Source organism: Macrobrachium nipponense, chromosome 18, assembly GCF_015104395.2.
Source record: "Macrobrachium nipponense isolate FS-2020 chromosome 18, ASM1510439v2, whole genome shotgun sequence".
NCBI classification, from domain to species: Eukaryota; Metazoa; Arthropoda; class Malacostraca; order Decapoda; family Palaemonidae; genus Macrobrachium; species Macrobrachium nipponense.
Window position 1 is genome coordinate 66497898 of NC_087211.1, and position 51322 is coordinate 66549219.

At 37.6% G+C, this 51322-nt stretch overlaps 1 protein-coding gene across 1 annotated transcript; it reads left to right on the forward strand.

Annotated features, from left to right (window-relative positions):
- Positions 1-6968: 6968 nt before the first annotated feature.
- On the forward strand, positions 6969-32086 carry LOC135197113 (neuroglian-like; the record flags this gene model as incomplete). Its single annotated transcript, XM_064224079.1, is given in 20 exon segments — positions 6969-7259; positions 7484-7599; positions 8659-8852; positions 13031-13332; positions 13501-13700; positions 13883-14158; positions 14704-14881; positions 15462-15620; positions 15833-16047; positions 16579-16766; positions 16916-17095; positions 17247-17484; positions 18049-18167; positions 20627-20816; positions 22207-22460; positions 22639-22820; positions 22931-23102; positions 24656-24867; positions 25100-25197; positions 28780-32086. Coding segments are annotated over 20 exon segments (3798 nt in total). The 3' UTR covers positions 28890-32086.
- Between the last annotated feature and the right edge of the window lie 19236 nt (positions 32087-51322).

Sequence of the window (51322 nt, forward strand, 5' to 3'; positions counted from 1 at the left end):
TAATTAACACGCTCGTAATTCAAGACAAAGTTTGTTTAGCCCCATTTCGCCCCTTATCTCTCTCTCTCTCTCTCTCTCTCCTCTCTCTCTCTCTCTCTCTCTCTCTCTCTCTCTCTCTCTCTCTCTCAGGCGAGAGGATGCGGCCGGGGATGAGCTTATCTCTTGCTGCAGAACTGCGCAAAACGACGAATATATTAATTTTTGAAGGAGCCTAATGTGATTTATTTTATTCAAGAAACCTTTTATTTTAAATGAATTTTAGACGTCGCTATTAACCCCATGTGCGTTATGCAACTGTAATAGCCACAATGCCCTCTTAGCTTCTTGAATTCTTTGCTCTTTTTGGATACGCTTGTCACTCACAAGCCCTGACCAAGATCCTAATTCATAAATTTTTTTTTTTAGAAAATTGTGATGTCCGGTTCGGGGAAACAAACCCAGGTCACATAATCACAAAGAGGGCATTGTGGGAATATAACAGTTACATATGTATCTGTAAAAAAAGTGACTAGTAGATATATATATATATATATAATATATATATGTATATATATATATATATATATCTATATATATATATATATATATATATATATATATATATATATATAGATATATATATATATATATATATATATAGTATATATAATATATATATATATATATATATATATATATATATATATATATATATATAGATATATATATATATATATATATATATATATATATATATATACACACACATACATAAAGGAAACACAAGAACAGTAGTCACAACCATATCCATACTTTCAATTGCACATTATTGGGTGAGCCCCAATGCAGAAGTGAAACGTACCGCCCGTAAGCACAAAGCTATATATAAATATCTTCATAGAAGTGTCTCTCCATCAGCAGCTCGTAAAGACCCTTGACACACATTGTCCCTTTCGCCTCCATCTTTCTTACACTCTTGCACTTCTTGGGAATTGAGATTCTCCCTTTATCATACCTCTTCCATCTCAATCAGGTCCTCCTCCTCTCCCAGTTCAACATCTTCGGATAATTCACTATTTTTCACCCAGTTATTCTCCTTCATTCTTTTCACATGATCAGGCCATCTCAAAGGACTAGGATGCAGCCTTTCACCCGAGCCAAGTGGCTTTGCTACTCGTACTTATCCCCACAGATTTCACCACTTCAATTCTTCTCACATAATAAGCAAACAGTTCGTCTCGTCAACTTCAGTATCCTCTGTCAGCAGGAATACTTCACTTCCATAAAGGATAGTCGAGTCAAGTATCCCGTCAAGGAGTACTTCTGAGTCTAGGAGTGTTGGAAATCACAGTCATGCTTGAAATATTTTAGAATTTACTTTTTTTTTTATTAACCAATAGATTCGATGTTTGTTACTCTTGTCGTTTTTTCTACTGTATTTTAGAATATTTAAATTCACTTTCTCTCTGAGTATCATCATGAAAATTATGAAACGTTTTGATTGGGGGTTAGGCTCGGGTTGGATCAGTGTTTGAGATGGGTTAGTCATAATATCTTACTATAATGGGCGTTATGTCTGTCTGTCCGTCTGTCATTCAATCACGGCCAAACGGCTGGTCTGATGGGCATGTAACTTGGCAGGGTTATAGTGGGGACCCCGAAGATGGTTTATGATGGGGGTTCAAGCAACAAAAGGCACCAAAGGCGTCGGAGGGGGCGGGGCGCCTTCTCTGAAACGGGGCTGGTTCAGCTCGTGGGAGGAATGGAAGGCAATATGTTGGTGAACAGAGTGTATGAGTTGCTTTGATATATGACCATTTTCCTCTTGTTATGATAAACGGACAAGGCAAAGAAGACAGTGAATCCAAGTTACACACACACACACACACACACAACACACACACACAGAGAAAATCAGAGCAACTCCCAAGCCATCTTGTAAAGGAAATCAAAAGGAACTTCGACAATCTCCCGAGCAACTTGAACGTGTTACCCCTCATTTTCTCTCCCCTCACTCTGACCCAACTTGAGCCATTCTTGTAAATTCATGGCTTTAGTTTCCACTTCTTGTTAAACTCTCTCTCTCTCTCTCTCTCTCTCTCTCTCTCTCTCTCTCTCTCTCTCTCTCTCTCTCTCATTTTATTCAGGGGGTAATGAGCAAAGCTCCCTGGCAGTAAATTCGTGTCGCATCGTCATTACCTTCTCCGAGTGGAGTCTTTTCAAGATGGAGAAGAGCCCTGTATCAAGATGGCAACAGGGAAAATGTGGGGGGGGGGGGGGGGTTAGGGGGCTTACAAGAGGTCACCGGAGAATGAGAGTTAGGGTTGGGAAGGGGGCGGTTGGGGACGGTGGCTGTCCGTAATCAGCATGGCCTAATGGCTTTAATATCATTGTAAGTTACTGTGTTCGAGGAGCTGGGAAAGAAAGAAGAAGAAGAAGAAGAAGAAGAGAAGAAGAAGAAGAAGAAGAAGAAGAAGCAGCAGAAGAGGAGGAGGAGGAGGAGGAGGAAAAACCTCCGTTGCATCATATCCTCGGGTCATATCTTTGTCCGAATGAGTAATGAAGTTTCATGTTCATTGCATCTCCGTGACACAAGTGCCTTTAATTGCCTCTCGTTCGTTCAGAGTAACGGAGCGGGCAAATTTCTTGCGTTTGATTAGGGCCAGACGAATTGCGGGTCGTTGTGCTTGTATATTTTGGAAATGGAGTTATTGAGCGCACACACAAAACACACAACACACACACACACACACACACACACAGAGACCGACCGACCTGATGTAGTAAGGGTTTCATATCTCGCAAGGCTTTCCAGATTTGTTTATAATTATGATGGTGTACATTTTGACTGATGATCACTCCCGTCTGTACCCCCCACCCACCCCCCCCCCCACCCCCACCCCAAATGCGACCTCCAACAGTCAGTCATTCACCACGTACATAAATCATTCCTTACGTCACCGCCCTGACAATTAAGTTGAAATGTTTATAAATGTTTGTGTCGTGATTAACGATGTCAAAGACGCCATAGATCCAGTTTGAATCATCTTATTTTACTCTCCCAGACTTTTACAAATATTTCTCAGTAGGTCTTTGATGACACATTATAATTACTAACCCGAAGGAGATGGTGTGGCCAAATGACTTGACCTTTCTGGCCTGTGTAGACCCAGGAGGTCACGTTTAGGAGTGGCCAAACACATTGTTTGCATGCTAGAAATTCAGTGTATGCTTTTATTTATTTATTGGAGAAATTTGTTCATGAATACTCCAGCTTAAATAGCTTGGTCAGCTTTGGTGTCAGCAGATGGGAAGAGCTCTCTCTCTCTCTCTCTCTTGCCTCTCTCTCTCTCTCTCTCTCTCCTCTCTCTCTCTCTCCCCACTGGTGAAACCAGGAAATCCTTTTTGCCACCCCATTTATGAGTGCAAACGATCTGTTTTGCATTTTTCTTTTACGAACTCGAGGGTATAGTTTCCACGGAAGGCAGAAATGTGTTTTTGGAAGCCGGGACACCTTCCCTAGTCGGCCGTTGACGGGTCTCTAGAACCGTCCGAACTCACCTGATGGTTCGGTTCCCCCTTCTTAATGACTCCTTTTATTGGCGAGTTTTACAGCACCCGAGGAATTGAAGGAGGGACCGAGGAGGGTATATTTGTTGGCTAGGAAGTTTTCTCCCTGGAGAGAAAATTCCTGTTGGAAAGGAGTAGTCGTCGAAAGGAATATTGGGAAAGGAGTATTCATCGAATTAAAATACTGGGAAAGGAGTATTTCTCAGTTGGAATACTAGGAAAGGAGTATCCATCGAAGGAAATACTGGGAAAGAAATATCCATTGATGGGAATACTGGGGAAGGAATATCCGTCGATGGGAATACTGGGAAAGGAATATCCATCGAAGGAAATACTGGGAAAGGAATATCCATTGATGGGAATACTGGGAAAGGAATATCCATTGATGGGAATACTGGGAAAGGAATATCCGTTGAAGGGAATACTGGAAAAGGAATATCCGTCGAAGGGAATACTGGGAAAGGAATATCCATCGATGGGAATACTGGGGAAGGAATATCCGTTGAAGGGAATACTGGAAAAGGAATATCCGTCGAAGGGAATACTGGGAAAGGAATATCCATCGATGGGAATACTGGGAAAGGAATATCCGTCGATGGAAATACTGGGAAAGGAATATCCGTCGATGGGAATACTGGGAAAGGAGTATTTGTCCAAGGGAATACTCGGTGGGGAAGAAGTAGTACGTCTTGTGTTGTTATTTGTTGTGAGCGGAATGTTTTCTGGAGGGGAAAATATTGGAGAAAGGAAATATCTGCTGAAGAAAATACAAGTTTGGGAAAAAGAGATGTTTTGATGGAGGAGATTCGTGTACGTATTTGTCAGGACGGTCGCACCTTCAGGAGAGGAAATACTTGTTGATTGAGATCATGAATTGAAGTTACAGACTCAGTTGAGTGCATGATTTCATGTCAGAATTTCCCTTTGAGATTTCAAAGCAGAGAGAGAGAGAGAGAGAGAGAGAGAGAGAGAGAGAGAGAGAGAGAGAGAGAGAGAGAGAGAGAGATGACCTCCTCCCTCTTAAAAAGTGCATCTGGTCTCCGCCCACGGTTTAGTTAAAATTTCATCTCGTTTAAAGTGTTTAACGGCATAATATCTTGCAACACGTTTGGTCAGCATTTTATTAGAGTAGGACCCTCTCTCTCTCTCTCTCTCTCTCTCTCTCTCTCTCTCTCTCTCTCTCTCTCTCTGCTGTTGAAAAATATCATTCCGTTATTCCAACCAGACTTTTTTTTTTTTTTTTCTTGCATCTCGAGCCATTCAAGTAATAATGAAGGTAATTTTAAGTCTCGCCATTTAACAACGGCAAAGTTTGTGTATGTATGTATGTGTATATGTATGTTGGTATGTAGCCTATTTATGTGTGTGTATTTGTTGAATGCGAAGTTCCCAGCCTTTGTGCCATTCTTGTGTCCTTTGGAAAAACATCATAATTGCGTTAATGGCACTAGGTCCTTTTCAGCAGCATTTTTTTCTTTTATCCTCTGTTGAATGCGCGATGCAATTTCTTCCTTGGGTGGAGCGCTGTATAGATGGTGGGGTGGGAGGGGGTTGTGGTATGGGAGGTTATGGGGGTTTGTTGGTGTGTTGGGGCGGCGTGAGGAAAACAAGTCCTCATCTCGTTTGTTTGAATGAATATGTTAAGTGCTATTTCTGATACTCTACCGTACCATCGTTAGTAAGAGAGGGGTTCCGTTATTTTGGTCAATTGTGGCGTTTAGAGGTAACACTCTCTCTCTCTCTCTCTCTCTCTCTCTCTCTCTCTCTCTCTCCTCAAAAGATAATTCTAAAATGGACTTAGGGACCATCTGGCCACTGCTGCAATGAACCTGCTTTCAGTTTTTGGTTATGCGAATGACGCCGCTCATTGGGAGGGGTATAATCCATTTTGGCGAAATATCTCCCTCTCCATCTCTTCCTCTCTCCTTTATTAACAGTTGCGTTTTAAAAGGAGATTTGCTGTTGCCATTAAAGCATTCTGGGCGTTAGTGAATGGGGTCCTCAACCAGCGGATATGAACTTGTAAATCACCGGTGATTCAGTTTTATGTGTAAATAATTACCAACACATTGAATCGCTCTAACGTTTATGGCGCGTCGGTCGTTATTCTCAGCCATTTTTTAGCCTCTGCCTGTTTTGGATGTGGCATATTTTTGGTTGCCTGGTTCATGTTTGAGAATTTGTTATGTACATGTGTTTTTGCGATACTGCAATTTTATGTATGAGCTTTCTCGATAGCCTGGTGGTCTATTTTTTTTTTTTTTTTTTTTTTTTTTTTTTTAATTAGACCGTGGTTCGAATCCTGTACGGGGCATAAACACCTTGACATTAATCATTCCCATTGGGTGTAAGTTATTCCCTAGGTGTAGTGAATTTGATATTAACGAAATTTGTGGCTTAGTATCTGTGGATACACTCAACACATACACACACACGCACATATATATATCATACTTCATACTTACCATAAAAATCATAAAAAATTGATTTTTAACAATAGCCGCTATCACAATATGAGATTCAAGTTTAATAAAAACCCTCAACACATCTTAAGAGCATATGACGTGTTTTTTCTCTTTGGCATTTTCTTCTTATTTATTTATCTTTCCTCCCTCTTGAGATAATTGAGGGGAGGAAGAAATGTGAACGAGAAAAGTGAAGAAGGTCCCGTTGTGTAAACAGATGCAAGAAGAAAAAGCGGATGGTGGCTATTGTATTGTTTTGTTTAGGAAATATGAGCTGCTTTTGCGAATTCTGGATGGTCTTATTATGTAATACGGGCAGCTGTTTTCGTATTCATACCCGTCCCCAGTTTCAGTGCTTGTATTATTAATATTGACTGAAGATGAACCAAGTACATACAAGGTTCAAAAGCATTTAATATCCATTAAAGACAAATATACTCACATACTATATTATTGGGAACCTGCAACCATTGTCATAATTTTCGACATGGAAAACTGTGCCCACCATTATTATTATTATTATTATTATTATTATTATTATTATTATTATTATTATTATTACTGTTGTTATTATCCTTTTCAAAAATTGTTGCATGATGTAACCAGTTTTATAACAATAATCTACTTATATATATATATATATATATATATATATATAATATATATATATATATATATATAATGTAACCTGTGTACACAGTGATAACTCTATGGCTGTTGCTTGCTTATTATTTTGTATATGTTCACATGGGCATCCAGCCAAGGAACTCAATCACAGTTACAACTTATATATAATAAGATAATGTTATATATTATTATTATTATTATTATTTATTATTATTATTATTATTATATTATTATTATTATATAATACTGCACTTTACAGTTGATCTTGTTTTATTTATTTTTCAAATGTTTTCAAAGACTTACGAATTTTATCTCTTCTCTTTGCAGGTGGTGTCCACGCTCGAGTAGATTTGACAACCTGCAGCCCTTCAGGAGGAAATAAAAAAACAAAACTCTCGAAGCGATGTTAGAGACTCGGCATTCGAGGATGGGCCTGAGGGCGTTACTGGCGCTGCTGGCGCTGGCGGCGACATGTGAGGCCGTCATCAAGTACCCGCCGATGATGACCAAACAGCCGCCCTCCAACGAGGAGCTGCTCTTCCAGGTGGCCTCCAGGCAAGATGAGAATGACAAGCCTTTCATCATCGAGTGCGAGGCCGAGGGAGAACCCGCCCCTAAGTAAGTAGTGGCCGCGGCCTTCCCTCGAGTGTGAGGGTCATAGTTGTACCATGCGAGTGACGTTTTTCACAAGGTATAAAATGGAACAGAGTAAAATATAGAATTTAGTCCATAGGTGAAGCACTGGGGTCTGTGAGGTCATTCAGCACTGAAAGGGAAATTGAGAGCAAAAAGGTAAAAAGGAAGAGAGATAGAGTTGTTCACTTTTCATTTTTAATTCACAGGTACAGATGGATAAAGAACGGCAAAGCTTTTGACTGGCAGACATATGACAACCGAATCTCTCAGCAACCTGGCAGAGGTACTCTTGTCATCACTTCGCCCAGGGATGAAGATCTTGGTATGTATCAAGAGATTTGTTAGTGGTTTATTGTTTCTTGCTTATTACCATCTCCTTTTTGTTTCTTATATTGTAATAAAGCATACGTCAAGAATCAAAGTCGTTCTTTGAAAGATATGGAAAGCATATTGTTTCTTTATCCTTTGTGTTGGGGTTTAAAGCTTATTAGAAAACAAATTGATTCCTCACTGGACTAGTCGGTTGCATACTCACCTATCAATCTGGTAGCCTGAGTTCGCTCCCAGCTGCCACCAGTGCAGAATCAGAGGAATGTATTTCTGGTGATTAGAAATTCCTTTCTTGATACAATTTGGTTTGGATCCCACAATAAGCTGTAGGTCCTGTTGCTAAGTAACTAGTTGGTTCCTAGCCACGTAAATAAAAATCTAATCCTTTGTGCTAGCCCTAAGAGAGCTGTTAATCACCTCAGTGGTTTGGTTAAACTAATATATACGTACTTAGAAAGCGAATTACTGTAGTTTTTATTCCTCAGAACTAGAATAGGCAATTAGTTGGGGGCAAAGTACTAATTAGTTTGTGGTATTTCCATGGTACAAGCCAAAGTACTCTTCAATTGCTTTATCATCCTTTGACTAACCTTAGTAGTTTTATGAAATTACTGTAAACATGAATACCCTCGTTGAATTAGGAAGACTTAATTAGTTGTCTTGCCTTTTTTGCATTGTTTCATATTTTAACATTTGATGATACAGTAGTAGATGGAATATCAGGTCTGGTCTTTGCTGTGACATTTGGAAATTTACAAAGTGCAAATATTGTATGTACTCTCATTTGGTGCTTTGATATTTGGTATTGTCCTTGTCCATTGAATTTTAGTTTCAGTATTCGGGCATCGTGTTTAACTATGCAGGTAGAAAACAATTTTCATGATAAGGATACCTTTTCTATTGCTGATATATTTTTAAGTTTTCCATTTGTCTCATGATGCATGTATTGTTATTAGAAGGGTAGATATTTCTTATATTGCATAGTACCTTTGTGTGAAATTGACAACATGGTTGGGACAGGCAATCACTGATAGTCCTTAACACTTCACAGGTCAGTACCAGTGCTTTGCCACAAATGAGATGGGAACTGCCACTTCAAATTCTGTGTTCGTGAGAAAGTCTGAACTCAACAACTTCAAGAATGAAGATCCTGTGACAATACAAGTCAGTGAGGGAGAACCAGCCCAGCTTAAATGCCAGCCCCCAGATGGTTATCCCAAACCCTATGTATATTGGATGATCCAGGTAAGAATGCTTTTGTGTCCTTTTAAGAAAATTAGGGACAAGATAAATGAAATTCTTTTTTTTTTTTTTACAGGCAGTCCCCGGGTTACGACGGGGGTTACGTTCTTGAGACGCTTCGTAACCCGAAAATCGTTGTAAGCCGGAACATCGTCACAAATCCTAAGAAAACGTTACTTTTAATGCTTTGGGTTCATTGAAAACTATGTAAACTGCATTCTTATTGCATTTTTCATAAAAAAAAACTTCAAATATTGATTATTTTGCATTTTTGGTGCCATATTTCATCAGCCAGATCAATGTTGTAGGCGTTGTAACCCTGGAACATGCGTCATAACCCTGGAAATAATATCTGATGAATATAATTGAAAAGTGCCTTAACCTTGGAACGTTGTAAGCCGAGACCGTCGTAACCCGGGGACTGCCTGTAGTTGCCAAAGTGAAGACTGAGCATTGTGCTCGGTTGCATTTATACCTTAAGAGAAATAAATCTTTTCTGTATAGGTTTTCATTCAAATAAAATTGTTTGTAAAGAAAACAAATAAAAAAGGTTGTCATAGGTATTACTGGAATCATGCTGTAGCAACTGGAAGAAATGACTGAGTTCTCAAAGATTCATTGGTTTGGATATGTGAAGAGAAGAGATGAGGAACAGAAATCCTTAAAATCAACAGATATGAAATTAGCAGGGGACAGGCAAGTAGAAAGGCATGGCACTTTATGAAAATGGCATATACAGTAGTGCCTCAGGATACGAAATTAATCCGTTCGGAAGTGGCCTTCGTATCTAGAACTACGTTTTACATGTAAATTGCCTAATTCGTTCCAAACTCTACGAAAACACCACAGTAAATTTTATAATAAAGCTGAATTGACCAGTAAACAATGAGAGACAACCATTTGGACCATTCAGTACCTAACGTAACTGTGACTGACCTGTAAATAAAGTGTATTAGTGTACAGGGTACAAGAAATACTGTACGTACTTATGTAGTAAAATGTGGAACCTTACCTTGCGAGTGAGGCAATGTCCGAAAGTGGCGACAGAGGAGGAGGACAAATGGCAGAAAACATGAACACTTAACTTTACGAAACACGTTAAAAAATGGCTGAAAACATTAACATTAAACGTAACAAAACAACATTAACAAATGGCAGAAAACATTAACACTTAACTTTACGAAAACCTTAAAATTAGATTTTTTTTTTTTTGCCTGTTTGTTTATTTTTTTTTATTTTATTTATTTTTTTTTTTTTTTTTACAAATTTCAATTTTCTTCACCACTTCCAATTTTTTTTTTCTTTTTTTCGTATCACTTGGACCTTCCTGTTTGCTTGCTAATAAAGGCCTCTTTAAAAAATAATTATCCAAGGAAGATTGCTTCTGCCTACTTTTCAAAATGTTCCTGAAACAACTCAGGCAAACGTCATCGAACTGCGCAAGCATACGACCTGTGTAAGCCTTTTCAGGGTGTCTCTTTTCTACAAATGATTGCACTTTATGAAAAGCAGCTAGAACATCCGTAATTTCTGCCGTTGTCATAGGGTCCTCCTCCTCCTCCTCCTCCCTCCTCCTCCTCCTCCTCTCCTCCTCCTCGCCTCCTCCTCCTCTCCTCCTCCTCCCCCTCCTCCTCCTCCTCCTCCTCCTCCTCCTCCTGCCTGCCTCGCCGCTGCTAGAGAACTCTTCTTGAAGACATTATGTTGCATGGCTGCCAACTCCTTCAGGTCATCCGTCGTAAGCTCTTCTTGGTGCTCCTCGAGAAGGTCATTGATGTCGTCCTCGTTGACGACCAGCCCCATGGACTTGCTGAGTGCACGATCTCGTCAAGATCTGGTTGCGAAACAGTTTCAGGATCATCAACTGTTTCTGAATCTGCATCAGCTTCGCTCACGTTGAATCCCTTGAAGTCTCGGGCAGATACGGCATCAAGCCAGAGTTTCCTCCACGAAAATTCAAGGTTCGCCTCGAAATCTGCCAAGCTTGATCGATGAGTCGGAGGCATATCACAATATCAAAATGCTCCTTCCAAAATTCACGCAAGGTGAGATTTGTGGTATTGGTGATGTCGAAACATCTCTTGAAAAGATGCTTTGTATACAGCTTCTTGAAGTTCGATATCACTTGCAGGTCCATGGGCTGGAGGAGAGGGGTGGTGTTAGGCGGAAGATAAAGAACCTTGATAAAAGAATACTCCGCTAGGATACCTTCCTCGAGGCCAGGAGGGTGAGCAGGGGCATTGCCCAACAACAGCAAATATTTTGGAGGGAGGTGCTTCTCTTTCAAGAATTTCTTCACTGTCGGGCCGAAACACAGATTTACCCACTCGGTGAACAAAAGTCTCGTTACCCAGGCTTTCGCATTAGCCCTCCACATCACTGGAAGTTTCTCCTTTAGCACTTTGTGGGCCTTAAAGGCTTGAGGAGTCTCGGAATGATACACAAGTAGGGGCTTCACCTTACAATCCCTCTGGCGTTAGAACAAAGTGCAAGATTAAGCCCGTCTTTCATAGGCTTATGCCCAGGTAGCTTCTTCTCTTCCTCTGTGATGTACATCCGACGAGGCATTTTTTTCCCAAAAAAGGCCAGTCTCGTCACAGTTGAAGACTTGCGGAGAACTGTAGCCTTCCTTGATTGTCATCTCGTTGAACGTCTTAATAAAGGCTTCGGCTGCTTTCATGTCCGAGCTGGCAGCCTCTCCATGCCGCACCACTGAATGGATGCCAGTCCGTTTACAAAATTTATCAATCCAGCCCAGAGAAGCCTTGAAGTCTGGGGTTGCCTTCGATGTCCCTTCTCCTGTGTCGTCTTCGGCCTGGGCACTCAGATCACCGAAAATAGCGCTGACCTTCTGGCAGGTTGCCATCTCGGTTATCATATTGCCAGCGATTTCTTTGTCCTTAATTCATACAAGAAGCAGCCTCTCCATCTCATCATGCATGTGGCTCCTCTTGTTGGACAAAATAGTCACGACCTGATGGCTTCCTTCTGCTTAAGGATGGTGCCTATTGTCGATGGATTTCGGCCGTATTCCTTAGCGATTACTCTCGACCGCATGCCAGCTTCATGCCTTTTAATTATCTCCATCTTTGTCTCCATAGAAAGCATCCTCTTCTTTCCGTGAACTTCAGCAACATTCTTGGGACCCATGGCTAATAACGTAAGTAATTAAGTTCGCACACAACACGATAAAGTAACTTACTACAAAGAAAGCGAAATCACTAACACGAATTTACGTTAACAAACTAAATCTATGTGAACGAACGAATTGCACGTGTGTATAATAACACTGTTGCGACGAAATGGTCGAAGGACGCCTTTACGTAGAGGCATGATGGGACAGATGCTGACCAATAGGAAAGCAGGATCTTACGGCAGTGACTAGCATCAGGAACCAATGAGAGAGCGGGAGGATGGTGGCGAGTCTACTGAGTTGGCGGCGCGCGAGTTTTAGAATTGATCTCGCGCCCCGGGCGAATTTTGGTTTACAATACATACACCCTTTCACAACCTAAATTATTTTCATACACAGAAGCAAAAAAATCTTCGTCTTTGCTTTCGTAACCTGGATTTTTTGTACGTTGAGACTTTCGTATGTAGAGGTTCCACTGTACAGTACAGTATGAGGCCCTACACCAGATAGGGATTTTGGTAGAAAGTCCACAAGAGAGAAGAGTTTGAAGAAAACTCTATTCATGTCTGACCTCAAGGAGGAAGCATTTGATAGAAAAGGAGTATAATGTTGTCCAGAAGTTAATATACGTATTAGGAATGAGTAATACATCGGAATTACCCTGTTTTTCAAGAAGGTTTGGGAACATTATGAGAAGACTTTTATTTTTTTATTTTACTCTTCTTTGAGCATCAAGCAAATCTAAATCTTGTAGTAGAAATTATACAAAAATCTAAAACGCTACAAAGTTTTTTTAATTTAAAAGGGAAAATATAAGATCTTTCAGTCCCGTTGGCCATTTCAACTTTTAATTTCAAAGTATAATTCCCCAGCTACATTCTATGTTGAAGTTATAATACACTGTTGATATTGTGACAGTGGTATAAGTAGCTTGCAGTAAAAGTTGAACTACAGATACTAAATGGCCTAATAGATGTCTGGACTCTTGTATTTGGTCCAGTCTCTGTGTTCAGATTGTTTATTGCATGTACTAATTTAATTTTCTTTGCAGGATGACAGAGGTGCTTTACGTAGCATTAATTCTTCAAGAATGACAGTAGATCCAGAAGGCTCGCTGTTTTTCAGCAATGTCACTCGGTTTGATGAGTCAAATGATTTTACTTACGCTTGTTCAGCTACTTCTACATTCCGTAATGAGTACAAGTTAGGCAACAGAGTTTACCTCCGTGTATATCAGAGTGGAAGCACAGCAGTCCAAACGAAGAATGAGCCAGAACAACAGTATGTTTCTCGTAAAAATACTGTAATACTGAAAGGAAAGACTCTGCAGCTGTGGTGCATCTTCAGTGGCACGTGAGTCATTCGTTACTTCACTTCTTTAAAAGTGTTATGGATGATAAACTTCTTAATTGTAAATATAATTGTAAAGCTGTTTTGCATATTTGTTTACTTCAGTGTTACTGTAGTGACCTCCAAGGCTTCATGTTGTAAGAGATCTGACATTCTTCCTATTTTTTGCAGACCGCTTCCTGAAATGCGATGGAAAAAGAGTAACAATTCGGTTGCTGTTAGTTTACCCATTGAGCGGGTGGATTATGAAAATTATGGCAAGACGTTGGTCATTCGATATGTTGACTTTGAGGATGAAGGCCAATATGAGTGTGAAGCCAGTAATGGAGTAGGAGTTGCTAAGTCTTATTCCATGAATGTTAAAGTTGAAGGTAAGTATCATCCTACCAAAACTTACAATTTTTTCCATGAAAATTTACTGATGGATGATAAGACCTCAATATACTTACTTCAAGATATGGAATGAAAATTTACACAGTTTTAAGCATTACAGTACATATGTTACATTTGGTACTGGGAGTTGAAGTTTTATAAATCATTTTTATATTTTCAGCCATTCCTTACTTTGAAAGAGAACCAGAGGTAGAAAATAAAGCCGAAGGTGAGACTGCTGTGTTCTATTGTGAAGCTGGTGGACGACCTCCACCAAAGCAGACATGGATATACAATGGTATGCCCATCACATCCGCCCCAAAAAATCCCCGTCGAATTGTGGAACCAAACAAAATCACTATTTATAACTTAACCAAAGAAGATACTGGAAATTATGGCTGCAACGCTACAAATGATCACGGCTATGTCTACAAAGATGTCTATGTCAACGTTCTGGGTAAATTTTCCACTGTAGTTATGCAAAAGAATTTTCATTGCTATTTGTTTTTAGATGTCGCTATTTTCAATTACACTGATCTTGCAAACTCAAAATATTGGCTTAGAATAATCCTGAGAATTTTGTTATCTTTGGGTTGAGTGATGTAGTAAATAGGGATGTTTCCCATAATTCTTGTTTACTGTTTCCTTTTGTACCTAGTATATTGTTATGTTGCTATATTTGGGATCAGAATTCACTCCTTAATAAGTATGTAATGAAATGTTTTTTAAAACGAGATTTTTCCCAGTGCTTATCAGTGCATGGTACTCCATAGGTAAACCATTGCAGGAATGTTCAAATACAAGATGCTTTCTTATTATGGATTGAAATTTTAAGAATTGGTTAATTTAAATAGTTGCTGTGTAGTTCATGGTCTGCAAGTTTTGTACTACTTCCCATAAACAATTTTGCTCTTTACGTTCATGTATTGAGAAGCATGTTTCTATCCTCTTTTTTGTGAATTAAATCTGTAGTGTATTACGAGATCCATATGTTTTTTCCAGCATTGCCTCCTGAGATTCGTGTTCCTCCAAGTGACGTGAGCTCTGTTGATGGGAAAGAGGTCAACATGACGTGCCGTGTCTTTGGAGCACCAAAGCCCCGAATCACTTGGATCAGGGATGGTCATGAGCTAACAGGTGGTCGTTACCTAGTAACTGATGTTGGAGACCTTGTCATTAAGTAAGTTGCTTTAGTTTAGTTTCAATAAGATCTGTAATGCCAGAAAATAGCTCACTGTTACTGTACTGTTTACTATATTTTGTGCAAATTATTATATATTTCTTATCTGGGGTATTACTTACAGCAGCGGTAGACTGTTTTTTATTTTAAATTTTACAAATCATTTTTGCCTATTTTTATTTTTGAATTTTCTTTGTCATTGTTTAATTTTGTCCTTTTTATTCAACATTTACAAGTTATTTTGAAGATTCGTCTTTCGTATTCAGATTTTAATACATTTTATAACACTTGATAATTGCTTGTACTGTGAGTTTTTGTATTGTGCTTGTTTTGTGATTTTTACCTGATTTTGTCATTTTGTTATTAATCTTTGTGCATTGGAATCTATCTGTCATATGTTTTTGTAAGGTTTTGTCTGCATAGATCTCTAAAAGGATTTTGAAATTTTCATAACTTTTTGTTATTAATTTGTTTTTTGCCAAATAGAAGTTTGTGATCAAAAATATATTTGATGATGGTTTTAGTCAGTTGGATTTGTCAATGTATGTTAATAACATGTCAATTTTCTGTATCTTTTCAGAGATGTAACCTTTACTGATGCTGGCAATTATATTTGCTTTGCTGAGAATAAGTTTGGCAAACAGGAAGCTGAAGGCTCGTTGGTTGTCAAAAAGCGCACGGAGATCACTGACAAACCAGAAGATTATGAAGTTGCAGCTGGACAAACAGCCACATTTAGGTAATAACATATTTCAAAAAATAATATCATGAGATAATGAATTTGATCATTTGGATGCCATAAAAATTACTGAAACTGCAAACACTGTAGTATTTTCAAATTTTTGTAAAACAAATAAATTATGTATATGAAACTTTTCAACCTAACTTTTTTTTAGACTTTAGGATGTTACACTTGTATGCACAATATATGCTCATGTATGACATTTACAGGTGCAATGCAGTTACGGATAGTGATTTAGAGCTGAGCATCGAGTGGTTGACTGATGGTAAAAATATTGATTTTGAGCAAGAACCTCGTTTTGTACAACAGTCCGATTCTTCTTTAAGTATTACCAAGACCACCGAACTTGATTCTGGAGTTTACACATGTGTTGCTTCAACAGAGCTGGATGAAGTTACTGCCTCAGCTACACTTATTGTCCAAGGTAAAATGAATAGTTTTAAACTGAATTTGATATGACTATTGAGTCTATGAATATTCCATTAAGCAATGTTGGCTTTCTCTGACATTTTTTCTTATTGAATGAAGTCATTTTTTTTAGTGCTATTGTCTGTGATGAATTTTTTCCTCAATTGTGTACTAGACAGTGAATTTGCTTTAGGAATCAGGAATTTAATTGTTTATAGTTTTATTAGCTTGAGACTAACTCCAGATACTTATAATATGGCCTCTTGGGGTGAGACTTTAATAATTTAGAATTACACTTAGCATTTTTTAATATACATATTTTGTGTGAAGGTGTCAGGGTTATTGTGATTTGTCTGGATACCAACAGCTGTCAGTTATGTAACTTAGTGAAGTATTGAAGCTTACATGAGCTTTTTGCTTGATTCTAAAAATTATGTCTGACCTAATGTTTTAATGTTTGTTGTTATTCTGGTCTCTGTAAAACAATCTTTTGTAATATTTTAAGAAGCATACTAATCTTTCTTTTGCAACTTTTCAATTTTTATAGATGTCCCCAACCCACCAGTGCTGTTACCAGTTGCTTGTAATGACCGGGATGCAAGTGTTGAGTGGCAGCCCATGGGTGATAATAGAGCTCCTATTTTGGGCTACATTATCCAGTTTAATACTAGTTTCACACCAGATACCTGGGAAAATGCATTTGATTCTGTTCCTGCTACAAGTACACAATTCAATGTAAGTTACCAACTCTTCAGTGAAATTTCATTCAAGTTGTCATGGTTTTTATGTTGATAATGTTGGTTTTGATGTTGGTTTGTCAGTTTTGTCTTCTACACTGTATTTGTTATTGCTTAACATTTTAATGGGTTTCTGACACTTTTCAGATCAATTTGAGCCCCTGGGCTAATTATACCTTTAGAGTCATTGCTCGAAACAAGATTGGGCCATCCTTACCATCAGATCACTCAGCAATGTGCACAACTCCTCAAGATGTTCCTTACAAAAATCCAGATGGCGTAGAGGGCAAGGGTTCAACTCCTCAAAACTTGGTTATAAAGTGGTCGGTAAGTTATAAAGTTATGTTGGTGGTTAGTTTATAATGAACATCGTTGCTCTATGGTAGGATATGTGTGATTACACATTTTCTTTTTTGATATTTGGCATATCTATTAATGCAAAATTATCAAAACTGTTAACATCAATTTTCTATTTCAGCCCATGCCAGAAATTGATCATAACGGTCCTGGTTTCAAGTATAGAGTTTATTATAAACGTGGAGACATAGATAATGCACAATGGCAGACCTATGAAGTTACTGATTGGGAGCAAGATCATTTTGTTGTACCCAACCAGCCCACATTCAAACCTTACCGTATTAAAGTGGAAGCCCACAATGAAAAGGGACAGGCTCACGTTGCAGCTCCTGAATATGAGGGATGGTCTGGAGAAGATGGTAAGACTTGAAAGATAGATTTATATAACAGTATTTGCTTATTACTGTGCTTGGGTTTATTTTGGGTTTTCCTGAGAATGTTTGAGTGTAGCTAAGTAAAGGCTGACACCTGACTCCATTAACTTTGTATACAATTCATTTAGCATAGTGTAAGAGAAATACAAAAGGTGTGTTAGATTATCACTATTTAGTCAGTTCAGTACAATTAATACAATATATGAGTACAGCATCTCAGCAAAATCACAATGGATATATAATAAATACCAGTTAAAGATGATGCTTGTGGTGAAGTCTTGTCAAAGGACATGTGAGAGGAAGATACTGCACTAGATTGACCCTCACCTCCCAGTTTTTTTATCACAACCCCCTTGCTTGCTCTATCTATGTTTGCAATACCTGATAGAAGATTATGTTCATTATCTAGTTAAAGCTTGTAATAGAATATATCTAAAGATTTTCTTGTAGGAGAAAAATAGTTCCTTTGGAGTTTAGTTGAAGTTACGTCAATATTCTAGTAAGTGTATTGGTTTGCTAAAATTTTTAATGTATTTTTCTTTGTTGCAGTACCAAACGAATCACCAACAAACTTGACATTGGTGGAGCTAAGAGATGCAACTACTGCTCTGCTGTCCTGGAATCCTGTATCACCCGAATCTGTACGAGGACATTTCAAAGGATACAAGGTAGAATTTTTATTCTTTTAAACACCCAACTTCAAACATATGAAGTTATTACTATTTGAATCTTGTATGAAAGTATTTTATTAGGAACAAAACAAACTGTGTTAAATGCATGATGAATAACATGTACAGTGGTGCTCAAATCTCATGCGACATGATTCTTTTTGTATCGTCCAGATTCTCAAACTCAACATGATGTAGCCAAGTAGTGTTATACTTTCTTTTCTAATGTCATACATGTCGAAAAGTTTGTGAATTCACAGCTACCCCTATTTTCCTTATGGTTATACAAATATGATCCCTTTTATGCATTGGTATAATTCGTAATCTGTGTGATTTGAACTGATTTTCTTTTTTTACGCTGCTATGTTCAAAGTGCAGGTGTGATAAGGTTAGCTGTGCCATCAATGAAAGCACACTTTACATGCTCCTTGGACTGGTCAACATAACTACGTCTGCTGCATTATGACAGTAGACCTAATAAGCTCAACAGTCATAACAACATTTTCAATGTAGGAATATAAATTAGAACAAGTTTTCTTTGAATGTTGAAGCTTTCGGCTGTGTTTAAGCTGCCTGTATGTTGCAAAATGTTTTATTGGCCTAAAAAAATAATCTAAGCCTTCTGAGATATAATCTGTTATTAATAAATTTATTTGTAGAGATTATCGGTTTTGACGAATACAATAGGAATATGAATTACAACCAATTTTCTTTGAATGTTGAAGTTTTAGGCTGCGTTAGAGCTACCTATATGTTGCAAAATGATTTATAGGCCTAAAAGAATAATCTAAGCCTTATGAGATGTAATGTTACTAATGTTTTTATTTGTAGAGATTACCTGTTCTTTTAGGAATAAAAGATGATGATTTTGATTATATGGAGAAGATAACTAGTAATCAAAATATCATAAGTATTAATATCAAGGCGTATGGAACACTTGTTTTCAACTGGTTTAAAATATTATTTTCTTAAAAGTCCTTCTCCTCGATTTTGGTGTATAATTTACTCTTTCATAAGGTAACTTGAAGAATGAGAATGTGTAGATAACCTCATTTGCTTTCTGGCCAGAAATTGGTAATAGAGAGATGTGACTGTTAATTGTTAAGTAAAGAAATCTAACACCTAGGCCTAGGAACAATATCTTGGCTTTGACAAAAGAATAATTGCATAGGCAAATATTTGCTAATATGCCATAATATTTTTAATATTTAAGAATTATAACAATTAATTATGTATGAAAATCCAAATATTCCTCTAACACATATAAAGTACGTAAGTGTTTTCAAGATAATTTCATTGTCACCACTCAGTTAAGACTTACTTATGTTACACCGGGTGGTTGTGGTTGCACAGACACTAATGATACATCACACACTCTCCCCTCACATGTTGATGTCGGTAGGCGCATTCTACATTCTACTTTTGTATATACATATATTTACATTTTTTTTCAGCATTGAGGTGTAAAAGCAATCAAATAGGTCTATTTCAAATTTTATGTTGTCTTTGGAAGCATTATTAATGTTATGACATTTTTTTTTTTTTTTTTTTTTTTTTTTTTTTTGTTTTTTTTTTTTTTTTTTTTTTTTTTTTTTTTTATTTAACATTTGAAATGATGCTTGATGACTATTTCTTTTTGGTCAAATACTTCAGCGATGTTTGAACGAGAGTTTTGAAAATGTTTCGAAAGAGTTTTTTCTGAAATTTGCTACATGTGACATTTTCTTACAGTTTTGATGTATATGACAGATTTCACCTTTATGAAACATATTATGTCCATATTGTATGCAATAATTGCATTTCTGCATTGAAATAATAGATAAATATGGAGCATGCTAGGTTGCTAGTTAGTGAATTTTGAACAAAATCCTATGGAGTCATGCCGCATGAGATTTGAGGATCACTGTACATGTAAAGAATATTGCAAAGTCTATGGCATTATTGAAATAAATATTTAAAAGAATAATTTTTTCATACAGAGCCCTTGCATATTAGCCCATTTCTTAAATCTGAAACTGTCCCAAATGTCTGTCTAAAAGGAAAATATAGTCAGTCAGTAATACTGCATATACATGAGCAGATCTTGTGGTTTCAGACAGCCAGCAGAGTAAAGTTTTGTGTCTCAGAGCCCAAAGTTGTAAAAGTATAACAGTAGAAGTCAAAATGAAAAATGCCAACCCTCTGGAGCACTGTTGTTGATGCAAGGACAATGGTTTTACTGGATACTCAAATCCATGGGATCTTCCCTTTCGTGCACAATATTACCAGCCAAATTCAATTTTTTCCAAGAGGACTGAATGTCAGAGACCATTTTGGATGCAAGAACTTGGATAGTTTTAAGTATACATAATAGGTTTGCTGTGAAACGAAGTTATGAAGGATAGTGGAAGTAGTGGTAGCCCTTATGTGAGAACAGTATGAACAATTTCTTTGAGTTTATTGTGCATATTATTTTTCAGATCCAAACTTGGACTGAAAATGAGAGTGAGGAGAAGGCTCGTGACATCATTGTGGAAAACAACGATGAACCAAGGGCTCTAGTTACTTCCTTTGTTCCCTTCACAAGGAACTTTGTCAGAGTGTTGGTATTCAATGGTGCTTATGATGGACCTCCAAGTGAGTCGCTGAGTTTCGTGACTCCGGAAGGAAGTAAGTACTTTATTGTAATAATTTTATTGTGTAATTAGTGTTAATGGTAAAACTGTATTTCCCTCTCCCTCTCTTTTTCCTCTGAGGCAGGACTGGATAAAATTCAACAAGTATCTTTCTTTGCTTTTGAGGATCTTTTGTAGCAAAGTGATAAGAGCACCATCTTTAATATTTAATCAAATACTACTTTATCTAATTTTGAACTACTATAATCTAATTAAATAATTATTGATAATTTAGCAGGGTAAAATATGTGCTTTACATGATGACTAACTGTTCAAATCTCTCTTTGATAAATACACATTTACTGTCCCTTATTTACTGTACAGGTTCACGGTCCTTTATCTGAAATTCTATAAACAGTGTGCTAACGGCAGACCTGAGTTATTTGGGTGTGTCCCACTACTATTTTTCTTACAAAATACCAATTTTGACCTTTGAAAATCTGAAGATCATAAAATAATTGCACATCTGCAAAGTCTTTGAGTCCTAAATAATCCCTCTCACAAGAAAAGATACTGCTAATTTGAGTCTTTAAACAATGGGTATTAGGACATATACACACTTGTTTGTGTATTCATAATGTGTACTATGGTACTAAGTTTGAACATTGCTGTGATGTTACTGCTGATTGTTATAATTACTCAATAATTTTCTTTATATAATTATAATTATATGGTCATGAAACAAGATTTAACAAATTTTTTCTTTAATTTAGTGGAATGAAAAATCCCACACGGCAACATGCCTAATCTTGTTGGGTAGGCCTACGTCATCTCTTCAGAATCCTGTTCCTGGACCACTCAAATGTACGACTGCAAACTGATTATGACATTAGTGACAGTAAAGAACAACCCACTCCAAAACTGATGTGATTGAATGTATTTTATAATCACTTATCATTAAAATTCACAGGTTGAATTACAAAGATTTTGATTGTGTATTTTTGCGTTCTACGGCATGTTTTTGTTGAAAATAAAATGGGTTAGTGAACATATGGTCATAATTATCCCACTGTTTTTTATCGATCTTAATTATCTTAACGTTCATTTAACATATATTGACGTAAATAATAATAAACTACGAATAAATAAACTATAATGAAAAAACTTGAAAAAAAGAAAAAAAAAATTTTTTTGTCGCAATACGTAGATGGTTATGCTCTTGGACCCACAGTTCCAAAATCCGAAAAATTCCAAAAAACAAAACCCATCTGGCCCAAAGGATTTCGGATTAAGGATTGTGTACTTATAATTAACAGTAGATTGCCATTTGTGTTAAATTTTGCCATAAGTGTTAAATGCTGTAGAATTACAATTGATATCTATTTTGCTTTTAAAGTGCTAATTGAATGAAGTAACAAATATTGTCAAATTTATTTTGCTAACAGAGCCTGGACCTGTAGACTCACTTGATGCTATACCAATGGGGTCTTCAGCATTCTTCTTAATATGGAAGAAGCCAAAGCAGCCTAATGGTATTCTGACTGGATATCATATTTACTATCAAGAAGTTGATGGAACAAACACTGGTATTACTTCAGAGCGTGATCCCCCAATCAGAGATCCTTTAGTTACAAGGGCTAAGTTGGCTTCCCTTCAGCCAGGAACAAAGTATAGAATTACCATTCGTGCTGCAACTGAGGTTGGTGGAAGCCTTTTTCTCTCACAGTTGTTTCATAGACTTGATTTTCCATTTCACAGATATTTTAGTGGGTATATTCTATGGTGAACAGGCTAAGTTATATATTTGATTATAACCTTCTGTAGATAAGTTTTTCATGTTTATTTTAGATGAAGTATACATCACTGATATTTTTCAGATGGGTCAAGGTTTTCCATACTATATTGAACGCACAACTCGTTCTACTGGAGCCGATCCTCCAGGCAAGCCATCTTTCATATGGCAGCATATAAGCACCAAGACTGGAATACCAGCAATCAAGATCACATGGATTCCCAACACTGAGACTAACCCAGGATCACACTTTTATGTCAAGTACAAGTGAGTTTTCTATTTGGACTGGTCAAAGTTTTGTTACAATCACAATGAAAGAAACAATTTGATGAAATAAATCCTATTCTGCAGTTTTATTACTTTTACTGATCTTTCAGGTTGTATGGAGAAAGCATGTTCCAGGAGACAAAGCCAGAGTTGTATCAGGATTTCACTGTTCTTGAAGGCTTAGAGGAAAACCAAACTTACCAGGTGTGTGTTGTTGCTGTGGATGGAGAGTTTTCTACAGAATCTGATATTGAAGAAATTGACACCAGGACATCAGTTGGGGTAAGTGTATTTTGTGGTGGCCAATTCTATGCAAGTTGAGGGTCTTAATTAGGTGGTTGAACTAAGTAGTAGTAGTAGTAGTAGTATTAGTAGTTTCAAAGTTCCTTAGTCAACCATAAAAATGCCGTTTTACAAAGCAAAAATAAAACTAACACACAAAACATGTTAATGTCTTATTCTTGAATTTCTTATCTTGTAATATTCAGTGCTTTAGATACTTCACCTCTTGTCATTTCATAAATTTCCATGCATCCACATTTTATTTTTGTCTTTTACGTCTGCCAAGATTTTTTTTAGTTTGGTTTGTGTCTGTTGTATTACATGAAAAAATATTGAGCAGGATTTAAAAATTTTAATTTTTAAAATACAGTAGTACCTTAGACTTCGAACTTAATCCGTTCCAGAAGGCTGTTCGAAGTACAATTTGTTCAAAATATGAAACAAATATCCCCATAAGAAATACATAAAAGGAATCACATGATTAGATGTTATTTCTTATATATTGTCATTTTTTTCTTGAATCCTTTTTATTTACACACAATCCAGTGCCATCATTGTACCTAACACCACATTTGGTTAACTCACTTAGTACTTCTTATGGTACTAATATTTTTGTTGAGAACATTATTATTATTAATAGGGCTTAAGTAGACTCTTCTCAGGCTGGTTGTTAGAACAAGCATGTAAGATTATTGTCTTGTTACTTTAGATTTTGATAATACCTATTCTTTTATTTTTAAACTTTTCATCTTTAACACACTGAGAGAGCTCAGTAAGATGAAGTGTTTATCGTTGATTTCCCATGAAGATACTATCAGTGCTGTTGCCACCAGTAGCCATTTATTCTGACACTTACAAGAAATGGTTCTTGTATGGATAGAAACTTTCAATCATACCTTAGAAAATTACCCGAGGTTGCATTTATAGTCATGCTGACTCATGGCTCCAAGTACAAACTACCTAGAACTAACCCTCAAAACTGTTGGGCATATGCAGTTGCTTTAAATGAAGTTGGCTAAAGTCTTTTCATCTTTTTCAACTCTATTTTTTCTCACTTCTTAACCATTGTGATTGACTTTTTGTTCTGAACTCTGCATAGCTTCTCTTAGTACATGCATGCTGCCTCCTCACCTATATAATTCGAGTAGCCAACATAACTGAACAAGATGCTCTTGTCTGGATCTGCTTGTTTTACTTGGTGGGATCCTGACAAATTGATGAAGCGTTCATCCATTTTAAGATTAATGATTTGTGACAAACAATCATAACTGCTTTTTTTTTTCAAAAATATTTGTAATTAATTATTTTTTTCCTATACAACACAAATGTCATCAGAGCAGTGAATTGTGGAGAACTGGAATTACGCTATCTAATAATACTAATACACAAATAGTCAGGTTATCATGTTAAAAAAATAAGGTTCTGTATTTTAAAAGTTGGTTTCAGTTACTCTGCAACCTTTATCATGTAAAACTTAATCCTTGTAGTCTGATTTGCTGTTTTTTTTTGCTTGGGGTATATGATTATTAATTTTCCAAAATTATCTCTTTCAGTCTGCCATATATAAGGGGCCAACCAACAGCATTGCCACTCGAGGATGGTTTATTGGAATGATGCTAGCCATTGCATTCTTGTTGCTGATCCTCATCATTGTATGTATTGTCAAGCGCAACCGCGGTGGCAAGTATGCTGTCCATGAACGGGAAGCTGCACATGGCCGTACCGATTTTAATGAGGAACAGGGATTCCCTGAGTTTGCTCAGCCGTAAGTTTGTTATGCTCTTTAGTTGTATCTATGATGGAATAATAAAAAAAATTATTTTTTCTTAATGTTTTTAGTACATTTATCTCCTCATGTCGAGCCATAATGAGGTCTCTATTTGCTTGTCATTCTACTTGTTTTTTTTTTTTTCCCCCATAACCAGGGAGTACGTATTCAGGAATAAGTCATGCCATGTTTTCTAATGTGGGGCGTTTTCTAAATGTTTTCATTTCAGTCTTGATGGTGCAAAGCGTGATAGCTTGGGAAGTGATGTTAAAAACCCAATTGAATCAGATACAGACTCTATGGCTGAGTATGGTGATGGTGATACAGGTTAGTAATAATTTAGTTCAAATAGTATTTTGCAACTTTCAGCCCTCTAGTTCACAAGTGCAGTGTCTTTTGATTGAATTTTGACTAGTCTGTGTGTCTTTTCACTGGGATGTCCATGATGAAAAGACTGTCCTAACTTAGTTCTGCATATTGTACCACAGCTTGTTTGAGTCTGTTTTAATCTCCAGTAAACATCTTGATGTGATTAATAGTTCAGTTGTATTGTGCATGGCTTGTTTGTAGTAACATCCTTTTGTGTTAATGTTTCTTTACTTTTTCCTTACTTTCAATACACAATTTTGTTGAAAATTACAGTATGAAATGAAAACAACTGGAATATTTTGGACATTATGGGAAATTTTTTTTTGCTGGGTAACCTTTTGTTTGGATTGTTACACCAATATTCCATAGGAATTGTCTTCTTCAACTACAAAGCAAGTAGTTGCCCTTATTAAACACCCCATTAGAATTTTAGACATAAACTTAAAGAAGTGAAGATTTTATTTGTTAATACATTTTACTAATATCTGTTGTGGTAAGTAACCCATATGTTGCAATTACAGAACTTGGATAGAATTTATTCTCCAGCCTTTTAGGGATTTTGAAAAATTTCAGTAACATATTTTGGGTATGAGTAACTTGCTTACATCAGTATATATTGCAAATTTGTCAGATCAGTTAGCAGTTGTCAGTCCTGCTTGCAGTCAGAAAAAATGAAATTGGCAGGATTTTTTTTTTTCTATTTGTACTTGCAAAAAATAATTAATTTTAATGACAATGTATACAAGCAGTTATTATTATATGTTTGAATAGATTAATTGTCTGTACTACCCTCACTTTACAAGCAAATAACTGACATTGCAAGTACTCATTTTGACCATCTTCAATGTACTCTGACCACAGTGTTGAGCATTGTTTGTTTATTGTCAAAGCTACTAGCTTGAATGGTCAATAACATTTAAAATTAATGTAGTATTTCAAATTATTGTTCCTAACCAAAAGATGAATTTTGCATCTGGTGGTTCAATTTTATTATTATATAGCAGGAATCTTAATTTTGTTCAGAGTGGTATTGGCTTGTTTCATCACGAGATCCTCAAATTCTCAATCTGGCTTAGATGGATTTCACATAATGTACAGTATTTGTTGACAAGGCTTAGCATAAAGTAATATAACAGGGGATTAAACAAATTTATAAATAATGTAGATTCCTCCCTTTACGTATAGGTATTAACGTTAATAAAGCAACCAAAGCTGCAATTACTTTGACAAGATCATGTATATAATCCTATTAGTGATTATATAACATCGTTGATACCGATTGATACCCATTATAATCAATAAATAGTAGAATGTATGGAATAATGAACCTGATAGCAACAAATTTACACATATCAATGCCCAGTGTTGAGAATATGGAACTCGTCATATCAAAAGGAACACACACAACTAATTTTGACTAGTCTTAGATTGGTCATTCTCATTTGACCAGTGGATACTTGATGAATAGCTCACATATATAGTCCATAAATGTAAAGAATTTAAAGTATCACTAAAACACCTGACAGTTAAGGCATTTTGTGTGTGATTGTCTAGAATATAACTGACAGTGTCAAGTATGGAAACAAACCAGTTCAAGAAATTTTCTATAGAATACCCATCATTTTCAGTTAACTTATATTTTAGATACAATAGTTATCAACGTATATTTTAGATACCATAGTTATCACCTATGCTGCAGAATTTTATTTACAACAACTAATGATTTTTGATAAACATCATAATGAAAATGCAGCAGCAACATGACAACAGTATCAAATTTAGTAAAGAAGTTGGTGCCTAGTGATTTTTATATAATTTTTGTCCTTAGACAAGGAATTTTGTGATATCCTGATGTGTTAAACTTATCTCACAATGATAAGTAACAAGTTTAGTATGTTTCAGTCCAAAACTGATCTGACATTGTTCTTAGCTGGGCATTAAAAATTTCTTTTCTAGTAAAACTGCACTGCTAATGCCAAGGCTAAACATTTTATTCAATATGAAAATATTAAAAGATGAAGTCTGTGTCAGCATTTTAATGTAGTCATGCACCATAGTTGTCAAAGTATGTTTTTAGACGGGTGAAATTTTATGAAAAAGAGAAAGGGCGACAGTTATATTATTTGTCAAGCATAATAATAGTATGCTGCTGAAATAGGAAAAAAATGGGAAGTTCCTGTTACTTGAAACATGCTCATGAAAAGCAGTCTTGAAATATATCATGCTTTAACAGGCAGTCATATTTCTTCTTAAGTAAACTACTGTGCAGAGAATGAATATTATTCTCCCTATCAGAAATCTTTCTGGCATTAAAGTATTAGTGGGATGAAAACAGTGTTATTATGCAAATAGTTCGTACTTTAATTACAGTTTTCTTCATTTTTTTTTCAACTAAACAAAGACAACATTGATGGACTAATTGTCTCTTTATAAGTTTAATTAGTCAGTGACTGATGATGAATATATAACCATTTAATCCAGGATTGAGAAATGTTTCTAATTTATTTTGTCATTGAAGCTGAGTTAGTATATAATATTTTATTAACAGACTGTTTTTCTTGATAACACTTATTCTTTGACAATAAAATAAGCATGTTTTGAAGATTGTGATAAATTTTAATGACTCCATACTGTTTTGTGGGCAAAGCTGAAGTAGTTTCTGATGCAAAAAAAGTAATGTTGTATCAGTGTAATTTTACTAACACCTTTGAAGTTACTTCTGGTCCGTATGCTAATTGTGTTGAAACATCAGGAAAATACTGTATGTTGACATGAGAATTTAAAGTTTGCACTATAGTTTGAAACTCTGTGTTGTTATCAATAGTGAAATTAATCACTCAGAGCATTTCATTAATTATCTCCTCCACTTTTCTATTATATGCACCAAACTTGCTAGAAAAATACTTTTCTTTCATGCAAGAGTATCTTATTTTTGATTGTTGTAGGGCACTTTCTGTTGGCATTCAACTTTTTTTGGTGTGACATCCAAAGTTGCAACTCACTGATAATTGTACTAATGACCTTTTGTTGTATTTCAAAAATTTTGTTGAACAAGAATACACAGTATTCCAAGAAACAGTTGCAACATTGTGCTGTAAACCAAAGTAGGTATCATTGCAAATAGAATGCCTATGTAGAGCAATTCAGTATGTCACCTTTGAGTGCATAGTGCTTGTGTATATAAACTTTGCTCATAGCTTGAATATTGGGCCCTCTCAGGAGCAGGTATGGCTGAAGATGGTTCCTTCATTGGTCAGTACGGCCGGAAGAAAGGCGAAACAACATCCAATGCATTTGCTACCCTAGTTTGATGATGTTAAAGTGTACCTGCATTGTTACATGTAAGCTTATTTGATATTTTTGTTTTCTTGAATTTCCAAAGGTAACTATAACTATATCTTACATATTCATTTTTGGATTGTTATATGCTGTTAAAAATAGATTTCATTTATTGTCAGTTGTAGGATACAAATTCTGAAGTTTTATCTTGAGAAGATCTATTTTACCAGTACGTAGTTAAAATTGGAATACTACTTGCAGGAAGGTTCACAGAAGATGGCTCATTTATTGGCCAATATGGAGGTGCAACTGGAAAGAGGAAGCCAACTGCAGAGGACAAGTCTCCATCAGCTGTTGCCACATTTGTTTAAAACCTGTCGGCAACTTTGCTTGTCTCTGAGCAGCCTATCCGTGCCCATAATTTAGACTTACTGCTTATGATTGTCCATTTGGCATATTACTAATTGAAATTTTGTGTATAGAAAAGGGAATTTATTTGAATGATCATGTAGTGCGTGATTTCCTCATGATAAGCAGGTATGGCGATAATGATAGAGTTTAACCAAGCATGGTTATGGTGATGCTTGCAGAGATGGAAAAGGGTTAATATATCTTGAAGTGATAGTAGACTGAAGAAAACAATGCTATGATGTCTCTTTGCATTGAGTAAATTATGAAAGAATAGATTCATTTAGACTTGGGGGGCTTTTTCCAGAGAGAAGACTTCAGTGATATAGTGTATTAACCAATCAGTGAAATTTAAGCTAAGCGACACTTATAAAGAAACTGGACCATCCAAGTTCCTTAGTGATACAAGTTTTCCTTGAATATCCCCCCCTTTAGACTAGTGTATGTATGTGGCCTTTGCTAAAGGCTTAAGAGATTTTTCTAAATCATACTGTATACATGTGAATTAAGAATGTTTTAATTTTTTTTATTTATTTTTATTGGGGAATTACTGTGAAATTAGGTTTTGTTAATATTTCTAGGTATCTTGTGCCAAAATGGCCACAGAAAGGACAGTTTTGCAATTCAGTTCTTATATATTTTGAAATTGTGAATATAGCTGTACTATATACAATTAACCAATAATTTTTTTAAATGCGTGGAGGTCCAAAGAAGTGTTTCAGTGGTTCTTGTGATTGAGACAGAGACTCTTTTAACATACAGTGAACCATCTGCACACCCTTTGTGCTGATCAAAGTGTAAATTGAAGAATCTCATTACCTGGGAATGCCCAGTAAATTTTCCCTCACAGTTTAGAGCATTGTTGCAGATTATATATAGTTAACACTAAAAAAAAGAAGTGTTCCTGTCAAGGAGAATTTAAAGTAAACATTTCTATATAGTAAACATTTCTATATAGCCTTCTGGCTTTGATGTAAGTGTTGCAATTAAGATGTAAATGTGCCTATTGTCAGCTTCTGAATCACAATCAAGCATTGCTCGTGTTTCTTTCCAGATGCTGTAACTGGGACTGAATGACTTAAATTTCTGTAATGTAAATGGAAAATTCCCTGGTACTTTTGTACACAGACCTTTATTCCATTGAATGCTAATGCCACATACGAAATCATTCTTTGTCCCTGAAAATGCTGATGTGAAACATTGGTGTGAATCTCATCTTAAGGAAATTTTATGTTTGTCACGCAAAATTAATATGAATTGATTGTACTGTATAGGTTAATCTCACAACAGATGCACAAACATTATTGGATTGGGCAAAGCCATGTGAGGCTTGTACAGGATATATTGATTGAGCTGCCCAGGTTATACAGTAATATATTTAATGCTGATTATCATTTTTTTATTTTAGCACATGTAAAACATAGATGCTCATAAAATAGATTCTTTGACAGGTTGTAATTTGGAATGATTGCTTGTTCAGGAATATACAAGGACTACAGTATATAGACATCAGATGTGATATGGTTTAGGTTAAGTAGTAAGTGGATTTGTGTATTTTGTGGTTGAATAATGCATGACTGGTGATTTAAAAAACTGTCATCCAATGTTAATTTCACTGTAAGACATTAATACAAAATTAATGCATGTGAATACAAATTTGTTTGTCTACTTGACAAACCAAAAGTAGTGGAATTCAAAGTATGAATCCTTGGATAAAAGGATATCTTTACAAATTTCAGCAAGTTGATAAGCTTCAAGCAGAAATTTTAATTAAGTTTTAACATTTGTAACCGAAATGTTAAATTTTAATTGGTGTAACTAATTTTTTTTTGTTTTTACTTTTGAGCTATTATGATTACCTAACATGTATAAAAGGGATTAAAGACAAGTGATTATATTTATAATATAGCAGTGCTGTGTTTGACATTTAACATGAGCAAATATTAAGGACATTACAAGATGTGTATTTAGTTGTCTAGCTTGCTAGGATTCTTCTTTCAGACAGTTGATCAGTTTTGTGCATTATTTTTTAAAGAATGCATTTTACCATGTTAGGTTGACTTGGAATACTTCAACAGTAAAGGAGTGATTGATGCCTTATTCAGCCATGAAATGTTCTAGTCCATTCATTATTTATCTTTCCTGTCATATCAGATTGATGTTATCAGACTGACATAAAACCCAGTTTCAATTCTGAACTTGTGGGTAGTGAATAATTTTATTCCCTGTTTATCATTTAAGCTGTCATCATGTTGGCATCAGTGTCAAGGAAAACCAGAGATTTGCCAATGTTGTATTAATGTTTGTTATTTTTATACAAGTGATATTTTGTATTTTTCTTTGTAAGTGCTGATTTTTTTATTGTGTGACAGTTAAGTTCATTATTTAATCCATATGATATATGGCAGTGAAATAAAATGTAGGTTGTGAGCAAAAATATTAATCTTGTGGCATTGTGGGCATAGTTCCCTACACAAGGTAGTTAATGTCCATTTAGAATTTGAGGAAGTGCCTGATTTTATTATGGTATATTATGTAGAGTTCAGAAAAATTTCACTAGTTCAGAAATAATTTTGAATTTCCTTTCAGCAAAACTGTTTTAATTTGGCTTACTGAAATCATCATCATTGCACTTTATATACATAGCTACCTATGTATACCTTATATGTAGGTGGTTCTTTCCATTTGAAGTATTGTAAATGTTCAACATAGTAATGAAAAAGGTAGGAAGTTGTATGAATGCCAGATTAAATGTGGCTGCTGCTGTCTAAAAAAGATGGATGGAGTGTGTAATTGCCTTCTGCATTTGTGTGATATTCATCATGGATTATAAGACTCCTCAGTTTTCCTGAATACTGCAGTGAAAGAGAAAAATTCATTAAGATGGAATTAGAGCCTTGGCAGTGGGTCGTAATCTGTGAGTTCATCATACATTGTAAAACAAAAAAGTTACAGTGATGGATAACACCAGTACAGTTCAATTTGAAATGTCATGAATTCATATGCTTTGTCAAAAACTAATTTGATGAAACAATACCCATCACTTAACTTTTCTTATGTTTACAATACTGCTGTAATTAGGATCGTCTTACATTATCATCATCTAACTTGCAGATATGTCAAGCTTGTGGATGGAAGTAAAATAAAGTAAATGATTAAATTCTTGCCTTTTTATAGAAATTCCTGTCCTGCAAGGGAAGTCAGTCCATCTCACTTAAATAAAAAAATATAAAAAAACTCATTTTTTTCCCCCTTAGTTATATGAACCAAAGCTTTTCATGTCGACTGTAATACATCACAATACTATTTATGTAAGCATTGCAATTTTGGTAAAGAACAGCCAATCACTGATGATTTCTTCAACCTAGTCTAGTGAGCTGCAGGACAACCTCCTTTAGTAGAAGGCTTTAAAGAAAATAAAGATGTGTACCATACTTATGTGCACAGACTTTAGCCATCTTGAACATATGAGTGCCTGGTCTTCTAACACCACAGATAAATTCTTAACTTCTCTTTATGTCTGTCCAGGTAAACCTTTAGGAGTTCTAACTGGACATATGACAGCCATTATTCCAGTGTTACCACTGTCACAAATCTGGGAAGGGCTTTCAACTCTGAAATCTTTCTCTAAGCAATAAAAAAAAAGGAGAGCTCCCACTAGAGCAAAGAAAAAGAATGGGCTTGAAGCTCACTACTATAAAATTGTATTAGTTCTAAACTAGACATAAAGACATACAGTTCTTGCAAAGGGCTTCCACCCCTATATCCTTCATCTAAGCAATTTAAGGAAAGAGACGTTACCCCAGAACAAAGCACCAAACAAGAAAGGGCTTGTGTCTTGCTAGTGCACTTTGCAGCAAAAACAGCTAAAAGAAGTGTTTAAAGTTCTTAAGTGATGCCTTATCAAAGGGCTCAACTGTGGTTAACACCTGAAGGATTATGTCTAAATTTCCACGTATAACATGACTGGAAGATGAAGTTTCCAGCACAAAAGGTTGAAAGTCTCTTCAAACTTTAAATCATGAGCAATATTCCAGTCAGCATGATGCAGAACTGAAAGCAATGTCAAGTGGTGTCCATAATAGCTGCAACAGAAAACTGCTTTGTGTACCTGAGATACTGGTAGAGCTTAAAATAGGATACCTAGTGGAATGGGTCCTGGATATTACTCAGGACAATTACCAAGATAAAAAAAACTAACCACTGTTATTGATACACAAGTCTAACAGTGGAGGGCTTTATAGATTTAAGGATTGTGTCTTTGGCCATCTAGCAATGCCATAGTTTATAAAAAGTAACTGACAACCTCTATGCAGTGAGATAAATATGTGGAGGTTTAATGGAATCTTCGCAAATAAGACTTGTCTGAAAAGGTTCTTCTTGAACAGAAGATGATGAGAAGCACCTACCTCAAGACAGGGGAACCATTCCCTTTTGGGCCCACAAATGCTCTATCGAAATAATCCTTGTGATCTGTAAAGTTCACAACTTGTTGAATATTTCCTCAAAACAGTAAACAGGAAAAGCATAAAGGTCTAGATTTGAGCATTCTTGAAGGAAGGCATCGACTACTTATGCCCTGAGGATCCTGGCAAGGAGGGCAGTCAACTAGTTGTGTACAGTCATGGGCAGTCGTGAATAGATGGGTGTTTTGGTCTTCCACAACTTCTGACAAACCTAAGGACAAGGAGACTAGCTGACTGGAGACCTTGCAAGTACTCATTATGACCATCTTCAATGTACTCTGACCACAGTGTTGAGCATTGTTTGTTTATTGTCAAAGCTACTAGCTTGAATGGTCAATAACACTTAAAATTAATGTATTTCAAATTATTGTTCCTAACCAAAAGATGAATTTTGCATCCGGTGCTTCAATTTTATTATTATATAGCAGGAATCTTAATTTTGTTCAGAGTGGTATTGGCTTGTTTTGTCATAAGATCCTCAAATTCTCAATCTGGCTTAGATGGATTTCACATAATGTACAGTATTTGTTGACAAGGCTTAGCATAAAGTAATATACAGGCAGTCCCCGGGTTACGACGGGGGTTCCGTTCTTGAGACGCGTCGTAAGCCGGAACGTTGTCAAAAACCCTAAGAAAACCTTACTTTTAATGCTTTAGTTGCATTCAAAACTACGTAAACTGCATTCTTATTGCATTTTTCATCAAAAAAACCTTTAAATATTGATTATTTTGCATTTTTGGTGTCATATTTCATCTGCCAGATCAGCGTTTGTAGGCGTCGTAACTATGGAACATGCGTCATAACCCTGGAACATGCGTCGTAACCCTGGAAATAATTTCTGATGAATATAATTGAAAAGCGTCGTAACCTCAGAAAGCCGAGACCGTCGTAACCCGGGGACTGCCTGTAATAGGGGATTAAACAAATTTATAAATAATGTAGATTCCTCCCAAAGCTGCAATTACTGTGACAAGATCATGTTATAATACTATTAGTGATTATATAACATCGTTGATACCGATTGATACCCATTATAATCAATAAATAGTAGAATATATGGAATAATGAACCTGATTGCAACAAATTTACACACATCAATGCCCAATGTTGAGAATATGGAACTCGTCATATCAAAAGGAACACACACAACTAATTTTGACTATACGTACTCTGTTTTTTTCCATCTGTCCATCCGCCTGTGGTGTTTGCGCATGGTAACACTGCATTCCGGGCTTCAAATAATATCCTATTTCGAATATTAATGGTGTAATTCACATACAGTAAATTATTAAAACACTTTTCAGTTGCAAATGTACACCCAGATATCTTTTTACTTACCTAAAACTTACACATAGCATAACTATTGAAAGCCCGGGACACAGTGTTACCATGCGCGACCATCACAGGCGGATGGACAGAAGGAAAAAACAGAGTATAGTCTTAGATCGGTCATTCTCATTTGACCAATGGATACTTGATGAATAGCTCACATATATAGTCCATAAATGTAAAGAATTTAAAGTAACACTAAAACACCTGACAGTTAAGGCATTTTGTGTGTGATTGTCTAGAATATAACTGACAGTGTCATGTATGGAAACAAACCAGTTCAAGAAATTTTCTATAGAATACCCATCATTTTCAGTTAACTTATATTTTAGATACAATAGTTATCAACGTATATTTTAGATACCATAGTTATCACCTATGCGGCAGAATTTTATTTACTACAACTAATGATTTTTGATAAACATCATAATGAAAATGCAGCAGCAACATGACAACAGTATCAAATTTAGTAAAGAAGTTGGTGCCTAGTGATTTTTATATAATTTTTGTCCTTAGACAAGGAATTTTGTGATATCCTGATGTGTTAAACTTATCTCACAATGATAAGTAACAAGTTTAGTATGTTTCAGTCCAAAACTGATCTGACATTGTTCTTAGCTGGGCATTAAAAATTTCTTTTCTAGTAAAACTGCACTGCTAATGCCAAGGCTAAACATTTTATTCAATATTAAAATATTAAAAGATGAAGTCTGTGTCGGCATTTTAATGTAGTCATGCACCATAGTGGTCAAAGTATGTTTTTAGACGGGTGAAATTTTATGAAAAAGAGAAAGGGCGACAGTTATATTATTTGTCAAGCATAATAATAGTATGCTGCTGAAATAGGAAAAAAATGGGAGGTTCCTGTTACTTGAAACATGCTCATGAAAAGCAGTCTTGAAAAATATCATGCTTTAACAGGCAGTCGTATTTCTTCTTAAGTAAACTACTGTGCAGAGAATGAATATTATTCTCCCTATCAGAAATCTTTCTGGCATTAAAGTATTAGTGGGATGAAAACAGTGTTATTATGCAAATAGTTCTTACTTTAATTACAGTTTTCTTCGGTTTTTTTTCAACTAAACAAAGACAACATTGATGGACTAATTGTCTCTTTATAAGTTTAATTAGTCAGTGACTGATGATGAATATATAACCATTTAATCCAGGATTGAGAAATGTTTCTAATTTATTAGCGACGTTTCAGGGTCCAGCCCCAACATCACAGCTGTAAAAAGGATTAACACTCATAAAACAAAGCGCCTCAGTGCTCAGTGGCGTGGTTGGTATGGTGTTGGCGTTCCACCTCGGTGGTCGCGGGTTCGATTCTGGGCCATTCCATTGAGGAGTGAGAGATGTGTATTTCTGGTGATAGAAGATCACTCTCGACGTGGTTCGGAGGTCATGTAAAGCCGTTGGTCCCGTTGCTGAATAACCACTGGTTCCATGCAACGTAAAAGCACCATACAAACACAAACAAACCTTGGCCTTTTCTGCTGATTTGGTTTTCTAAGTTTTTATTAAGACACAACGAAGTAATGGAATTACCTTGCTGGAATCTGTCCAATGGATAATATGGAGGAGTAATGATAGTAGTTTATATTTGACAACGTCTCCAAAAGTTGTGTGAGAGACAGATGGAGAGATTGGTGGAATAATGAATGGGAGTGGTTAAATGGCGGTCAGAACCATGTCTGTTGTGGCGCTCGGTAGACTGTCAGTGGAAGTCTATTACGAAAGTCCTGGTTCCTGGTTCCTACGCGCTCACTCCACAAACACAGTTGCGGGCACACTGCACTATGAGGTGCAAAGCTTTATTTACTTTTACCTAAACTTCCTTTCATTTCTTCTTCTTTATAAGTGAGGCAGAGCCGTGTTACTTAGCTTTGACATCCATCGCTTTTCAGGTTAAGAACATTCTTAATTTTGAGGGCTATCCTTATATATTCTCCCAGTTTTCTGTTAGGGGATAACAGTGTCCTTAAACTTATATCCTTATCTGCTTTTTGTAGTAATTTACACGTGAATAAATGTTCGGTGGTGTCCTCCTCCACTCTACATATTTCACAGACCTCGTCATTAACCCGGAAGTTGGCCTTTAAGTTCAACATATTCAGTCTGGCTTTCATAATGATACACGTATCCTTTGTTTCCAGTTCCCTTATGTTCTTGTTTTCCTCGAAATCGTCTATGAATCTTAGCTTCTTCATTTCTTTTCTCTTTTCTCTCAAAGTTTCTTGGATATCTTGATTAATCTTTTTCTTCATTTCCTTTTTCAGTGCTGCTTTTGGATATTCTCTTAGTCCATTAATTTCTATATCATATTTGGTGCATATTTTCACCACACTTTTTGTCCAACATTGCCCATATGGGGCTCTTAACTGATCTTCAACCATTTCTTTTACTAATCTTTTCTCCTCAGAATTTATTATGTTGTGGAAAAGCATTAACTTCTTATACTCAATTCTGTAGGCTACTGGCCATATGCCGGACTCCGCTTTAATTCCCCAATACGGCGTGCCCTTAGGTTGTTCATACATTCCTCGGAGGATCCTATATTGCATTTTCTCTAGCGCATTTAATTCATTTTCCATTACGTTACTCCACGTCTCTATGTTGGCAAATGAGGTGGGTACAACTACTATTTCATAGATCTTTTTCCTTACTTCTAGTGCCATATCTTCTGATTTCTCTTAGTAGGTACTCAACCTTTTGATTTCTCGTTTTAATACTTGCTTCCTTCGAGCCATTTAGTGTGTACCATTCTCCTAAGTACTTATATTCTTTCACGCTACTAATTGGGCCATTTTTAAGTTCTGTTTTTATTTGTACATCTGATTTCTTTGCTTTTTTATCTATTACTAGCACTGCTGACTTATTTGGCTTCGTATTAATTGTAAATTTCTTAAGCTGCTCTAGGCTACGGCAGTTGCCAATTGCCATTTCTACTCCTTCTTTCCTGCTTGTGGGGAACATTATGTCATCAACAAATATTAGGGACTCTATTGGCACGTTTCTTATGAGTGTTACATTCTTCCTGCTTAAATCATTTACTCTGTCAGTCACTATGCTGCATAGCTTTGGGCCAAAAATTGTACCTTGCCTCACATTTTCTGTTATGTCAATTGTGTCAGTTTCTCCTGCTGGACGTCTTAAGACTGCTTTGCCATTTTCATTCATTTTTCTTATCAACCATGCATCTTTCCATCCAATCATTTTCCCTATCTCTTTGATGCAGTCCTTCAGATCCAGTTTGTCAAAGCATTTATACGCATCCCTAAACCATATGTACGTTGGGGCTCCTAAGTTCAGTGAGTTGTAGTCAACCACTGCGTTTAAGGTTAGCAGGTGATCAACTGTGGATCTTCCCTCTATGCCACCACATTAGAACCGGCTTATCTTCTGGTCTAACTCATCCTTCGTTATTTCCATCCTCACTTTTTCAAATACCTTGCTTATGTTACTTGTAATGCATATCCCTCTCTTGTTTTCTAATTCCAGTTTGCTTCCTTTTTTTATGCAGTGATAATATTTTCATTTTCTCCCATTATCCGGAGTGTTTAACTCCTCTTCAATGTCTCCAATTAAGAGTGCCAGACTTTGTCATTTCTGTACCCAAACTTTTTATAATTATATTATTTATATCTTGACAGTCTGGGGTGTATTTATTCTTCAGGTTCTTTACTGCTTTTTCCACATCTTGAATACTTGACTTTTGGATTTTTTCAGTTTTTCCTGTCCCACTTATGGATATCCATTTCTGGTACTGGAGGTTAATTTCATCTGCTAGCCTACTGATTTCATCTTTAGGTTTATCTAATATGAATAGATCTTTATAGAATTGTTCATATTCTCTTTTAATTTCTTCAACATTTTCTATTACTTTCCCTTCCTTACTTCTCCTTTGGATTTTATTTCAGCTGCTGTCTCCTTTATTCTAATGCCATCTTCCTTCATTTTTTCTCTAATAATGTATTCACTTATTAATTTCTCCTGCACCTGCCATATCCTCTTCTTTTCTGTAGGTACTAATGAACTTTTTCCCTTCCTTTTTTATTCTCCTTCTAACCTTCATTAGGTCTCTCAATACTCTTGATTTGTTCTTTTTTCACTTTGTTTTTTTTCTTACACTTTCTCAATATCTTGTCCAGTTCTGTTTGCCATTTGGTGTATTTCTGTTTTATTGGACCATTTTCTCTTGCTATTTCTACCAAGGCTTGTCTGTCTTTGCAATCCTTCAGCTTTCTTATATCTATCACATATTTTCCACTCTTGCTTCCCTCGCATACTATTTTCAAGTTCATGACCACTCTCACAGCACAGTGGTCAAGAGTGCACCAGTTCCGAGGATATCCTGTATGGAGTTATTTCTTTTGTTTCATCTATTTCCATTACCTGTACTCCTCCTTCATCTTCTTCCCTTATCATTATATAGTCGATAATAGACTTCTGCATATTTTGTATTCTTGTCCATGTTCCAGTGCATTTTCTATGATTATTTAATAACATGAGTTTGTTTTGTTTGATTAGGTTCAGCATTGCTTTTCCTCCCTTAGTCACTTCTTCCTTATTGTTGGAGATGACTTTCCCTATTTTGCAGTTGAAGTCTCCCAGGATCACTACTTGTTGCCTTGTTTTCCTCTACTTTATTTATTTCATCTTCTATTGAGGAGTACATACTTATCAGCTGGTCATTTTTGCACTTATTTTCCTGCGGGGCATATATAACACCTAACCTTATCTTGTTTGTGCCGTTATTGATACTGACCCAGACAGCTTCATGAGTTGTGTTTTCTTCTTTAGTTTGTTCAATTTCGTGGAGGTGAGTTTCTGTTAGGCACATTATTACTGGGTCCACCTTCTCTATTATTTCTTTCAAGGAGTCTAATTTTGACTTGATGCCCCCTAATATTTACATAATATATTCCACAGTTAGTGTATAGTCATTTTTTTCTTTATACTTCTTGTCTTTTTACTTTTGTATTTAGTCTTACATGCCCCTATTCCTACTGACTTCTCCCTTGGTATGGTCCACTCGTGTTGGACACCATGGGGTTTCTTACTACTTCTGCCCATGACACTGGGTTTGACATCTCTACTTGTATCATTTCTAAAAAAATGTACCTTGTTTGCTACTGCTTCCATTCTCTCTTTTAACCTATCCATTTCAGTTTTTACTTTGTATTCTCTAGTGGTTTTCCTTACCTGGCTACTCCTTCCAAGGTTTTGTGTGCTGTAGCACCTGAAGCGGCAGCCCATTTCATTCCATGGACAAGATTCCTTATTTTTAAAGAACCAACACATATACTGCTCATCCTCATCTCTGCTTGATCCTTTATTCTGGCTCATAGTCTACGTGTGTCTCACTTCTGGGTACCTTTCCTTTCCGTATATCATAGACCCATTTCGGTTTCTGATTCTGTGACTGTGTTTACAATTGCTACCATATTTGCAGTGACCCTCTTTGAACTGCCTACATTCCATTCTTTGGCCTCCTTCATTTCCCCTTAACATAGTCCTATTCTGGGTAATATATCTGTGATTATATTTACAGTTCCTGCGGCCTGCCATATTTGCAGTAACCCTCTTTGTAGAACTTACATAGAACTTACATACTGTCCTTTGGCTTACCTCTTTTCTGTCCTGACTATTTTGTGATCTTTTATAGACTCTCCTTTCTTACACTTTCCTGCTCTAAAGTACCTGCACTCAGCTACTGTTAGCCTATCCTTATCTTGAAATGCAGTGAGGAGTCTGGTGAATTCACAGAGTTGGTTTGGCAACATTTATCCGTTGGTTGTTAGTTGATTTTGTGGTATTTGATTGATTTTGGCGTTGTAAAGTTGTTGTGCGTGTGTCTGTCTGGTTTTGGTGAAGTTGAAGAGGTAGGGAGTGCATTTTCGGTGTCTGTGAGTGGTGTTTTGGGCCAGTGTTGGTTTTTAGCGGGTTGTTGTGCTTCTGTAAGTCGTGTGGTTGTGTTCTTTGGGCTGTTGGTGTTCTTCGTCTGCAGTTGTTTGTCGGGTTGTCGAGTTGTGGGTTTGTGGGTCTCAGATGGTTGGTGTGTGGTTGGTTATCAGCAGTGGATGTGTCACGGCTAGCCTATAGCCTATCCAGCAGACAGCACAGCCTAGCCTATCTGGAGCCAGAAGTGACTACCTGTTTTTGTGTTTTTTTTTTTTCTGTATGTAGGTATGGGTCAATTGTCCTGCTGTATTTTGTAGTGTAAAGAGGAAAGTGTGATTGAGGGTGGGTTTGGTAGCCAGAGACAGATTAAGTTTATGTGGGGGAGAATTGCTGCTCTTAAGCTTGTGATTCCACCAAATTAATTTTTAGCGCCCGAACAGCAGTCGAACAGGGACTGCTGGTGTGGCAGCTGTAGGACGATTGGTCTAGGCTAGTGTGTATGAGTGGGTAGAAAATTTGGGATGGAAGGATTGAGTGAGGTGGAGAGGCTGAAGGAGGAGTTGAGGTTGGAGAGGGAAGTAAGAGGACAATTGGAAGTGGCGAATGAGAGGTTGAGGGTAGAGTGTGAGGAACTGAAGAGCGAGTTAGAGGAAATGAGAGGAATGCTAAGGAGTGCAAAAGTGGAAATGAAAGAAGTGAAAGAAGCAGAAGAGAGAATGGTTGAGAAAAGGGACGAAAAATTCTTAGTGATGATGAATGCAGTGCAGGAGATGATGAAGGGGTTCATGGGAGAGGGAGCTGTAGGAGGTAGGCCTACTAGGTCTTATGATAGGTCAAAAGTGGTAAAGGCAGTGGAAGAGCGAGTGGATGAAACTACGAATGACGAAGGTGACTTAGTTGTGATAGGTAAGGGAAAGAGACAGGATAAGGATAAACCTGAGGACAAGAATAAGAAGAGGGTTGAGGAAAAGAAGACGACTAAGGGAAAGAAGGCTAGTAAGGATGAAGGACAGGATGAGACTAGGACTGAATACATTTGGGAAAGGGCTGAGAGTGATTTAGATAGCAGTGAGTAGAAACGGGTGGGTAGAAAGAAGGGTAAGAAGAGTGTAATCAGGAACATGGATGTTAGTATGGAAGTTGATTTGCTGTATTCGGACGAGGTTAAGAGGAATCAGAATGGAAGTAGTGACAGTGAGAGTGAGCGGGAAGTACGAAAGGCTCTATATATGTGTCACAATACGAGGAATATGGTAGTAGGGACATAGGAGATTTTTTTTAAGGAATATGAGAAGTATTGTGAGGCAAAGTATGGGGATAACAAGAGAGTCTGGGCAAGAGAGTTGGGTAGCTTTTTGATGGGATTTTTGTTGAGTATGTATGGGGTAGTGATGAGTGTGGGGAATGTGCCTTATGAGTGTGTGAAAGCCAGGATTGTGGAACAGGCGAAGAGGATAAAGAGTAGTGTTAGATATAGGAGAAAACATGGTTTTGATGAGGTAAGAATGAATGTTGGTGAGTCGTTATCGATGTATGTGTGCAGGTTGGAAACATTAGCCAGGAAAAAGTTTGGGGATGAAGGGATAAATGAGTGTAAAGAGTTAGTGAGGAAGTTGTTGGCGACTGTACCTGAGAGTGTGTATGAGTTTGCAAATCTGAAACGTAAGAGGATTATGAGTTGGATAGGTGTATGAAAGAGAGTAGAAGTGTTAGTGTTAGGTCTGAAGTAGCTGATGTTATACCAGAGTTTAAGTAGCTGATGTTATACCAGAGTTTAAGAGCTATAGGGAGGCAGTTTTGGGCAGAGCGAGTGGTTGATAGGAGCGTTAGAGCCAGTAACGTAAGTATGGTTAGCTCTAAGAGAGATCGGAGTGCAAGCGTTGGAAGAGTTGGGTCGGTTAGTTGTGAACGAGAGCAGCAGTGTTACAGATGTGGAAAGCTAGGGCACAGGAAGAATGAATGTCGGTGGGCGTTGGGAGCGTGCTTCGGGTGTGGGCAAAGGGGGCATTTAGTGAGTGAGTGTAAGAAAGATAGGGATGTTAAATGTTACAGATGTGGGCAAGTAGGGCATATAGCAAGTGGATGTCGAGGTACCCGTGTGACTGAGGTTTGCGGTAATGGCGGGGAAGAATGGGCATTATGCTAGGATGTGTAAGGAACAGCGGGCAAAATGTGTTGAATGGAATGGAAGGTCATGTGGCGAATGTGTGTAGGCAAAAGAGGATGAGTCAGGTTGGGAGTTTGGGAAACTAGGTACAAAGAGGATTTAGTTGGGTGGGTCCTCTAGTGTGTGGGCAGTAAGAGTGATGCATGTGCGTAAAGGATTGTTGCATGGAATGGATGAGGTTAGGGCACACCGTAATCAACTTCGTAAGTGGAGGGAAGTACCACAGTATGTTCGGGAGAATGCGATGAGTGAGTGGTTGAGGGTGAATAAGTATGAACCAATGGTCGGTGAACAAATGGGTCTGGGAGATTGACAGTTGGTGTTGCTTGAGTATGGAAGAAAACAGAAGTGTGTGGAGAGAGGAAGTGGAAGGGAAAAGTGTGAACGGCATGATAAGGGGGTTGGTGGTAGGGGTGCAAACGGTTGATAAGGCGTGTGCTACGGATGACTTTGAGGGAATGAATGATACTAGTAGTGTATGTGGGTTTGAGTTGACAGGGACAAGTAAGACTTCAGTGAGAAGGAAACTGAGTAGTGAGGAGGTAGTTGATAGGATGGATAAGTCATTGCGGGAGTTTGACAGAAGTATGGATGAGCTGAGTGGTTTGGTGGGCGAAATAGGGGAGATGTTGGAACCAGAGTTAGAAAACATCGGTGAAGTAGTGAATGGAATTTGGGAGGATGGTAGTGAGGGAGATAATGGGAGTTTGAATGAAAGTGGTTTGGAAGAAGTGAATGGTGATGTAATTGAAAGAGTGTATGATGGTCCTCAAACAAGATCCAGGGGGCCTGCATCTGAGCATCCTTGGGTGTTGCGAAAGGCAATTTAGTGTGAATGTTGTGAGTGTAAGGAGACGTTGTCAAATGTAATGGGGGAGGTAATATGGAGGAGTAATGATAGTAGTTTATATTTGACGTCTCCAAAAGTTGAGAGAGAGAGAGAGATTGGTGGAAGAATGAATGGGAGTGGTTAAATGGCGGTCGGAAGCATTTTTGTTGTGGCGCTCGGTAGTATGTCAGTGGAAGTCTTTTACGAGAGTCGTAAGCAGTGAGGAGTATGGTGAATTCACAGAGTTGGTTTGGCAACATTTATCCATTGGTTGTTAGTTGATTTTGTGGTATTTGATTGATTTTGGCACTGTAAAGTTGTTGTGCGTGTGTCTGTCTGGTTGTGGTGAAGTTGAAGAGGTTGGGAGTGCATTTTCGGTGTCTTGTGAGTGGTGGTTGGGGCAGTGTTGGTTTTGGCGGGTTGTTGTGCTTCTGTAAGTCGTGTGGTTGTCGTGTTCTTTGGGCTGTTGGTGTTCTTCGTCTACAGTTGTTTGTCAGGTTGTTGAGTTGTTGTGGGTTTGTGGGTCTCGGTTGGTGTGTGGTTAGTTATCGGCGGTGGATGTGTCACAGCTAGCGTATAGCCTATCCAGCGGACAGCACAGCCTAGCCTATCTGGAGCCAGAGGTGACTACCTGTTTGTGTTTTTTTTGTTCTGTATGTAGGTATGGGTCAATTGTCCTGCTGTATTTTGTAGTGTAAAGAGGAAAATGGATTGAGGGTGGGTTTGGTAGCCAGAGACAGATTAAGTTTATGTGGGGGAGATTTGCTGCTTGCCCTTAAGCTTGTGATCCCGCCACAATAAGGTAGTTCTTGTTAGTCTGAACAAGAATCTTGATTTGTGTGTCTTTGTCATCTTATGTAAAAATTCGAGACTTGCTAAGGCTATTCTCAACTGCTAACAGCTGTAGGATGTTTATACTTCTACCTCCTGACATCAGATGTTTCTCAGAATGGCCCCTCAATCTGCCTCCAAGACATCTGAGGACAGTGTGAAGGTTCTTCAGGTCTTCAGGCCAACCCATTAAAGTTCTCAAAAGTGGGGAAAATTGTTTATCCATCTCTTGGCAAAAACCTCCAAGAAATAGTTCCTCTTCATCCCCAAATAAACGACTGGCTGGGTCAGAAAAGCATAGATAGTCAACCTTGAACAAAAAGCCCACTCCTAAGGCTAGACATAAAGCCTAATTCTAATAATAAAAACAAACTGGTGATAAATGAACCAGTGCTCCAAATATGAGAGAAGTACAGTACTCTGACACCATGCAAAGTGCCTCAGTGGCGTGATCGGTATGGTCTTGACCTGCCACGTCAGTGGCCACGAGTTCAATTCTCATCCATTCCATTGAGGGGTTAGAGAGGTGTATTTCTGGTGATAGAAGTTCACTCTCGACATGGTTCGAGAGTCATGTAAAGCCGTTGGTCCCGTTGCTGAATAACCACTGGTTCCATGCAATGTAAAAATACCATACAAACAAACAAACAAACTGACACCACGGAAATGAATACATACTGCTCAGACTTCACCTCAGAGGAGAATAATTTACTTCGACTGAAGGAATACTAGGAAGCGGAAGTGTGTCCTACATGTCAACAGAACTTATCCTTTTGCCCTTCAAAAAGCCACCAGGTTTAAACTGAATGACTCACTGAAAAGGGAGTTGTTATGCAACGGGGCCTCTGAGCCATTGGAATAAATTCCAATGGCTCAAAGGCCTCGTTGCATAACAACTATCCATCCACCCTTCCAAACTCAGAGCTTTCCTGTGTGATGAGTGTGGAGGGAAGGATACCAGGAAGTTGATAGAGGTAAAATATAACAAAAGTACTAAGTATCCTTCCCTGACAACCATCACTTTGTCAGACACTTCCGAAAATCTGCACTTGGTCTTCTGAAGAACCACATATGCTACTTGAACTGTTCAAAACATCAATTATTATTGTTACATGTGTAATTTTACACTAAGAATGTGAGCCAGAACTCAAAAAAATTTGGGAGATTCTATATGGAACTTTCATTAAAAAAATGTCGTAGGGGCAAGACACTAAAGGGGTCTTTAAGACTTTGAAGGTAGTGCAAGGAATTTCCAATCTAATGTTTCGAGCCATCTTAGGTGATGGCCTTAAACATTTAAGGGTTAAGTAGATAACGATTCAGTTCACTGTCAAAAATTGCTACTAATGACATAAATTATACAACTGTTTCTGTTACTTAAAATTGAGCTGTAAAAGGAAGAAGACATTTTTCCCATAGCCTCAGAAGTAGGTACAAGAAGAGGTTACAACTGGACACATCATAAAGAAACTCTGCCTTGCAAGTTGAACAAAGGAAGGTGGAAAAAAATGGATATTGTAGGCAAGTTCTAACCAAGCTCTAAACAGCTACCCAGTGCTTAGGCGATTATACTTCATAAATAACCTAGTAAGATATGGTAAGTCTCTCAGGCCTGTTCATCGATTTCCCAAAGGCTCTACTTCATGAGAACGTACCCTACCAATTTGTTTGAATAGGAGCCGAGGTAGAAGTAAGCTAAAGAGACCCGGCAACATTGAATGGATTTGTATTCGGCCAAAGAAAGAGAATACAAAACAAAGCCAACTATACACTGGTTAAATACTACGGAGAATCAACAAAAACACGGTTGAAACTCCTCAGGTCTAAATGGGATGGAAGAGGTGAAATAAGACCAGAATGTGTCCCGATGGCGTGGAATGCTGAGTGAAAATACCGGATGGATTGAATTAAATTGAATACTATAGAATTTAAGCCAAAGGTTTGACAGGTGTAACAGGAGGAATACCTTGCAATTGCACTATAAAGGGATTTTGACGTAGGAAAAATCTATTTCTGGGCGAGGAAGCCGTGTCGCCCAGTGAAATGTGTCTGCTTTAGCACTATTTCTAGTAAAATATTGCTATAATACCAGAGAACTGCTAAATTGGACATGTCAGAAGCCTCTGACTCGCTCACCTATATAAAAGGTGTCGGTATAAAACTGGGGCGAGTGTTAAACACTACCACACTAAAGCAGACACATTTCACGGGAGCGACACGGCTGAGCCCAGAAAATAAATTGTTAGGAGAGGGTGGAAAGTAAGATGGAAGAAAGAGAATATGAAAGGAGGTACAGTAAAAGGAATGAAGGGGGTTGCAGGTAGGGGCCAAAGACACGCTACAAAAAACTTAAGTACTACCTACAGTGCACCGCACGAGGTGGGGTATACCGGATGGAGCCTGAAGGAATGGGTATGTCGATGAAGAGAGAGAGGCTTCTTTCAGACGTCATCACATAACCTTGACGATTCAAGTGTCGTCTGCATGGACTGACATCATCATGTAAACGTGGCCACAGTCAGAGAGACTGAGGAGGTAATTAACTTGGCCCTAATATTTTCGGTCGAAATCCTTGGCCCTAACATTTTCGATCGAAATCTTGACTAATAAAATATCAATATTATTTTTCTCCTAAACAAGAGGAAAAGACTATGATACGACACAAAATTTACCTCAGTAAAAAGTATCAAATTTTTAAAGCATTTTTTAAGCAATATATATATTTTCCTAGCATACAAATCTGAGGTAGGCTTCTGTGCACCCTGACTACCTAATTGTCTATGTAAATGTCAGCCTCTAACATCTTCCGATACTACTCAAAATTTACATCTCATCAGATCACTTCAGTGCCTCGTTTAAATCTACAATGTACTCATCCCTACTGGTAGTCCCAACATTTAGGAGTCTTTCCAAATACTTTGCAAACAGATTCCTTTTCTCCATTTCGTCTGTGACCAAGTTCCCATCTTCATCCAACATGCCATCACTCCCTCCAACCTTTTTCTGGCTTGCGTTCCTCAAGAATCTCACAGCTGCAAACATAGCCCTGCTCTCGCCAGTTTCCATAGCTACTTCAACTTCAGTAGCATGAAGCATGATCAAAATATGTTTTGATCATGCTTCATCCTATGACTTAGTTCTCTCAGCTTTCTATTTCTATGTCTTTTTAGTTGTTTCTTCTCTAGGTCCTGTTTATCGTCCATTTGAACTCTCAACCTTTGTTGCTCTTCACTTAAAACTTTTGCTTCATCACTGAAACAAGGTTTGCTGTTACTTTTCTTATAACCTAACACCTCTGTTGCTACGTACTTAGTATCTGAACTTAATATTGCCCAGGATTCCTCTGAATCCATATCCATATTTTCCATACCAATTAATGCCGCAAATTTGCCTCCTACCTTCACTTCATACTGTTGTTTAACTCTTTCATTTCTCAACTTATCTACATCAAACTTTATACTTCTCCTTTTTTCTTGATTGGCCTTTAACTTTATTCTAATCTTGGAGAATACAAGTTTGTGGTCAGAAGGAACACGACAGCCCCTAAAAGTTCTGGTGTCTAATATAGACTTCTTCCATTTCTGATTTACAATAACATAATCTATCAAATTTTGTACCAATCCATTTGGCGACACCAATGTAGTTTTGTGCTCTAATTTATGGTTGAAATATGTGTTTGTTTTAGATAACCCAGATGCACCACATAGCTCTAAGAGTCTTCTCCCATTATCATTTCTAACTCCAATTCCAAATTTTCCAATTGTTCCCTGAAAGCCATCTACTCTCTTCCTACTTTAGCGTTAAAATCTCCCATCAACAACAACATATCATGTCTTCTAACCCTCTGTATAACTCCTGTTAGCTTTTCATCTTCCGATACCATAGAAAATTTACATCTCAGATCAGATCACTAAAAAATGACAATTTTACAAAAGTAATGTATTATACTATTTTTCCCAACATACAAACCTGAAATAGGCCTCTGGTGTGCCCTAACTATAATTGTCTATGTAAATGCATATTTGCCAGAGTATTCTGATAAGTATGAACATTTTTTTTTATTTTTACTGCTCTTACTTGTATGATAGTGAAATTCTGACAAGTTAAGGTCCATTAAGGGGTTGGTGTCCATTTTTTTATGAATATTTTTGGAAAAAGTCGATTTCTAGTGAAAAAATGACAATTTGTCGAAAATTGCATTTTTCCTAACTATACAAACCTGAGGTCCTTTAACAATAGGAAGGTAACTAGCGGCAGCTGGGACGGTCGTAAGCTTCGAACAAGGGGAGAACGGTAGTTAACTGCTTGTCCGATCGTGCGCGCGGGCAGAATCACTTTTGCTTTAGGCCCATGCAAAAAGTTGCAGAGTGAGGGGTGGCATGAGGTGGGACTATATGTAAAGGACCTCAGGTTTGTATAGTTAGAAAAAATGCAATTTTCGACAAATTGTCATTTGTTCCGATACGTAATACAAACCCTCGGTCCTTTAACAATAGGAAGACTCACTTATTGGTGGGAGGAATCTGAGTCTTTTTGGTGAACAGACTGGTGTTCGTCCAACCCTGGAGTGCCTCCCTGGTCGTAAGAGCAAGGGAGGGATCCAAACCTCTGTCCGATTGATCGGGGTGTGCACCGCAGGATCAATGGTCAGACCTCTGGGCCAAGTACTAAGAGAGAGGCAAGCGTATCTCTTCGTACCAGCAAGCAAGAACTTGTTCCTGTTTGCAAGAGACAATCATAAAATGATGGGTTTGTCTCAAGTTGGCATCCACTTCCTCCCCCTTGTTGGAGGAAGTGGTGGAATTTACTCCTATCCCTACTGAAAGGGATAGGATGGTGCTCTATTGAGTAGCTCACCTGCATCTCGTCCTTACCCAGCAGGGTGACGACCGTGTCCCTCTACCCAGAGGTAGAGGGAAGAAAAAGATGGGAAGAGGAGCCAGTCACACTCTCATTCACTCATCCATTCTTACGGTCACACCAGGACTCGATGCTGTTCAGCCTGCGAGGGTCTGGGTTAACTACACAACGTGTTGAGCAACCACCACGGTTCCCAAGGAAAAAGATCCAAGGAACTGTGGGCAATATCCCGAAGGTAGAAGGAGGTGCATGCGGTCCGGTTGGACCAGGCCCCTGCCTTCACTACCTGCGCCACGGAGAAGTTCTTGCGGAACGCGAGAGAATGATGAAGAGGCGTCCACACTCATCCTGGGTGTCGAGTTTCTTCAGACAGCTCCGTCGCGCTTTCACAGGACAAAGCAGCATAGCCTTCGTATCGGAGGCGGTGAAGTCCATTAGGGAGGATATTGTGAAGGACTCGAACCAATCGTCAGTTACCGAAGGGTTCTGAGTCTTCGCTACGAAGATCGGTACGAAATCGAGCGTCACAAATCCCCATCCCTTGTGCTTGACTTCTCAAGAGAAGTCATGCAGTTACCTAAGACGAAAAGAAGGGAATAGTCGTATGACCTATCCCTCTTCTCGACTTTGGTTATGTACAGTACTCATACTGACAAGCTATTAAGACGAAGTAATAATTGCTCTGGAACAACCGAACTAAGTCCACAGCATAGTTCGTAACTGACCGGGCGCTCTGACAGCTGCCGACTGACTGGTTCGGAATCGGTAGAGGCAAGTTATCCAAGCATCCGGGTAAGTCACGTGACCTTCGCCCTTTAAAGAGTTATGCTGAGAGACCAAACAAATAATATATTTGTTAGTCACCGATGCCGGACGGCGCGGTGATGATTCTCTTAATGCATAAGCTCAAAAGGCGAAAGTCAATTGCCTTCAAAAGACCGAGGTCCCTGATGGCAAGAAAATCTCATAGACGTTGAATCTCAGCTTAAGGAGAAACAACACTATGTGACGTTGAAGACGAAGGTAGGCAATGAATGCAACCTACGTCTTCCAGCTGAATCGAGAGAAGGAATCTCAAGATTCTAAACCTGTGCTTACAAATGACTGAAAACGCTAACCGCCATTTCATTGCTGTCCGGTGTGCAATGAAAGCGGGGCGTTCTTCAGTAATGAAACACAGGGGGAGAGCCGCCTGAAGAACTGCTTCTCATGGGCTGAACGTTTGGAAGTAGAGCTGGCAGGTGTGGGAGTAGGCGATGTCTTTCAATACATCTGCTAATCCGGGGTGAACAATGAACAATTGCACACCTCCGAATACAAGATATTTTGAGGACAAACTCAGATTCCGCAAAAATCATTCGCATTATCGAGATACGATGCAGCAAGAGACTATTACAGAATTCTGTTACCGTGCGGTAAACAGAAAGATGAGAGTCGAATAGATATCTCTGTTTAAAATTCTCGCAATACCGAAGACGATGAATACTAGCTTCACAGCAGTAGAGGTCATTCATGTATGCGAGAATCCCCGTTAATCAGAGACTTAAGTCCGTGATTGTTGGGCAGAGATACGGTTGGTATTCAATCAAAGCAGGTGAGAAAGACATAGCCAACCGTGCATCTCGAAGCGGCAGCTGGTACTGAAATGCCTCGGGCAATTCGATACGCAGTAGCTGTCGCTGACTCGTCATCCTGAGTTGCCAAGTAATCCTTTCCACGAAGGAATGCGTTCGGCTAGAACCACCGAGCATAAAAAGATATGCTCGAGCAATTATATTTATGCGAAACGAATTTCGGTAAATATAAAAGCTTAAATGGTGTTGCTGTGACAACACCATAAGTATATAAAATTGAAACTGGAAACTCCTGGGAGGTTGCAGGCAACCCCGAGTTGCAGTTCAATTAGAATACTTCTCGTCTAAGTCGCAATCCGTAGAATAACTAGGATATGCGCCTACCCCTCGGACAATTCAACTGCTTAGCAGAATCATGTTGCGAGGTTAATATAC